Source organism: Pelophylax lessonae (genome assembly GCF_965119305.1).
Source record: "Pelophylax lessonae genome assembly, chromosome: 4".
NCBI classification, from domain to species: domain Eukaryota; kingdom Metazoa; phylum Chordata; class Amphibia; order Anura; family Ranidae; genus Pelophylax; species Pelophylax lessonae.
Genome location: NC_138771.1, coordinates 357,163,612 through 357,235,700, shown reverse-complemented (window position 1 = coordinate 357,235,700; position 72,089 = coordinate 357,163,612).

The window sequence follows — 72,089 nt, the reverse complement described above, 5'->3', positions numbered from 1 at the left end:
TGTGGACACACATAGTGCTCGTGTTTAATTTATGCAATCCCTGAGCAAGTAGGAGTATTTTATCAACATCAGACTGGCCCTTTTTGGCCTGAGAAAGAAATGCTCTAAAATGACTGTTGCCACTAGAGATAGGATTTAAAGTTGAGTTCCCTGGTGAATCACAAAATTCAGGTCTATAGCTTGACTCATCAATAAAACTCTCCTAAAGATTGGTAAATCAGCAAAATTAGCTGTTATGATGTTTAAAGGGGAGTGTGTGTGTGTGTGTGTGTGTGTGTGTATAGTTTTGAAAAAGCCTAATGTGTAGTAAAAAAATATGCACAATTCTATAAAATATAAATAAGCTATTACCTTTGCAATGCAGTTATTTATAATTGTTCTGAGCATTCTTTTTTGCTGATATCAGGAAAGTCAGAGAGTCTGTTATTACTAAATAAAAAGGATCAAGAGCAGGGAGAAATCACTTCGGTACCCATTGGAGTAGGGATGATCGAACTTTTGAAAAGTTTGGTTCGACCAGAACACCCGAATTTCCAGAAAGTTTGGTTCGGATTCCAGAACCCCATTGAAATCAATGGGACTCGAACTTCTGGAATCAAAAATCACAATTCTGAAGCCCTAAAACCCAATAAATGCCCCTAAAAAGTGCCTAGGGTTCTGGGTCATGCCCCAGGGGCTATGAATCGGGCAAAAAAAGTTCTTATAAATTGTCATTTTTGATATAGGACCCTACCTAGGGAGTCTGTCCCCAACCTACTGTTGGGCAGACTTTGCTTATCCTACAGCAGACACTCTATAGTCCATGTTTTTTCTCTTCACACAACAAATGTCCATTGAACATGTCCCTTTTCTCTTCACATTGAACATGTCCCTTTTCTCTTCACATAGAACACATTCCTTTTGTTTTTCTCTTCACCCAGCAAATGTCCCTTTTTTCTCTTCACATAGAAATAGTTCATTTATTTATTTTCACATAGAAACAATCCCAGACCTCACCTTGAGTAGTCTTCACACTTTTTACCCTACTCAGCGCACATCGCTTCAGTAGGCATTTCCTCTCCCATGCTCACACAACGTCGGGAGGCACACATCTGACTGTCCTCCACTACCCACACGGCGTCAGGAGGCAGCAATCAATAGACTTCCTCTGGACAAATTTTCGAGGCCTTAATTTCCTCATTCTGAATAGCTGAAGTCTGTTCAACGTCCTTAGACATTTCTGCTGGCTACCTCTGCAGCCGACACCCTATAGTAATTGGTGAATTGTCTAAACCAAGCAGACATGTATCTCCTGTCTGTGACAACATCCACAGATTTACCTGACTTCCTGTCACTATATATATATATATATATATATATATATATATATATATACCCCTAACCCAGAAACTGCATAGTGGGGTCACCCTAACATGGCCGAGTTCGGTCACCCTTACATGGCAGTCAGTTCACCCTAAACTACACTACTGTCACCCTGACATGGCAGAGTCAGTTCACCCTAAACTACACTATGGTCAACCTGACATGGCAGAGTCAGTTCACCCTAAACTACACTACGGTCACCCTGACATGGCAGAGTTCGGTCACCCTTACATGGCCGAGTCAGTTCACCCTAAACTACACTACGGTCACCCTGACATGGCCGAGTTCGGTCACCCTTACATGGCAAAGTCAGTTCACCCTAAACTACACTACGGTCACCCTTACATAGCAAAGTCAGGTCACCCTAAACTACACTACGGTCACCCTGACATGGCAGAGCCAGTTCACCCTAAACTACACTACGGTCACCCTGACATGGCAGAGCCAGTTCACCCTAAACTACACTACTGTCACCCTGACATGGCAGAGTCAGTTCACCCTAAACTACACTACTGTCACCCTGACATGGCAGAGTCAGGTCACCTAAACTACACTACGGTCACCCTGACACTTCAAGCTATCCCTACAAAAACTAGATTTTTGAATCTAACTATAGTGGTATATAGTACCCTAACTACACTGCATATCCCTTTCCTCACACTAATAATTGCAAAATGACACTGGAGCTTTACAAGCAGCAGAAGAAACACAAATGCTTCCATTCTCTTCCACAGCCTCTGTATTACAGTGCTAGAGTTTTGGCGGGGCTATGTTATATACTGGGGGGTGTATGGGGGCGTATTCACTCCTGATTGGCCTCTGGAATCCGTAGTCACTCCAATCACATTTTACTGATGTTTCTGGGCCAATCATGGGCTTTTAAAGCCCAGTTCCTGTCCGATTGCATTTTGGGCAGTTCTGGTGGCCGAATTCCGAACTTTTACCGCAAAGAGTTCAGAATTCGGCCGAATTTCGAACACCCAATGTTCGGGTCGAACCGATGGTCGACCCAAACCGTTCGATCATCCCTACATTGGAGGACTGGAGTAATGTGAAGATGTATGCACACATAAAAATGCAATTCCTTAACCTCTTCTACGAAGCATACGCTGATGTTTGCTGTGATTGGTGTGATCTCCGATCTCAAGGTTAACAACTTTGTGCACTAAAGTAATGCATTAATCAAGTTTCTACCTAGTGATAAAAAAAAAAACCCATAATGCCACAAAGGTAAAAAAAATTATCACGTCAGAAACACGTTTTGAAGAGCATCATCAAAATACCTGTTTGAGCTGAGGCCCAATAGTCGCTGGAGCTGCTGCCTCCTCACTCTAATAGCAGCCTGCTGTGCGTGGAAGGGAGCAGCGCCCGCTGAAAACTAATTTTGCAAGATGGTCCTTGAATGTGGCACAAAACAGTACTACATTATCTAGATAAATCAGAATACTATCCAAATTCATGTCCCCAAGACAGTGTTGGATTGTTCTCTGGAGAATTGTCAACCCAAAGCAGGGCCGGACTGGCCTTTCCCGGGATACCAGGAAATTTCCCGGTAGGCCAGCGGCCCTGAGGCAACTTTGAGATGTGGCCGCTGCCGGGTGGCCCGTTGCAATTGATTTCTTTCTTACGCCAGCCGCCGTGAGCGGCATGACGTCCTATCCGTCAGGCGGCGGCTGAGCGGTGGTGGATCTCCTGACTTAACAGCATGACGGCAGCATCCGACACCAGCATCGCAGCAGCCGGCAGGTCTGGGACACTGACTGAGCAGAGCGAAGCCTGAACTGCCCTGTTGTAGACAGCCAGGTAGGAGTAAAGGGACTTGGGGGGGACCTCATGTATTGCATTTGGGGGAGGGGGGGAGGAGAGAATCAGCATTGTATTAGGGCCTCTAATACAATGCTGATCCCCCTCCCCCTAATACAATGCTGATCCTCCCCCTCCGTCCCCCCCCCCCTAATACAATGCTGTTCCCCCCTTGGCCCCCTCCACCTAATGCAATGCTAATCCCCCCTCACATTTAGGGGGAAGAGGGAAACAGCATTGTATTAGGGGGAGGGGGAGGGGGGTCAGCATTGTATTAGGGGGAGTGGGCCGGGGGGAAACAGCATTGTATTAGGGGGAGGGGGCTGGGGAGTCAGCATTGTATTAGGGGGAGGATCAGCATTGTATTAGGGGGAGGGGGCCAGGGGGGTCAGCAGTGTATTAGGGGGAGGGGGCCAGGGGGAACAGCATTGTATTAGGGGGAGGGGGCCAGCGGAAACCGCATTGTATTAGGGGGAGGGGCCGGGGAGTCAGCATTGTATTAGGGGGAGGATCAGCATTGAATTAGGGGGAGGGGGCCAGGGGGGGTCAGCATTGTATTAGGGGGAGGGGGCCAGGGGGGGTCAGCAGTGTATTAGGGGGAGGGGGCCAGGGGGGGTCAGCAGTGTATTAGGGGGAGGGGCCAGGGGGAACGCATTGTATTAGGGGGAGGGGGCCAGGGGGAACAGCATTGTATTAGGGGGAGGGGGCCAGGGGAAACAGCATTGTATTAGGGGGAGGGGCCGGGGGGAACGCATTGTATTAGGGGGAGGGGGCCGGGGGAACAGCATTGTATTAGGGGAGGGGGCGGGGGGAACAGTATGGTATAAGAGGGAGGGGGTGGGGGAACAGCGTTGTAAAAGGGGGAGGGGGCATCAGGAGGGGGATCAGAATTGTACTAGGGGAAGGGAGCTGGGGGGGCAACAGCATTCTATTGGGGGAGGAGGCGGGGGGGTACAGCATTGTATTAGGGGAAGGAGGGCGGATCAGCATTGTATTAAGGGAAAGGGGGTATTAGCATTGTATTAGGGGGAGGGGGGATCAGCATTGTATTATGGGGGTGAGCATTGCATTAGGAGGAGGGGGCCGGGGGGGGGCAGCATTTTATTAGGGGGAGGGGGGTCAGCATCGTATTGGGAGGAGGGGGCCGGGGGACAGCATTGTATTAGGGGGAGGGGGATCAGCATTGTATAAGGGGGAGGGGGCCGGGGGAACAGCATTGTATTAGGGGAGGGGGCCAGGGGGGACAGCATTGTATTAGGGGGAGGATCAGCATTGTATTAGGGGGAGGGGGCCAGGGGGATCAGCAGTGTATTAGGGGGGTGGGAGGGGGATCAGCAGTGTATTGAAGTGGTGTGGGAGGAGAGTTAGCAGTGTATTGGGGGGGGGGGGTGGGCGGGGGATCAGCAGTGTATTAAATAGTGGGGAGGGAGGTCTGAAGTGTATTAGATAGTGGGGAGGGGGGCCAGCAGTGTATTAGTTAGTGGGGAGGGGGGCCAGCAGTATATTACATATCAGGAAGGGGGGTCTGCAGTGTATTAGATAGCGGGGAGGGGGTCAGTAGTGTATTAGGTAGTGGGGAGGGGGGTCAGCAGTGTATTAGATAGTGGGGAGGGGGGTCTGCAGTGTATTAAATAGTGGGAGGTGGGGTCAGCAGTGTATTAGATAGCAGGGAGGGGGGTCAGCAGTGTATTAGATAGTGGGGAGGGAGGTCTGCAGTGTATTAGATAGTGGGGAGGGGGACCAGAAGTATATTACATAGTGGGAAGAGGGGGGTCTGCAGTGTATTAGATAGTGGGGAGGGGGGGTCAGCAGTGTATTAGGTAGTGGGGAGGGGGGTCTGCAGTATATTAGCGCAGAGGGGGTCTGCAATGTATTATATAGTGGGGAGGGAGGTCTGCAGTGTATTAGCGGGGAGGGGGGTCTGCAGTGTATTAGCGGGGAGGGGGTCTGCAGTGTATTAGATAGCAGGGAGGGGGGTCTGCAGTGTATTAGATAGCGGGGAGGGAGATCAGTAGTGTATTAGGTAGTGGGAAGGGGGGTCAGCAGTGTATTAGATAGTGGGGATGGGGGTCAGCAGTGTATTAAATAGTGGGAGGTGGGGTCAGCAGTGTATTAGATAGCAGGGAGGGGGGTCAGCAGTGTATTAGATAGTGGGGAGGGGGGCCAGCAGTGTATTAGATAGTGGGGAGGGAGGTCTGCAGTGTATTAGATAGTGGGGAGGGGGGCCAGAAGTATATTACATAGTGGGAAGAGGGGGTCTGCAGTGTATTAGGTAGTGGGGAGGGGGGTCAGCAGTGTATTAGAAAGTGGGGAGGGGGGTCTGCAGTGTATTAGATAGTGGGGAGGGGGGTCAGCAGTGTATTAGATAGTGGGGAGGGGGGTCTGCAGTGTATTAGATAGTGGGAAGGGGGGGCCAGCAGTGTATTAGATAACGGGTAGGGGTCAGCAGTGTATTAGATAGTGGGGAGGGGGGTCAGCATTGTATTAGATAGTGGGGAGGGGAGTCTGCAGTGTATTAGATATGGGGAAGGGGGGTCAGTAGTGTATTAGATAGCGGGGAGAGGGGTCGGCAGTTTTATTAGATAGTGGTAAGGGGGGTCAGCAGTTTATTAGATAGTGGGAAGGGGAGGTCAGCAGTGTATTAGATAGTGGAGAGGGGGTCAGCAGTTTATTAGATAGTGGGAATGGGGGTCAGCAGTGTATTAGATAGCGGGGAGGGGGGTCTGCAGTATATTAGCGGGGAGGGGGTCTGCAATGTATTATATAGTGGGGAGGGAGGTCTGCAGTGTATTAGCGGGGAGGGGGGTCTGCAGTGTATTAGCGGGGAGGGGGGTCTGCAGTGTATTAGATAGCGGGGAGGGGGGTCAGTAGTGTATTGGGTAGTGGGAAGGGGGGTCAGCAGTGTATTAGATAGTGGGGATGGGGGTCAGCAGTGTATTAAATAGTGGGAGGTGGGGTCAGCAGTGTATTAGATAGCAGGGAGGGGGGTCAGCAGTGTATTAGATAGTGGGGAGGGGGGCCAGCAGTGTATTAGATAGTGGGGAGGGAGGTCTGCAGTGTATTAGATAGTGGGGAGGGGGGCCAGAAGTATATTACATAGTGGGAAGAGGGGGGTCAGCAGTGTATTAGGTAGTGGGGAGGGGGGTCAGCAGTGTATTAGATAGTGGGGAGGGGGGTCAGCAGTGTATTAGATAGTATGAAGGGGCGCCAGCAGTGTATTAGATAGCGGGGAGGGGGGTCTGCAGTGTATTAGATAGCGGGAAGGGGGGGTCAGCAGTGTATTAGATAGTGGGGAGGGGGGTCTGCAGTGTATTAGATAGTGGGGAGGGAGGTCTACAGTGTATTAGATAGTGGGGAGGGGGGCCAGAAGTATATTACATAGTGGGAAGAGGTGGGTCTGCAGTGTATTAGATAGTGGAGAGGGGGGCCAGCAGTGTATTAGATAGTGGGGAGGGAGGTCTGCAGTGTATTAGATAGTGGGAAGGGGGGGTCTGCAGTTTATTTAATAGCGGGTAGGGGAGTCAGCAGTGTATTAGATAGTGGGGAGGGGGGTCTGCAGTGTATTAGATATCGGGGAGGGGGGTCAGCAGTATATTAGATAGTGGGGAGGGGGGTCTGCAGTGTATTAGATAGTGGGGAGGGGGGTCTGCAGTGTAATAGATAGTGGGAAGAGGGGGGTCAGCAGTTTATTAGATAGTGGGAAGGGGGGGCCAGCAGTGTATTAGATAACGGGTAGGGGAGTCAGCAGTGTATTCGATAGTGGGGAGGGGGGTCTGCAGTGTATTAAATATGGGGAAGGGGGGTCAGCAGTGTATTAGATAGCGGGGAGAGGGGTCGGCAGTTTATTAGATAGTGGTAAGGGGGGTCAGCAGTTTATTAGATAGTGGGAAGGGGAGGTCAGCAGTGTATTAGATAGTGGGAAGGGGGTCTGCAGTTTATTAGGTAGTGGGAAGTGGGGGTCAGCAGTGTATTAGATAGTGGGAATGGGGGTCAGCAGTGTATTAGATAACGGGTAGGGGAGTCAGCAGTGTATTAGATAGCGGGGAGGGGGGTCTGCAGTGTATTAGATAGCGGGGAGGGGGGTCAGCAGTATATTAGATAGTGGGGAGGGGGGTCTGCAGTGTATTAGATAGTGGGGAGGGGGGTCTGCAGTGTATTAGATAGTGGGAAGGGGGGTCAGCAGTGTATTAGATAGTGGGAAGGGGGGGCCAGCAGTGTATTAGATAACGGGTAGGGGAGTCCGCAGTGTATTAGATAGTGGGAAGAGGGGGGTCAGCATTGTATTAGATAGTGGGAATGGGGGTCAGCAGTGTATTAGATAGCGGGGAGGGGGGTCAGCAGTGTATTAGATAGCGGGAAGGGGGGGTCAGCAGTGTATTAGATAGTGGGGAGGGGGGGTCTGCAGTGTATTAGTGGGGAGGGAGGTCTACAGTGTATTAGATAGTGGGGAGGGGGGCCAGAAGTATATTACATAGTGGGAAGAGGGGGGTCTGCAGTGTATTAGATAGTGGAGAGGGGGGCCAGCAGTGTATTAGATAGTGGGTAGGGAGGTCTGCAGTGTATTAGATAGGGGGAAGGGGGGTCTGCAGTGTATTAGATAGCGGGAAGGGGGGTCAGCAGTTTATTAGATAGCGGGAAGGGGGCCAGCAGTGTATTAGATAACGGGTAGGGGAGACAGCAGTGTATTATATAGTGGGGAGGGGGGTCTGCAGTATATTAGATAGCGGGGAGGGGGGTCAGCAGTATATTAGATAGTGGGGAGGGGGGTCTGCAGTGTATTAGATAGTGGGGTGGGGGGTCTGCAGTGTAATAGATAGTGGGAAGAGGGGGGTCAGCAGTTTATTAGATAGTGGGAAGGGGGGGCCAGCAGTGTATTTGATAACGGGTAGGGGAGTCAGCAGTGTATTCGATAGTGGGAAGAGGGGGGTCAGCATTGTATTAGATAGTGGGGAGGGGGGTCTGCAGTGTATTAGATATGGGGAAGGGGGGTCAGCAGTGTATTAGATAGCGGGGAGAGGGGTCGGCAGTTTATTAGATAGTGGTAAGGGGGGTCAGCAGTTTATTAGATAGTGGGAAGGGGAGGTCAGCAGTGTATTAGATAGTGGGAAGGGGGTCTGCAGTTTATTAGGTAGTGGGAAGTGGGGGTCAGCAGTGTATTAGATAGTGGGAATGGGGGTCAGCAGTGTATTAGATAGTGGGGAGGGGGGTCTGCAGTGTATTAGCGGGGAGGGGGTCTGCAGTGTATTATATAGTGGGGAGGGGGTCTGCAGTGTATTATATAGTGGGGAGGGAGGTCTGCAGTGTATTAGATAGCAGGGAGGGGGTCTGCAGTGTGTTAGATAGCGGGGAGGGGGGTCAGCAGTGTATTAGATAGTGGGGAGGGGGGGTTAGCAGCGTATTATATAGTGGGAAGGGGGGGTCTGCAGTGTATTAGATAGCAGGGAGGGGGTCTGCAGTGTGTTAGATAGCGGGGAGGGGGGTCAGCAGTGTATTAGATAGCGGGGAAGGGGGGTCAGCAGTGTATTAGATAGCTGGGAAGGGGGGGGTCAGCAGTGTATTAGATAGCAGGGAGGGGGGTAAGCAGTGTATTGTATAGTGGGGAGGGGGGGCTTATCTGGGCTGTTCCTAGAGTCTGTGACTTCCCAGCTGGGCTGTCCTTAATTCTTTATGAGTGGAAGGGACCCAGAGAGCGCTAAATGTCCGCTGGTTAGGGTCACAAATTACTTGCCTTGCCCTGGGTGCTGACAACCCACGCTACGCCACTTGGGCTGGTATGAAATTATTTCCATGGCTGGTTTTTATTCCCAGTCGGGCCCTGACCCAAAGGACATCCCTTTTAACTGGCACAATTTTATGAGATTAGTAAAAGCAGTCTTCATTCCCATCCACATTGGCAGCAGGGATTTGTCAATACCTGCTGGCAAGATTGAGTGTTAAGAAATATCTGGTCTTTTCTTAGCAGCAAGGGATTCCTTGATCCTTGAAAGAAGATAGGTGTCCCTTGGAGTAACTGCATTCAGAAACCTATGGTTCACAAGAAAGTGGAGGGTGCTGTCCTTCTTCACCAAGATGATTGGAGTTGCTTGTGGGCTAATACTCGCTTCAATCACTGTTTTTTGCATAATTTCTTCTAGCATCTGCTTCTCTTCTTGGTAGCAGTGTGGAGGTATGATTCAATATGGGCAGCACAGTGGCTTAGTGATTAGCACACTTGTATAATGTACTCGAAACCCATACTTGAGTAAAAGTACAAGTGCTCGATCAAAAAGTGACTTGAGTAGAAGTACTAAAGTATTCAACATTTTTTGTACTTAAGTATTGCAAGTAGTTTTTTTTTTTTTTAATTTTGCTATTCAAGTACTGAAAGTAAAAGTACCAGTAGTTTTTTTCAAAAAAATTGCTACTCAAGTACTAAAAGTAAAAGTACAAGTACTGTGTTATGTAGTTATTAAAGAAAGAAGTCAAAAGTCTGAACATCATATTGTTTTTATTATTTCAAATGATTAACCTAAAGGACAATCACAATTCCTTTGGCTGTAACTTTTTGTAAACAAAAACAGATAAAGTATGTCCCTCCCTTTCCCCTTTAAAGCATCCCTCCTTCTCTTCCCTGCATGCTTTTTTTTTTCTCCACAGCTTATTTGTGCGCAAAATCATATATAAACCAATGTGATATACAACAATATATTCCAATAATGATTTCATACACTCTTCCTTTATTTCAAAGTCCATAAAAGGTGCATATATATATATATATATATATATATATATATATATATATATAAAATGCCATAATACCATATATATGTGACAAAACAAGATGAATATATTTTCAAAGGTGCAGGAATCAAACAGGTGCAATTCCAAATAATAGGTGCAGACTCCCACCACCTTGTGGATTTCCCCCTTACCCGGCGGATGAAGGTAAGTGCAAAATAATATCCAAATAGACTCTTCCAGTGAAACAAAACTGCAAAACCTGTGCAAAATTAGCCTCTTACTAGAAAAAAGGTCTATGTACGCTTGTGACTCTCCTTGGTTGGGGGAGGTTCTCTTTCCCCTTAACAGCAGATATGTAGACCATTTTATTTATACATACAGTAGCATTTATTTTCGTTGATTTACGCATGACATTATACACATTTTTTTGAACTTCATGAAACCTGCCATCTACTGTTCTGGCAGTGGTAATTGGAAGCAGGAGAAAAAAATTCTACTCCAGGAATGTACAGATAACGCCTTTCGGTACTTAAGTACAGTAGTGAAGTAGTTCTACTTAGTTACTATACATCTCTGGTGATGTCTTCTTTGTAGCACTGGAGTCATCAGGTTTGGCATCTCTGAGCTGCTAAAGGTGGAAAAGTGAAGAACTTTTCTTCCCTGGGCATGAATGCAGAAAGTTGTGGAAAATGGAGTCAAAAGGGTCTGTGCCAGCAAGCGTGATGAATAAATGGACACTCCTCTATAGAGGTTCTGATGATTGCCAACATCTGGAAATGGAAGTATTGGCTGTTGACAGAAAAAAAAAACAAGTTTTTGTCTGTTCTGATATACTTTTTGGAGCCTGTCAGCGTACAGTGCTATCTCAGGTGTTTTGGGGACTGTTGTGGGCTGCATTTGACAGTATAGCTCAAACATATTGTGCCATAATGGTTTTCTTGCAGTCAGATATGTTGGTTGTTTTTTTTTTAAACTGGCAAACATTTGGACACTGGTGCCTGCATTGCCTAGCAAAGTATATTTGTCAGTGAATTTGCAGGATGTATCCCATGACAATCGCATATCTGCATGCATTGTGGATGCTTAGTAAGTGCTGTGAGAATGGGATTTTGTGGCCTGTGTGTGATAAATGCACCAACGCACACATGCTGTATACAATTTACCTTTAGAATGCACATGCTGTGCATATAAGGATATTGTTAATGAAAATGTTAAATGACATACAATGATAAAGTTGTGCCATGATCTCTAATCACCCACCCTCCAAAAATGTATGTTGAGAATTTGGGTAGGTATTTAGGTATATTTTATAAAACTATGGTGAATCAAATGCCAAATGCATTAAATAATAGCTTTGAAAAATAAAACAGTAGAGATTAAAGCAAATGCATACTATTTGGCATTGATTATTGCGAAAATAGTAATGTATGTATTTTTTTGGAACCATTTTGATCCACCAAGTGGTGTGTTTCAAATGCTTTGTTCACCTCTAATTAACCTTCCCTGCATGTACCCCTTTATTTCAGGAAACCCAACTTTAAGCAATTATACTTAGAATAACTAAATAAGATATAACAAATATAAACTAGATGTTATCCCAATTTGACTACAAAAGTGCAAATACACTTTCAAATGTGTGTTGAGACATAAACTAGGGACAACACTAACAGGTATAATACTTTGGATATTCAATTCACCATATAGTCTATATCTGTTTTCTTTTCCATTTACCAGAAATGTGCCAATGAACTGTCCCCTGTATATACTGAACACAAAGATATACTGTCACCCAATATGGAAATTATGTTTGATTAAAAAGATTTGCTGATTTTTGACTTGTGCTAAGAACTGCTGCAATAAAATTGAGCAAGCTTTTGGCTGTTTCAGGTGTCTGAAGTGGATCCTCAGTACTATTGCAGCTGTGAAGTGTGAATGTACACCGTTAAGCTATGCTAGACTGTGCATCTGATAAGGTACCCCCATGGAGATCCCCATAGGATCCCAGGGTAACCTAATGCATGAAAACCTGGTTGGGCTATGGGATGGTGGTGGATAGCGGAGTAGGAGCTTACCCCTGGAACCATGCATAAATCATCAAGGCCTGATGCAATGAGTGTCCCCAGCCAGAGGAACAATGCTGACAAGAGTAACCAGGCATATGGTACGTGTGTGCATAGAGCACACCCTATCTTAGGCTTACTGTATGTGCAGGTGTGCAGTGAAATAGAGTATTTATAGGGCTGTGGACTGAGAGTATGGCTTGGCCTAGGCCTGCTATGAGTGGTCCTTGGGGGAGTATATGTAGGAGATTCATTCACTTTTTGGGACCCGCCTACAAACCTATTTTTTTTTTTTTTAATTTATAGTTTTTATTGATTTTTCAAACAAGAAAGACAGGACGAATACAAGTATCGTACATTTATCAATGTCTGCTCAATACATGTCATTAAATACATAATACAAATCATACATAAAAAAAAAAAAAAAAACAAACCCCAATATATATGGCATAAAAATGCCCCAGCTAAAATATGTGCATGTGAAATAGATGCAAACCTTATGAATCTCATGTATCGTTGAAAGATTCCATATATATAAAGAGAGATAATAGTGCTCAATATAAATACAAACACGTGATATAAATCCACCCGTGGAGAAAATAGGGAGAGGCCCAGGCCCCTACCATGTTTCAAATAAACATTAAAGTTACACACTTGTGCTATTATCCATCTATAAATTCCTCATATTCCATTGAGAAAAAAAAAAAGGGGCACCACTCAATCTACAGATCAAAATTATAATTAATATAAATTGTTGACGTTTGGGCCGAGGCCTGTAAATGGCCTATTTTAATTTTTCTCTAAAGAAAGGGGTCCGAAGGATCTAGTTCATCAGTTTCATTTTGAAAGGCTTCAGTGCCAGTGAAATGCACCCACGGCAGCCACCGGGCTCTACTCAGTTCTTCCGTGTTTCTCCATCTTGTAGATCTCATTTTATTTTGGAATACCACAACATATGCGATGGTGGTTGGGTTTATCTCCACACAGCAGGTATACACGCCTTTCCAGCATTAAGAAGTCTGAGTGTCAAAGACTTTCTATATCTTTTTAGTGAGCTCCTCGTAAGGTGGAGCAAGCATAACGCAGGACCATCTCGAACCTTAACCGCAGTTAGATGTTTGATAACCGAGGCGACTTTGATCCAGAACGCACATAGGGAGGGACAGGTCCAAAAAATATGAAACATTGTCCCCTCCTCCGATCCACAACGCCAACACCTGTCTGAACAGCTCACATCCATTTTATGTAGCACCACAGAGACTCTATATCACCTAATAAGAATTGTATTTCCCATTCCCTTATATTTACTGTCCATAGAGGATTTATGTACTAAAGTCAAGATCTTGTCTATCTGCCTGGGAGTCCATGAAGTTGCGAGCTCCCATTCCATTCCCATTGACGTATAAACGGGAACTGTTGTCCCTCTTGTTCCTCTATCAACCATGAATAGAATAAGGATATCATATGTTTAGGGGAGACGTCTGATCTACATATAGTTTCAAATGGGGTTAGGTCACGTGGTACATAACCTCTTTGCTGAAAAGTCGTAAGGAAATGTCTCAATTGGTAGATATTGAAATAGTCTAGGGTTATATCCGGCCAGGTCGCTATTTCCCTTTGAGTAGGTATGGTACCTTTCTGCCAAACATCTATTAAACGGGTTTTGCCAACCTGCGCCCGACTTTGCACCTTGGCATTCATGCATCCAGGTGGGAATTTCAGATTACCCAGAATAGGTGTAAGATGGGAAAGGACAGGTGCTATTTTAGGGCGATGCTGTATTCGTCTAGTTTCTCGTAATGTCGCTCCTATTGTAGGGTGTGAGAGAATCATGTCTGTCGATGTAAAAATAGACCAAGGAGCTGGGCAACCTCCAATCCTACCCAGCGCTTATTAGCCATGTTGCAATTCCAGTCCACCACCCATACCAAGTGCATAGCCCTAAAATATCGAAAGATATCCAGGAAGGCCTATGCCCCCCTGTGATTTTGTCAGAGACAGTATCTGTAGCCGGATCCTAGGAGACCTGGAGGCCCAGATAAATGAGCGAAACAGTACCCTAGTCTGATGGAAGAAAGAGGGGGGATTGCAATTGGTAGGGCCTGTAATATATATATATATATATTTACACACACAGTAAGATCCGAGGTAGAATGTTCATTTTAAGTGCGCTGTACCAGACTAACCAAGTTAGAGTTAATAGCTGCCATATCCGCAAATCAGCTTTGATCTTGCCTAATAGAGGGAGAAGATTTTTTCTATACAAATCTAAGGGGTCAGCCGAAATTTGAACCCCCAGATATTCCAGTGAGCCTTTGGCCCAGTGGAATGGAAAGGACATACGTAGGAGATGTTCCTCCTGTGCAGACAAAGATATACTCAGCGCCGCCGACTTGGTAAGAATGATCTTATGGTTAGATAGAGCACCATATACTTGAAGTGCACCCAAGATATTTGGAAGTGAGATAGTTGGGCTGGTTACAAAGCACCCAAGGTCGTCCGCAAAAGCGGCCACCTTGTGTTGATCGCCAGCAACCCACATCCCTGCAATATCGGGAGATCCACGGATTGAACACAACAGAGGTTCCAATGTTAAAATAAAAATAAGAGGGCAGCCCTGTCTGGTACCATTAGAAATTAAGAAATAATCTGATCTCCATTCATTTACTTGTACAGCCACTGAAGGATTAGTATAGAGTGACAGAATATATTGCAACATCTGAGGGCCCAATCCTATATATGACAGGGTGGCCCTGATAAAACTCAGGGCCACCCTGTCTAAGGCCTTTTCCGCATCAGTTGACGCGGGACCCGGGACGGTACAAAACCCACCTGGTCAAAAATGAATCAAGTGAGGAATATGGGGCAAGAGACGATTTGTGAGTATCTTCGCAAAAAGTTTAGTGTCAAAATTTAAAAGTGAAATGGGGCGGTAGCTGCCACATAATAGAGGGTCTTTCCCCTCCTTGTGTATAAGAGCAATATATGCCCTAATAGAATCAGTGGGCAGCAACGTTCCATCACGAACTGCATTGAAGTGCATTAAAAGGGGTTGGATTAGACGTGTCTTGAAATGCTGATAATAAGGTATGGTAAACCCATCAGGGCCAGGAGCCTTTATGAGGTTTAGACTGCGAAAGGGCTAAAGAAAGCTCTTCCTCCGTAATCTTTCCCTCCATGGCAAGTGCCTGTTCCGTTGATAATAAAGGCATTCCAGAATCTCGAAGATAGGTTTCTATCTGTTCTAATTCTTTATTAGGGGTCGCCTTTTTCCCTGAAGTATGTAAATTATACAGAGAATGATAGAAGGAGCAAAACTCACCGGCAATAGCCTGACGAGGTATGCACCTCTCCACCGCCTACCGTCTTTATATGTGATATATGTGTTTGTTTCCTCTGGCCTCTTAAAGCCCGTGCCAACATCGCCCCTGGTTTATTTGAAAATTCATAGAAATGTCTCCTAGTCCATGTCAAACTCCGAATTGTTTTCTGAAAAAGAAGACGGTTTAGCTTCTCTCTTGCTCGAGTAAGAAGGGCTAGATGTTCAACTGCCAAAGATCGTTTATGTTGTTTACTAAGGAGCTCTATTTGAGAAAAAAGGCCATTCAACGTATTCTCGTGAGCTTTTTTACGTTGGATCGCAATTCGTATTATGACCCCACGGACTACACATTTATTTATTCTACTGAGGGAGACATAGAATCATCTTTATTTTCCAGGAAATAACTTGCCAGCGACTTGTCTATTGTTGCCCTAGCTTCTGGGGATTGTAATAGTGACTCATTGAGGCGCCATGTAGAAGGTCTAGGGGGTCTAGAGTCCCAGTCCACACACATATGAACAGGAGCGTGGTCTGACATAGAAAAATTATCAATATGTGATGAGACAACTAATGGAAGATCCGATTGAGGGACCAAAATGCGATCAATTTGTGGATCGGAGAGTAATAGGTGTAATGTCGCTCACCTGGATGCATCAGTCGCCAAGGATCAACCAGTTCCAGAAGAGAGAGTTTTCGCTGTTGGCGCCGCAGTCGGGCATACGAGATGCATGAGGTCTTCTTTGAGGCATCCATGAGAGGTTCAGAGACAAAATTAAAGCCTCCTCCCATCACAAGATGTCCCTCTCGGAAGCCCAAAGCAACCGGCGTCGGTTGCTGCAAAAATTATAAATGGTCTGAATTAGGTAGATAAACGTTCATCAGTGTAAGCTCTATTCGACCAATACTCCCCTTAACCAACAGATATCTGCCCATGGGATCAGCTAATTCTTCCTTGAAGGTCCAGGGTAAAGACTTAGAAATGAGGGTGCTAACCCCCTTTGATTTAGAGATGGGAGAAGGAGCATGATAAGTCCATGGGAAGTCTCTGTTGTGAAGTTTAGGTAGGAAATCTCTCCTAAAATATGTTTCCTGCAAGAATGCCATTTGTGTACGGTTGCGTTTTAAATCCTGCAAAAGGCACGTACGTATCTGTGGGGTAGACAAACCTCTCACATTGAGAGTAGTAATTTTACAACCCAAAGTCATTCGTCTAAGAGGACCTGACATTGCTGCCATTTTTATCAGGCCCCGGCCCAAACCAACAAACAACACAAAAAAAAAAATATTAATATGTGGTTAGCAGGATCCATGAGAAAGCTAAAAAAAATATATAACAAAAGTGAAAAAAAAAACCACACACAATATAAATGAGGAGCCATGGCCAGAGGGTGACCACCTCCCATATAATTGAGAATATAACATCCTCCGGATCAGGAAAAATCATCATCACCCCCACAATACCCAACCAGTTTCACAGGGTCCCCGCTTAACCCATCTCCCAGTCCCCCTCCCCCCCCCCCCCCCCGACATCATTTCACCTATTTACCCAGAGCTTGGGATAGAAAAAATTGCAGAACAAAACATCTACGTATAAGGATATGGAGGGGGGCTGCAAAAAAAAAAGAGAAAAATTGGGAATCAGAGCATCTATACAACAGTGTTCCTATTTATTTATGCACCTCTGTTGTCAACGTTTTTTTTCATTGTTTTGGACAGCTGGATTCCTATACATTATATGTCATATGTCATGGATTCACATACGCTGCCATTCAATGAAAAACCCTTACAACCCATGGACTTTATTTATGGCCTATAAATATGGCAAAACTTTTATGGCCAGCTGACCATAACACTTACAGTATCTCACAAAAGTGAGTACACTCCTCACATTTATGTAAATATTTTATTATATCTTTTCAAGTGACAACACTAAAGAAATTACACTTTGCTATAATGTAAAATAGTGAGTGTACAGCTTGTATAACAGTGTACATTTGCTGTCCCCTCAAAATAACTCAACAAACAGCCATTAATGTCTAAACCGCTGGCAACAAAAGTGAGTACACCTCTAACTGAAATGTCCAAATTGGGCCCAAATGTCTATTTTGTGTGGCCACCATTATTTTCCAGCACTGCCTTAACCCTCTTGGGCATGGAGTTCACCAGAGCCTCACAGGTTGCCACTGGAGTCCTCTTCCACTCCTCCATGATGACATCACGGAGGTGGTGGATGTTAGAGACCTTGTGCTCCTCCACCCTCCGTTTGAGGATGCCCCACAGATGCTCAATAGGGTTTATGTCTGAAAACATGCTTGGCCAGTCCATCAGCTTTACCCTCAGCTTCTTTAGCAAGGCAGTGGTCATCTTGGAGGTGTGTTTGGGGTCCTCCTTTTCATGTTGGAATACTGCCCTGCAGCCCAGTCTCCGAAGGGAGGGGATCATACTCTGCTTCATTATGTCACAGTACATGTTGGCATTCATGGTTCCCTCAATGAACCGTAGCTCCTCAGTGCCAGCAGCACTCATGCAGCCCCAGATCATGACACTCCCACCACCATGCTTGACTGTAGGCAAGACACACTTGTCTTTGTACTCCTCACCTGGTTGCGGCAACACATGCTTGGCACCATCTGAACCAAATACGTTTATCTTGGCCTCATTAGACCACATGACATGGTTCTAGTAATCCATGTCCTTAGTCTGCTTGTTTTCAGAATTTTTTTTGCAGGCTTTCTTGTGCATAATCTTTAGAAGAGGCTTCCTTCTGGGATGACAGCCATGCAGACCAATTTAATGCAGTGTGCGGCGTATGGTCTGAGCACTGACAGGCTGATCCCCCCCCCCCCCCCTTCAACCTCTGCAGCAATGCCTTCAGCACTCCTAAGTCTATTTCCCAAAGACAACCTCTGGATATGACGCTGAGCAGATGCACTCAACTTCTTTGGTCAACCATGGCGAGGCCTGTTCTAAATGAAACCTGTCCTGTTAAACCGCTGTATGGTCTTGGCCACCATGCTGCAGCTCAGTTTCAGGGTCTTGGCAATCTTCTTATAGCCTAGGCCATCTTTATGTAGAGCAACAATTCTTTTTTTCCCCAGAGAGTTCTTTGCCATGAGGTGCCATGTTGAACTTCCAGTGACCAGTATAAGAGAGTGAGAGCGATAACACCAAATTTAACACAACTGCTCCCCATTCACACCTGAGACCTTGTAACACTGACGCATCGATTGACACCGGGGAGGGAAAATGGCTATTTGGGCCCAATTTGGACATTTTCACTTAGGGGTGTATTCACTTTTGTTGTCAGTGGTTTAAATATTAGGCGACAGCAAATTTACACTGTTATACAAGCTGTACACTCACTCACTACTTTGCATTGTAGGAAAGTGTCATTTCTTTAGTGTTGTCACATGAAAAGATATAATGAAATATTTATACTGTATATAAGCTTATTGGACATCGATATGGAGTTGCCCCCTTCGTAGCTTTATCATTCCCCACTCTTCTGGGAAGGTTTTCCAAAATTTTAGACTGTGTCTGTGGGGAAAAATTTGTGAGGTCAAGTAGTAATCTTGGGCAAAAATATCTGGTTTAAACATGACATTCCAATTTATCCCAAAGGTGTATTATAAATTCTTAAAGGAATTAATGATGCAACATGACAATGATGATCACATACTCATGAGAGATATTAAATAAAAAGCAAAGCATGGATTAAAAGGAAATCATAATAATATACTCATGGCACCACTTCTTCATATAATTAACACAAACTGCCCGAGTTTACAAGAGACAGCCAAAGAGTATGCATTATGGGTTGCGTTCTCATAGCATTGCCGATTTTAACCAATTTAAACTTACTCGTAACTGGAAACACCTGAACATCAATAATATGGAAGGGTGTCCACATACTTCTGGTCATATAGTGTATAATACATTAATAAACATACATTTTTGCAAGTGTAGTGCCCCCCTACCTCTCCCAACCCCAGAAGGCAGGTGGAATACCCCTGAGACAGGGAAGTTGCATTTTCCCCGGGCTGAGTCCAAGGAAAGGTGCGAGAACTGAGAAAACATTGGGCGTTAGTTTCTTTGTGTCTTTTCAGATGTTTTATTACCTGTTACACAATGAGGGAGGGATAGGGCTGCAGATACCCTGAGCAGTATTTACAGGCTTCCAGATTCGCACCCAGCTTGTACATCATAAAGAGACCTTGAGTCAACTTTGGCAATACTGTTAGATATCACCTCTAGCTGGTTAGCAGACTTTCCTATACATTTTCCCTATGCCTCTGTGCATCCTTCCAGATCTCCATGCCTTCTCTCAAGAAAGTCACCAGGCCCCTGTGAGACAACCAGCCTTTTCCTGTCTTCTTCCTACAGCAGCTTCCAAGAACCACTTCTGGCCTAACTCCCAGCACAGAACACATGCTTAGCCCCACACAGGCTATGGGTCTAACAGTCCAGAACATTCAGCAGCACCTCCCAAAGCTGCAGCTCAGTGGTAGACAGAGCTCACATGGTCCACCCCAAATATTTATATCATCCCCCAACATGCCCCAGTGGTAATAAACCTCCTAATGCTTGGCTAGGGGAAACATAGATATTCATAACTCAGCATCACCATGTAATCTCACACTATTGCCTGAGGTAAATAATACACCTCAGGAAGTACCCCCATGGTTAGCAGAAGATTGACTTAAAACTAAATTAGAGAAACTTGGCATAAATAACTTACTGGGACCGGATGGCTTGCACCCGAGGGTTCTTAAAGAGCTCAGTCAGGTGATAGCCAGACCATTATTCTTGCTCTTTAAGGATAGTCTACAGACGGGTATGGTGCCAGCTGATTGGAAAAAAGCCAACGTGGTACCAATATTTAAAAAAGGGCTGAGATATATCCCGGGTAACTATAGGACGGTCAGACTAACATCAGTAGTCTGCAAGATTTTGGAGGGGATGTTAAGAGCCTACATACAAGACTTTAGTAATGAGAACGGTATTATTAGTAGTAATCAGCATGGATTCATGAAAAATCGTTCATGCCAGTCCAATCTATTAACCTTCTACGATGAGGTGAGTTGCCATCTAGACAAAGGAAAGCCTGTGGATGTGGTGTATCTGGACTTTGCAAAGGCATTTGACACAGTTCCCCACAAACGCTTACTGTACAAACTAAGGTACGTAGGTATGGACCATAGGCTGAGTATCTGGATAGAGAACTGGCTCCAGGGGAGAGTCCAGAGGGTGGTGATAAATGGGGAGTACTCAGATTGGGTGGGTGTGGAAAGTGGGGTCCCCCAAGGTTCTGTCCTGGGACCAATCCTGTTTAATTTATTCATAAACGACCTAGAGGGGATATCTAGCACAATCTCAGTATTTGAGGATGATACTAAGCTAAGCATGCCAATATCTTCGATGCAGGATGTGGAAACCTTACAAGCAGACCTAAACAAAATAATGGGGTGGGCAACTACATGGCAGATGAGGTTTAATGTTGAAAAAATGTAAAGTAATGCACTTGGGCAGCAGAAACACGAAAGCAAGCTACTCACTAGGGGGGAACCTCTTGGTGAATTTAAGATTGAAAAGAACCTGGGGGTCCTAGTGGACAACAGGCTTGGCAGTGGCATGCAATGGCAAGTGGCTGCAAGCGAAACAAACAAAATACTGGCATGTATATAAAAGAGGATTCGCTCAAGAAATAAAGAGATTATTCTCCCATTCTAGAAAGACTCTGGTCTGGCCACAGCTGGAGTATTCCGTCCAGTTCTGGGCACCGGTCCTCAGGAAGGATGTGCTGGAGAGAGTCCAGAGAAGGGCAACAAAAATAATTAGGGGAATGGAGGACATCAGCTATGAGGAAAGACTACAAGTATTGAACTTATTCTTTCTGGAGAAGAGACACTTAAGGGGGAATATGATATCAATGTACAAATGCTGTACTGGTGATGACTCTAGCATAAGGAACAAACTTTTCAGAGAAAGGGAATACAATAAGACACGTGGCCACTCACTAAAACTAGAGGAAAACGGTTTAACCTTAAAATACGTGAGGGGTTCTTTACTGTCAGAGCAGTAAGGATGTGGAATTCTCTTCCACAAGCAGTAGTATCAGCAGGGAGCATCGATAGCTTCAAAAAACTATTAGATGGGCACCTTAAAGACCACAACATAAGGGGGTATACAATGTACGGTTAACATCAAACACGCACACACATCATAGGTTGAACTGGATGGACTGATGTCTTTTTTTCAACCTCACAAACTATGTAACTATGTACCAGTGATACCTACTGCCAGAAGAGAGGAACAACAGCAACACCAGGGGAAAAAACAAGTGAACAAATAAACTATAAATCATCTTGGGCTGACTTACCACCCAGCAAGGCTAAATTTAAATACAGTAGTCACCCATATTTAGGATAAGGTGGCTACACAAGCAACCAAATTGTATTTACAAATCTAGGAAACTTTTAAAATGTATTTTAATGAAATTATTTATATTTTGTTTCTTCATTCTATTCAAATGTCTCATATTTTGTCATATTTTTTATCAGTCATCCCTAAACCTATACTTCCTTCACTTTCAATGTTCACTCGTTTTCTCTGACTTATCAGCGATACAGATTAAGAGTCAGCAAAAGTTACTCTGACTGCCAGTGTCAGAGATTTCCTGAGCACAAGTATAAAATCCAAACACCATTTGATTTCATCACAGTTTCATATGTCCTTTACTACTAGCCACCACTTCAGCTTCTAAAACACCATGAAAATCTTGGTAAAAATCATCTTCTCTTTGCACATCATGACTTATCTCAATTCTGCAAATCCTTTACCTAAAGTGTCATCGGAGACTTTGAAGCAAATCCTGTATGAACTGGACCATCTGGATTCACAATGTAATGCTCAAACCAATCAGGTAAGAATTTGAGAGGTGTATAGAAGCATTTTAATGATACTCGCAGGGCCGGCCCTTCCATGGGTCCCACTGGGTCCATTGGACCCAGGCAGCACTTGGAGAGGGGCAGCAAATTGACTCCCAAGATTTTTTTTTTTACAGCAGTTTTTTTTGTGTCATCAATTTGCAGGGTCTTACTGCCGCCTGTAGTGCAAACTGATGAGTATGAGGAGACAGAGCGTCTCCTCCGGGGAACATCCCTCATGTGTTTGTGGTGTGCGCAATGGTGTCAGACAGCACACTCCATCTCACACAGGCAGGCTGGATCTTCTAAAGCGGTGGGCACTGCAGGCACAGGAGTGACAGGAGGACTGAGGATAGACAGAGGGTGTTTGGTAGACTAGTCCGGTGGTGAGTTATGGAAGAAGATAACAGTATATATAATATTTTTTAAGGGTTATATTTATTTAAAATAATGGATGTGGGGGCCTTTTGTTGGGCATGAGATATATATAAAAAAAATTTTTTGGGGGGGGGGGGGCGGGGGCAGCATTTCATTCTTGGACCCAGGCAGCACAATGTCTTGGGCCAGCCCTGGATACTCGTATTCTGTAAAACCTTACAACTTAGAAACAATTGTAAAAGTAAGTTCAATGTGTAGCTACCATTTAAATATTAATTGTCAAACTTTTCAGGTAAACTTAAAATATGCTGTCCTTAAATTAATCAAGTAAACTTAATTAAGTAAATGGAAATATTACATTTACCAACATGTGATAGAAGGTCTTCTTACCCCTTACACTTTATTTACACATTGTCACTGAAATTTAGAGACAATAAACATAAAAACCAGTTAGGGTTCTTTGGTAATTTTTTGGATAAGAACAGCATGCCTGAGATCTGGTTGGTCGCAATGGACAACTTTCATGTTTCCCCACATACATGACGTTTGTGGCTTTCCTTTACTGCGCTATAAAGGTAATTAATGCTTGGTCTATGTGTTTAGTTGATTCAGAGATATTGAGCTGTAATTAGGTGGTCAGGACATACTGTCTTCCTATTTTACACTTTCTTCAGATTTATGCAAATAGCATCAGACCAGTCACATCTGTCTCTGTCATATACTCTATACATTCATAAAGTGCATACAAAAGCCAGCGAAACTATCTTTTGGGAAGAAACCATAATACACATGGGGAAACCACACAGACACAGGAAAAACACGCAAACTCAATGAAAATAGTGTACCTCGTGTTAACCAAGCTCAGGATCCATTTCCTTCAGGAAAAGACTGCTAACCACATTACCTATAGAAACTCTACAATAATATTCTCATATAGTTTGCAATATGGTATGCAGTTGTTGGGTATGTACAAATACCTTAGGAGTGGCATGTTTCAGCTATGGATCAGGGAAACTGGCACAAGCAAATATAAGAGAGTCATTTTTACTAACTTGTGAGCTTCCCAGCCATATTGATAGTAGTGCTATGATTTTTTTTTTAAAACTATTTATAAAAGGGGAGAAAACATCAATTCTGAAAGCAAATATTACATTTGTACCCACCTTTCAATGTTTAGAGTATATGTTACAGTATATGTTTTTTGCAAATGACTTTAAAATATAAATATTTTAAATTTTTTTGTATATGAAATTGTTAAAAATGCCAATTATGTTTTTTCATTTATCATTTTTCTAGATTACATGCAATTTATTGGTACCCAAAGTTCTGTATGAGGAGGTAAGTTATGAAATAGTAAAAATGCCTTACTAAACTCTAAAAAACAAATTTATAAAAGACTGGAATGGCTATACTTACTGGTAGAGGCTTTTCACTATTTGCTTATTATTGGATTGTTATGCTATTAAAATGTCAATAGGAAAGCCACTATCTCTCCTGGTAGCCGTAACTTGGAGTTGCCTCTTCTCTGGAACATCTTTCATCTTCTTTTACAAGCAGAGTGGTTGGGAATGCTCTGTAATAGAATTATTAATTACCCAGCGCTCTAGGTGCTGCCTCCAAACTTCAATATTTCTTATACTCAGCAGCTAAAACTAACCCCCCCCCCCCCCCCCCCCCCCGTAAGTATAACAGAAATAATCAGAAATCAGTGTTCTCTCCCTTAAGATAACATATACTATAATCACTTTTCCAAATATAATCAAATAGTTTTAGAGTTCTTGTGAATGTGAAAAATCAAAACACGTTATAGTCTCCACAACATGTGAATTCTTTTTAAATCTCACATCTTCCTATTGTTTCTGGGTCCCCAGTTTGAATGAACTCTCACCAGATGTTCTGACCCTTGTATCAATGGGTCAAATTTAGATGTCTCCCTTCTTCTTGGCAAAAATACCCAGAAATGCCACTGTTCTTTTGGTACTCTCAGCCAGTGGCGTAGCGTGGGGTGCAGGGGAGGCCGGCCGCACCGGGCGCAACATCTAGGGGGGTGCTCTGTCTGTCTGACTCTGACATACACAGTTCACACACTGTCTGCGGCTGCCTCCATCTTTAGGCTGGGAGATGTACAGCGCGGCCGCCCTATGGCTGAAAATGGCGGGTCGGGACGGGGCTGGACTGTGCCTCACCTGTCCATTGGTGTAGGGTGGGGTGGCGTTGCAAGCTAAGCCCCGCCTATGCCGCCTCTCCTCATTGCTCAGTCAGTTTAGCAGCGAGTGAGTCAGCAGCCTGGCGCTGTCAGAGTGGGCTTTTTTTTTAATCACCTGATTAGAGCCAGAGGCTCTAATACAGTAGGCTTCAGAAAAGGGTGGACCCGGGACCCGGATCCTCCTCCTGGCCAATCAGGAAGCGGGTTCGAGACCCGCTTCCTGATTGGCCAAAAGGCGAACGCATGCCATTGGCCAAGGAGGAGGTGGGAGGACTCGAGGTGACGTGGGGAACTGAGGAGAAGCCGCCGCTGCAGGTAAGTCTCTCTGCATTGAAAGGGGGCACGCTGGTCATTCTGCATTGAAAGGGGGCACGCTGGTCGTTCTGCATTGAAAGGGGGCATGCTGGTCATTCTGCATTGAAAAGGGGCACGCTGGTCATTCTGCATTGAATGGGGGCATGCTGGTCTCTCTGCATTGAATGGGGGCACGCTGGTCACTCTGCATTGAAAGGGGGCATGCTGGTCATTCTGCATTGAAAGGGGGCATGCTGGTCTCTCTGCATTGAATGGGGGCACGCTGGTCATTCTGCATTTAAAGGGGGCACGCTGGTCTCTCTGCATTGAATGGGGACACGCTGGTCTCTCTGCATAAAAAGGGGTCACGCTAGTCATTCTGCATTGAAAGGGGGCACGCTGGTCACTCTGCATTGAAAGGGGGCACGCTGGTCATTCTGCATTGAAAGGGGGCACGCTGGTCATTCTGCATTGAAAGGGGGCACGCTGGTCATTCTGCATTGAAAGAGGGCATGCTGGTCATTCTGCATTGAAAGGGGGCACACTGGTCTCTCTGCATTGAAAGGAGAGCACACTGGTCACTCTGCATTAAAAGGGGGCACGCTGGTCATTCTGCATTGAAAGGGGGCACGCTGGTCATTCTGCATTGAAAGGGGGCACGCTGGTCATTCTGCATTGAAAGGGGGCACGCTGGTCACTCTGCATTGAAAGGGGGCACGCTGGTCACTCTGCATTGAAAGGGGGCACGCTGGCCATTCTGCATTGAAAGGGGGCACGTTGGCCATTCTGCATTGAATGGGGAAACGCTGGTCTCTCTGCATTGAAAGGGGGCACGCTGGTCTCTCTGCATTGAAAGGGGGCACGCTGGTCATTCTGCGTTGAAGGCGGGCACGCTGGTCATTCTGTATTGAAAGGGGGAACGCTGGTCTCTCTGCATTGAAAGGGGGAACGCTGGTATCTCTGCATTGAAAGGGGGCACACTGGTCATTCAAACTTGTATTTAGATGCATTTTACTTTAATTACATCAGTATTTTCATAAAAAGCAATATATGTGCTTAGGGTGTAAGGGTTTCTTTAACTAACCTAGTGGAAGAGACTCGAGTGCTAAAATCCTGCGGGTTAGGGGGCGCAAATTACTTGCCTTGCCCCGGGTGCTGACAACCCACGCTACGCCACTGCTCTCAGCATCTCAAGCAAAAACCAAAAATACTAAATGTATAGTATAGCCTATATTACCCAGTGTACTACAAAAAAATTATGTTTACATTGCTTATAAGAAAAGTGCTCCAGAAATATATTCACATCTACTTGTACAAGCTCACTCCACAATCACCACTGTGCTGGAACCCCACGCAGATGGAATCAAACCAGAATCTGCGACTCATGGCTCTCATAGGGTACAAACATGAGTCATGTGAGTTTTTCACGTGTCCTTTTCCTCTTGAAAAAGTCACATAATGAAACATGTTGTGGAAGTGATGTCAGACGCATAGGTAGGAACCAGAAGTCAGTGGTATGCCTTTTTTTGTTTAATCATCATATGCTGTTTTTATCTTCTGGACTTTGTAAGAGCATCTTTTTATTAAATAAACAGTGGTTTTTAATCCTAATACAGTATGGGCTGTGTTTTCCTCTACTATTCTTTTTAATAATTTGAGGGACCCTGGGAACATTTGGCGTGAGTTTGGAGCACAAGAAGTGAGCATGTGGTGGCTATGCCCCTATGTATTGAGCCTGTTTGGACCCTATGAGAACTAGAGGTCGCAGAATCTGGTGGGAATCCATCTACATGGGGTTTCAGCATGGTAGTGATTGTGGAATGGATTACACAAGCACTATTTTGGGAGCATTGTATGTTTGTAATACACTGTTTAATATGATATTCTACACAATGAATGTGGTATTTTTGGTTTTTGCATGAGATGATGAGAGTACCATAAGAACAGTGGATTATCTAGGGATTTTCAGCAAGAGGGAAGGAGACATCTGGAGCGACAAAGATATTTACATAGAGCCTGATTTGACCCATGGATAAATCAGGGTCAGAATATCTGGTGAGAGTTTATTCACACTGTGTGCACAGAAACAAAGGGAAGAGATACATGAAGAAAAATTCACATGTTGTGGGGACTTTTAATGTGTTTGGATTTTTAATGATTACATGGATGATGAAATTGGGGAAAGTGGTTAAAGTATATTTTAGTTGTAGAACTAGAGTGCTGGTTTCTGATTCATTATGCTCTGTAATAGGCCCAAGGCTGGACCTAATAAAAGCCAATCCATTTAGCTGACTGGAGTAGCTACATTCACACATTCACAAGGTTGGTCATGGAAAAGAGCTACAGCAAAAGCAGAAGGAACCTTTCTCCCCTTCCTCAAGGCTTTAAGAGGAAATGTGTGGCAAGATAGGGCTGGAAAATATTGCATGCAACTGTAGGTTTACAGTAAAGAAAAAAGGTGGGGGAAGCAGCCTGGGATGACATGATTTCCCCTGCATTATCCTGCTATCATTGTAGCCCCAAAAAGTCCCATTTGCAAATATCTGCTCCACCGCTTCGACAACCCAAAGTGATAGTTCATATAATGATAGCCAATGTGTTAAGTGACCACTACCTACAGACAGATTGCCAGCTCAGCTCCAGTCTATGACCCCACTACAGAGTAATAATTGCCTAAATGAACTTCATTCAGGATAGTGTTGAAATGCTCCTGCAAGAATCGTCCCTTAAACATGCTTTTCCAATTCCCAGGTCTCGATCTATATGTAACCATAGAATAGAAATGGAAAAACCATAGTGCTCTCTGCTTCAAATTATTTATTAAAACTGAATACTGAGATTAAAACAACTCACATAGATATGGGCTCTCAAAAACACTCACAAAGTTATGGGATATAGGGCTGAGGCTGCTAAAGAAGCTCAATAGGAGGGCATAACGTGTACAGGTGGGAAGAACTGTTGTCCATGATGTCAGTACTTGTGTATCAGCATTGTGAGCTGATTATATGCTTGTTTTTACACATATCTATGTGAGTGTTTTTAAACCCTTTATTCAGTTTTAATAAATAATTTGAAGCAGAGAGTACTATGGTTTTCCATTTCTATTCTATTATTACACATGGTTGATCGAGACCTAAGCAGTGAAATAGTATGTTTTTAGGGACGATTCTGGCAGGAGCATTCCAGTACTATCCTGAATAAAGTTCATTAAGGCGATTATATTACTCTGTAGTGGAGTTAGACTGGAGCAGAGCAGGCAATCTGTCTGGAGGTGGTGGTCACATTGGATATCATTATATGAACTATTACTTTGAGTTACATAGTTACATACATAGTTACACAGTTTGTGAGGTTGAAAAAAGACATCTGTCCATCCAGTTCAACCTAGTATGTGTGTGTGTGTGTTTGCTGTTAACCGTACTTTGAATACCCCTGTATGTTGTGGTCTTTAAGGTGCCCATCTAATAGTTTTTTGAAACTATCGATGCTCCCTGCTGATATGACTGCTTGTGGAAGAGAATTCCACATCCTTACTGCTTTGACCGTGAAGAACCCCTCACGTATTTTAATGTTAAACCGTTTTTCCTCTAGTTTTAATGAGTGGCCACGTGTCTTATTGTATTCCCTTTCTCTGAAAAGTTTGCTCCTTATGCTAGGGTCATCACCAGTACAGTATTTGTACATTGATATCATATCCCCCCTCAATCGTCTCTTCTCCAGAGAGAATAAGTTCAGTGCTTGTAGTGTTTCCTCATAGCGGATGCCCTCCATTCCCCTAATTATTTTTGTTGCCCTTCTCTGGACTCTCTCCAGTTAAAGCACATCCTTTCCGAGGACCGGTTCCCAGAACTGGACAGCATACTCCAGATTGCTTGCAGCCGCTTGGCATTGCATGCCACTGCCAAGCCCGTTGTCCACCAGTACCCCCCAGGTCCTTTTCCATTCTAGACTCACCCAGAGGTTTCCCCCCCAGTGAGTAGCTTGCTTTCGTTGTTTCTGATGCCCAAGTGCATTACTTTACATTTTTCAACATTAAACCTTATCTGCCATGTAGTTGCCCATCCCATTATTTTGTTCAGGTCCGCTTGTAAGGTTTCCACATCCTGCATCGAAGATATTGGCATGCTTAGTTTAGTATCATCCGCAAATACTGAGATTGTACTAGATATCCCCTCCTCTAGATCATTTATGAATAAATTAAACAGGATTGGTCCCAGGACAGAACCCTGGGGGACCCCACTTTCCACACCCGCCCAATCCGAGTACTCCCCATTAATCATCACCCTCTGGACTCTCCCCTGAAGCCAGTTCTCTATCCAGGTACTCACCTTATGGTCCATACCTATCTTCCTTAGTTTGTACAGTAAGCGTTTGTGGGGAACGGTGTCAAAGGCCTTTGCAAAGTCCAGATACACCACATCCACAGGTTTACCTTTATCTAGGTGGCAGCTCACTTCATCGTAGAAGGTTTATAGATTGGTTTGGCAAGAACGAATTTTCATGAATCCATGCTGATTACTACTAATAATACCATTTTCATTACTAAAGTCTTGTATGTGGTCCCTTAACATCCCCTCCAAAATCTTGCAGACTACTGATGTTAGGCTGACCATCCTATAGTTACCCGGGATTACTTTTGTCGTCTTTTATGGGGCCAATGTGTTCTGGCCTTGCTTTCTTACTGTTTATATACTTAAAGAATTTCTTGGGGTTCTTTTTACTCTCTTCCGCTATATGTCTCTCGTGTTCTATTTTAGCCACCTTGATTTCGCCTTTACATTTCTTATTACACTCTTTGTAATACTTGAATGCTGCCAATTACCTATCCGCCTTGTATTTTTTTGAAGGCCTTTTCTTTAGTATTAATATGCATTTTTGGAGTTTAGCCACCCAGGGTTTAGTTTTGCTCTTTTAAATGTATTTCCCTTTGGAATGCACTGGCCAATCCCTTTGTTAAGTATGCTCTTGAAGCACTCCCATTTTTCCTCAGTGTTCTTTGTTCCCAGGGTTCTATCCCATTTGATATTTTCTAACAGAGAGTGCATTTGTGGGAAATTGGCTCTTTTGAAATTCAGTGTCCTTTATATTACCCTTGTGTTTCATATTACTGTAATTAATACTGAAACGTATTGACCTATGGTCACTGTTTCCTAAGTTGCCCCATATTTCTATATCCGTGATCAGGTCTGTATTGTTGGTAATCAGTAGATCTAGTACCGCATTGTTTCTTGTCGGTGCGTTCACCATCTGACCCATGAAATTGTCCTGCAAAACATTTAGGAACTGCCGAGCCTTGGCTGAATGCGCGGTTCCTTCTGCCCAGTCTATATCTGGATAATTAAAGTCCCCTATTATAATGACATTTCCCATCCTTGCTGCCAATCCTATCTGTAAAAGGAGGTCCACCTCCCCCTCCTCCCTCTGGTTGGGGGGCCTATAGCATACGCCCAATATTACCTTCCCTATAGTGCCTTCCCTTTTAAGTTCTACCCATAGGGATTCTGCTTCGTCCATAGCTCCATTATTATCATCCCTCATATTTACCTGTACACTGTTCTTAATATACAGACATACCCCTCCCCCTTTTTTACCTTCTCTATCCCTGTGATAAAGGGACTACTCCTGAATGGTCGCCATCCAATCATGAGAGCTGTGGAACCAAGTCTCTGTTATCCCCACAACATCTAAGTCCTCCTCAAACATCAGCAGCTCCAGCTCTTCCATCTTGTTGTCCAGGCTTCTGGCATTGGTATACAAACCTCATAATTTTGACCGGTTGCATACTATATCCTCGTTTGATGTTGTTTTTAAGCTGCTCTTGTGATTTTTTTTTCCCATACCCTCCTTGGATTTAGGTACTCTAAACACCCTACCACTAATGTCCCCATTTGTGCCCTCTGAATCTTGCTCCCCGCTGGCTAATTCTACATCTGTTCCCTCCCCCCCCCCATCACCTAGTTTAAAAGCCCCTCTAACTTTGCCATCCTCTCACCCAGTACGTTTGCACCCTCCCCATTTAGGTGCAATCTGTCCCTACCAAAGAGCCGGTGGCCGACTGAGAAGTCGGCCCAGTTCTCCAGGAACCCGAAACCCTCCTTACTACACCAGTGGTGGAGCAAATATTTGCAATTGGGACTTTTTGACACTGTTTTAAATTGTACCAACTATATTAGTTGTTGTAACATTTGTTGAGTTATTACACATTAGTGATTGCGCTACACGTATTATTTTCACTTTATGGTATGAAGAGAGATTGGTGGGCACACTCTGGAAGGAGTTAGCAGCAATCTGTGCCTCACTAATAGGCCATTAAATAGTATTGTGAGATATTTGTACATATTATTTAGTTATTTGGGCCAATTATATTTTATATTCATATTGCTATCATTGCCTGGGTATCGCCAATGTATTGCCACTGATGCCCTTTGTTGCCCATGTATTGTTACAATTGTCCTTTCGGTGGCCAGTTTGTTTGTTGTTATCTCTTACTGTCAGAATTTCCGATGTTGCTGATTTTTATTGCTCACTTATTATCACTATTGTGAGTATGTTGCCATGATTGCCTGTGTGTTGCTTGCATATTTGCACATTTCCCTAAATATTACTACAGTTTACTGCTATTGTGCTATCCATGTGAGTGTGTAGCCAAGTCTTTATTTTAAATTATCACTGTAGATTAACCGGCCTGTCAAACCACCCCTAAAAACACGGACAGAGTGCAATGGTGTTATCTTTCCCTGCAGAATCTCAGCTTAACATGGTTCCCTTTTTTGCTTCAGAACTGTTCATCTTTCTATGTATGAGATGACCTCCTACAGTTTATTAGGATTGGCATTTCATGCCCTTCCCCCATAAACATGTTGAAATATGACAGTTTCCTGCAACTCCAACTGAAGCAAGGTTGATGCCCTTGAGGGCTTAATAGCCTGACAGATATATTCATTTGAGGGGACCTTTATTCAGGGTTCCAGTCCTGGGAAAAAATGTGTGGGAACTCACCCAAGACCCCCCCCCCCCCACCTCAAAAATAAAAAAGTATGTGTGTATATATATATATGTATGTATATATGTATATATATATATATATATATATATATATATATATATATATATATATATATATATATATATAATACGTACTCCTTTTTTTAACCAATAAAATGCAACATTTATTGTAAAGTGCCAGTTTACGAGGACACCTCCAAAATTCACATGCATTAAACAAATAAATATAGAACAGATGTAACAACAAAATAATTTAACCTGTATACTGTACTACCAAAAAAAAAAAACGCCACAATGTGTGATAATGGTTCCCTCGCAGGGAATTTCTAAAACAAACAGTGTATAAAAAAAAAAAAAAAAGTAACACTGTCCATTAGAGCCGGTTCACACTACCACGACCAGAAAGTCGCCCCGTGACTTGAAGAGACTTGTTTAGAGACTTGTTTAGAGACTTGTTTAGAGACTTGTTTAGAGACTTGTTTAGAGACTTGGAAGAGACTTGTGCACTACTTTGAAGAGACAGGCGACTTTGTCTGTGGGGAATGCCTGGCTAATCTTTCTTCTTCCTGGAAAGTCTGATAACAAGTCGTGTCAATTAAGATAAGGAGGCTACTCCCATTGAAGTATATGGGACAGTCGGATCACAGGTCGCCTCAAAGTAGTACAGGACCCTTTTCTGAAGTCGGAGCAACTTCAGTAGTGCCAATTAAGACAGCACTGATTGATTAACATTGCTTTTGTTATGTCAAGCGACCTGGGGCTACACAAGTCGCCTCACAAGTCGTGCTAGTGTGAATGGGCTCTTCGAAAATATCCCACATACAGGAATATCGTTTCCCTTGCTGTTCAAGATGATCAACTTTTCGATATTTAGTATCATCTGCACTGCGATGTGTGATCAGCCATTTTGAAGCATATGGTAAAGAATTCCATAAATGCACAGGGGGGCCAATGAAACTGACAAACAAGAGAAGACAGGCGTTCAATGCCAAGTCCACTCCTAATGGGTGACCTCACCAAATTCATTGTACTAAAGCCCCTCTCACAATCACCAGATGTCACTGGAATTCTGTTAACTGCTGTCACAACTGGTTTCAGATTTTCAGGAACCTCTGCACCACCATTTATCAATGACATTTTTGAAACCTTCACAGATAGTGGATGCATTGTTGAGACAGAATCTCTTGCACAGTTGCTCCAGCTTCATCTCACCTTCAAACCAAGGACTGTACACATTGATTGGCCAGCGTTGGGAATTCAAGATGTCAATTTCAGAGACAAGAATTTCAAATTCACCTGAGTGTAATGAAGCTGTTGGTATTTTGCTTGCAGTTAAAGCATAAAGCCTGGAGCGTAAGTTATCCACCAAACATTGATCAAATTGAGGGAGATTTATCCTCACTTGGCCTTTTGTACTCTCTGGATTGATGTCACATCTTTGAAATTCCCTTTATCCAGAGATTCCATAACTTCTTTCAGATGCTTGCCAGCCATGTCTTTCATTTTTTTGAACGAACTGACTGATTAATCAGCTGGTAGGCTTGTGGAATTATGTCATCCCTTTGAAGGGCTTCAGACAGCATCTGCAACCCCAGGAAGGTTTATCAAATACGTTTTCTGACGTCAGGACCTTGTTAAGGCCACTAAAAAGAGATTTCTGCTTACTGTTATGAGCTGAATTTAAGCATCCTTTCATGAAATGACTGTGCAGTGCAGGATATGACTCCCAAACTGCTCGTATAGCTCTCTGGCTTGAAGCAACCCACCTAACTGAAAAAACTTTTCCAATTTTAAGAATTTGTACTTCTAATTCTTTTGCACATTCAGAGATCTCCAACAGGTTTTTTGGTGACACACACAGCATACAACTCCTCCAAAAATGATGTTACATGATGAAGACCAGGAATAGAATCAATTGTATCTGAAATGCACAATTTAAGCCTATGACACAAGCAGTGCCATTTCACAAGCTGTGGATAATTTTCACTAAGTCGTTCCAGAACACCAGACTTTCTTCCAAACATTACATTTGCACCATCACTGCAAACCCCAATTATGTTTTTAGTAAGAAAGTAATTACTGAACCCATGTTTAGAAAGGCAAGCTAGAGGAGTGACTTCAATAGACTGTGCATCTGCTTTAGGCAAATCGAGAAAGAAAGTGACTGGGTGTTTTCCGTTAACACGAATATAAACCATTAACACTGAATGTGAAGAAACTGTATTAGATTCATCAATATATACAGACATTTTTGGAGCCTGGTTAACAATTGCCTTGCAAAGCTTTTTTCTCATTTCACTGGCAATGCAATCTATTATTTGTGCAGCTGCATATTCACTATGGAGAATACATCCTAGGTCTGTACAATTTGCAACTTGCAAGCTGATAAGATCTCGGAAGTCTGTGAAAGGGCAATTTTGTTTTGCACAAAAGTAGGCAGTGCAAAATACTTTAGTGGTGGATGCAAATGTATGCTTCTGCTGTTCAGCAATGTTGGATTGCAAAATCTCCTTTCTAGATACAGCTTGAATATCTCCTGCCTTTACATGTGCTTCTGAAATCTTATGTATATTGATTTTTTTACGCAGTGAGGTCAACATATCTTTTTTTTGTTTTTCCATATGGAGTAATCATACCAGTGCTCTATTTTTTTTTTTAAATAGATGCATCCCATAAAAAAACAGACACTTCAAGGCGTTTAACCTCATGACACACATTGCATCTTAAAAAGACCTTTTCTACAAACAGCCAAAGGTATATATTTTTTTTTAAATTCTAGCCACTGATTCTGGTCCCAACATTCTGGTAGAACAATTCTCTCACTAACATCAGCAGTAGAGTTGAGCGAACATCTGGATGTTCGGGTTCGTCGGATTCGACCGAGCTTGGGAAAAAAAAGTCTGGGTTCGTGACCCGGACTTAACCCGAACTTTGTCCCGATCCCAAACCCCATTGAAGTCAATGGAGACCTGAACTTTTGAGCACTAAAATGCCTCTAAAACAAACATGGAAAGGGCTAGAGTGCTGCAAATTGCATCAAAATCATCTTAAGAGCATGGCAAGTGCTCTGCAAACAAATGTGGATAGGGAAATAACTTAAAAGAACATAGAAAAATAAAAAATAATCATCTTCAATGATGTAGGAGGAGGACGAGGCCTATATGGAGTAGGAGGTTGAGGTGGCGGAGGATATGGCGGTGTAGGTGTAAGCGGTGGCGGCAGTGGAGGAGGAGGACGAGGTAGCCAATGCTGGTTTTGGTTTTTAAAAAAAAAAAAAAAAAATTTAAAGTCGGGTACACCCCAAAAGAGTAAGAAAGATGAAATCCAGCAATGGCTGGGTAAGGCCGGTATACATGACTATTCTGCACAAGGTACGGACAAGTCCTGTGGGATCCATGCCTGGTTCATTTTAATGAACGTGAGCTTGTCCACATTGGCTCTGGACAGACGGCTGCGCTCGTCTGTGATAACGCCCCCAGCCGTGCTAAATACCCGTTCAGATAATACACTGGCCGCAGGGCATGCCAGCACCTCCAAGGCGTAAAGGGAAAGCTCAGGCCATGTGCCCAACTTGGAGACCCAGAAGTTGAAGGGGGCAGACCCATCATTCAGTACGTCTAGGCGTGTGCACACATACTGCTCCACCATGTTAGTGAAATGCTGCCTCCTGCTAAGACGTTCCATATCAGCTGCTGGTGCTGCTGCTTGTTGTGGCGTGCTGACAAAGCTCTTCCACATGTCGGCCATGCTGAGGTGTTGGGGGTGCCCTGGCAGCGTTGACGACCTCTTCCTCCTCCTCCCCTGCCTTGGCCTTGTGCTTCCACTGTGCCCCCGATGTCGGGTGGGAATGCCACCAGCAGCGCGTCTACCAGCGTGTGCTTGTACTCGCGCATCTTCCGATCACGCTCTAGTGAGGGAATTTAGGATGGTACGTTGTCCTTGTAATGGGGATCCAGCAGGGTGGCCACCCAGTAATCAGCACAAGTTACTATGTGGGAAACTCGGCCGTCGTTGCGGAGACACTGCAGCATGTAATCGCTCATGTGTGCCAGGCTGCCCAGAGGCAACGAAAAGCTGTCCTCTGTGTCCTCCGTATCCCCCCAGCCACGCACCAGTGATGGCCATGAGCTGGCCTGGGTGCCACCCTGCTGTGAACATGGTTCCATATCCTCCTCCATCTCCTCCTCCTCATCCTCGTCATCCTCCAGAACTGTGCCCCTGCTGGACAATTGTGTTCCTGACGTTTGTGTGTGCAGGAACCCACCCTCGGAGCCACTTACGAATGACTGCCCTGAAAGCCTTGGAAATGTTACCTCTTCATCCTCCTCCTCCTCATCCTGTGCCAAATTCTCTTCCATCATCGCCTGAAGTGTTGTTTTTTCAAGAAGGCAAAAAAGTGGGATAGTTAAGCTGAGAATGGCGTCATCGGCACTGGCCATGTTGGTGGAGTACTCGAAACAGCGCAACAAGGCACACAGGTCTCGCATGGTGGCCCAGTTATTGGTGGTGAAGTGGTGCTGTTCCGCAGAGCGACTCACGCGTGCGTGCTGCAGCTGAAACTCCACTATGGTCTGCTGCTGCTCGCACAGTCTGGCCAGCATGTGCAAGGTGGAGTTCCACCTTGTGGGCACGTCATATATGAGGCGGTGAGCGGGAAGGCCGAAGTTACGCTGCAGCGCTGACAGGCGCGCAGCAGCAGGGTGAGAACGCCGAAAGTATGCACAGACAGCCCGCACTTTGTGCAGAAGCTCTGACATATTGGGGTAATTTCTAACGAACCTCTGCACCACCAAATTCAGCACATGCGCCAAGCAAGGGATGTGTGTCAAACCGGCTAGGCCCAGAACTGCTATGAGATTTTGCCCGTTATCGCACACCACCAGGCCGGGCGTGAGGCTCACTGGCAGCAACCACTCATCGGTCTACAGTTCAATGCCCCTCCACAACTCCTGCGGGGTGTGTGGTTTTTCCCCCAAACAGGCAAGTTTTAAAATTGCCTGCTGTCGTTTACCCCTGGCTGTGCTGAAGTGGGTGGTAAAGGTGTTACGCTGACCGTGAGAGGAGGCGGTAGAGGATGAGGAAGCGGAGTAGGAGGAGTTAGGAACAGGAGGCAAACTGAAGCGCCCTGCAATCCTCGGTGGTGGAAGGACATGCGCCAAACTGCTATCCGCCTCAGGTCCAGCCGCCACTGCATTTACCCAGTGTGCTATTTCAAAGGCCAGGAATTTTGAAATGCTGGCATTCAGGGCCAGGGATCGTGGGTGGGTAGGGGGGTACTTCCTCTTCCGCTCCAGTGTTTGGGAGATAGAAAGCTGAACGCTTCCACTGGACATTGTGGAGATGGTTGTTGGTGACCCAGGTGGTACTGTTGCTGGTGGATCCTCTGTTTGCGGGGTGGCAGGTGCCACTGTCACTACAGAGGTGGATGAAGAGGCCTAGACTGCAGCAGCAGAAGAGGAAGCAGGAGGAGCCAGAGACCTTTCTTGGTTTTTGAGGTGTGCACTCTACTTCAGCTCGTGCTTTGCACTTAGATGCCTGGTCATGCAGGTTGTGCTCAGGTTGAGAAGGTTTATGCCTCGCTTCAGGCTCTGATTGCACAGCGTGCAAACCACTCATGTCCTGTCATCACATTGTCTGAAGAACTGCCACGCTAGGGAACTCCTGTGAGCTGGCTTTGGTGTGCTCGGTCCCTTGCTGCATTGAACAGTAGCAGGCGTAGTGTCTAGGGCAAGGCCGCTCCGCTTTTGCACCCTGCCCCCTCTTCTGTGGCTCTGTGCGACCACCGTCTCTTCCTCCAAACTACTCAGGTCACCTGCATGACGTTGATTCCATGTGGGGTCGAGGACCTCATCGTCCTCCACATCGTCTTCCACCCAGTCTTCACCCCTGCCCTCCTTGTCGGTCTCCACAATTCGGAATTCTGCATCAGTTGGCACCTGTATTTCGTCATCATCCGAGACGTGCTGCGATGGTCCTCCCATGTACTCATCTGGAGACATAATTGGTTGGGCATCGGTGCACTCAATCTCTTCCACTTCTGGGGCAGGGCTAGGTGGGTGACACTGGGAAACCATGCTAACAGAGTCATCAAAAAGAAGAGATTGCTGCATGAATTGGGGCTCAGACTGCTTGGCTCATTTGCAAGGGTGCAGTGACAGTTTGATGGACATTAGCTGCAGGTGCCAACTCTGACCTTTCAGCAGAAGACTGGGTGGGAGACAATGTGAAGGAAGTGGAGGCACTGTCAGCAACCCAATCTACTATCGCCTGTACTTGTTCTGGCCTCAGCATTTGTAGAGGCACATTAGGGCCTGCCACATACTGCTGCAGGTTCTGTCGCCTACTCGCAGCTGAGGAAGGTGATCGACCACGTCCTCTCCTTGCAACAGGAGTTCCACAAGCAACACCACGACCCAGGCCATGTCCCTTATTTGATCTTCTCCTCATATTTATCGAATTTTGGATCTTCCCCGAAATGGGTTTTTATTGCAAGGCGCAATACAACAGTATACAACGGGTGTATCTCACACGTACAGATACAGACTAGGCCGCAATTTAATATTTTTTCCCTAAATGGGTGTTTATTGAATAGCGGACTAGAACAACAGTATACAATGGGTGTATCTCACACCTACAGATACAGACTAGGCCTGGAATTTAATATTTTTTTCCTTAAAAGGGTGTTTATTGAATAGCGGACTAGAACAACAGTATCCAACGAGTGTATCTCACACGTACAGATACAGGCTAAGCCGCAATTTAATATCTTTCTGTCCCCTAAATAGTTTTTTTTATTGTACGGCGCAATAGAACAGTATGCAATTGGTGTATGTCACTGTAACATATGCGGACAGGGCAGCAATAAACTCTTTTGGTCCCCTAAATAGTTTTTCTATTGCAAGGTGCAATACAACCGCATGCAATGGGTGTATCTCACTGTAACATATGCATACAGGGCAGCAATAAACTCTCTTGTCCCCTAAATAGTTTTTTTTATTGCACGGCGCAATAGAACAGTATGCAATGGGTGTATGTCACTGTAACATATGCAGACACGGCCGAAATCAACTTTTTTTGTCCCCTAAATAGTTTTTTTATTGCAAGGCGCAATACAACAGTACGCAATGGGTGTATGTCACTGTAACATATGCGGACAGGGCAGCAATAAACTCTTTGTCCCCTAAATAGTTTTTTTTATTGCACAGCGCAATAGAACAGTGTGCAATGGGGGGCGGAGTGACCGTTGATGTGTATGGCCTCATGAGTTAGGAGCTCCTGCACTGGACCAGGGAAAACACCTCGACGGAGCCAGAATACCCTGCCTGCTTGCACCCACGAAACTGCGGATTGCCCGAGCACCTGGCGGAGATGTCCAGGCACCAGAGGGATCCACCTAAGCCGAGGAAACTCACCCTTTACTTCCCACCTGTAGCGGGAGGATCTTGCCAAAATGGCGCCCGGGCCCCTCTCCATAGAGATGCAGCCAGCGCTCTGGCAGCGGTGGCCCTCCTACAGGACTCACTAACCTCGGCGGACGTTGATCCGGACCCAACATCAGGTCAGTCGACCCCATCAACACAAAGCCCTGCTAAAAGCAGGCAAAGGAGATTCTCCTTACCGCTCGCAGATGATCCTTCATATGGCGGGATCTCAGCGGGGTTGCACCCGCTATGGACCCTAACACACCAGATCCCATAGCAGCCTTTCCAACCACAGGCCAGGCCATCAGACACTGCACTCAAAGACATTGTAATGCTGCTGCGATCCTCTCTGCAAGCTGATCTCTACTCAGGCTTGAAGGAATGTAAGAGGAGTGTGCAGATTGTGGAAACTAGAATCGACCAGGTAGAAGAACAAATGACAGATTTCGCTACTTAATTTAATACTATGGTGGACTCTCACTCTAAGCAGGCAGACGATATCTCCTGGATTAAGTCTGAATTAGCAGACCTTGAAGACCGGTCACGCCGAAGCAATCGCCGCGGCGTTCCTGAAACAGTTTCCCCTAACCAACTCCCGCACTTTGCAAGAGACCTGTTTCCAGCTGCGGTTCCAGGCTTCTCACCCACAGATGTAACCATAGACCGAATACACCGCATTCCTAAACCTCCCTGCAGAAGTGCCAAGGGATGTGCTGCTAAAAATGCACTACTACCAAGCAAAAGAGGATATCCTCCTTGCATTTAAACAAAAAGACCAGCTGCCTGAACAAGCGAGGAGCCTTCAAGTATTCCCAGATTTTTCCCGGTACACGATGCAACGCCGCAACAACCTGCTGACCGTCACCAAGGCCTTGCGCAATCATGACATACCCTACAAGTGGAAATATCCAGCGAGCTTGATTATAACTAAAGAGGGCTCCACCAAAACTGTGCACACCCTGGAAGCCGAATTGGAACTTTTGCGTACCTGGAATATCATTCCCCTCATCCTCAGGTGACTACACCACCCCGCAGAGCGAACACCTCATTGGGGTGGTCTAGACCTTCTGCGAACCACCGCAGCAAAACCTGAAGGCCTACCTCAGACTCCTTCCTACTCTACGGACTTCCCTGGTCCGGTGCCTTGGTACACACTACTGTACCTTACTCTGGTAAATGTTGCAGGTTCTCCTGCCTGAATCCCTTCTGAGGAATTCTCTTTTTTTATGCCCAGAAGTGGGCTCTTTTGTTGCTCCCGTTGGAGCTAGTCGTTACCACTAAGCAGCATTCAATTCTTGATCTCTTTGATCTTCAAAGCAACACGCACAATTCTTGTGCCCAGTGTTTCTTACTAATTCCGAACTTTTATGCCTTTTTCTCTCCAATTGCCAGTCTAAGACTTCCTCAATACTCACTCTGGCGCACCGCCAAGACCTTAGCCTATTCTCCAAGCACAGGACCTACCGACGGACAACTCCATCTCCTCTACTCCTTTTCCCATGGGTCTGAAGATTCTTTCCATCAACTCCAATGGACTCAACCATCCAGCCAAAAGGAGGACCCTTTGGAAAGATGCCATCTCAAAGAAAGCGGACATCCTGGTGGTCCAGGAAACGCACTTCCAGATAGATGCATCCCCATAATGCCAACACAGGAACTTTCCTCACACTTTCTTTGCCTCAGCACCTGCCAAGAAGAATGGTATCCTGGTGGCCATCAGAGACTCGGTGGTGTTTTCCCTTAAGACGTCCCACCTAGATCCGGAGGGTAGATATGTGATATTGATATGTGTAATTGATAATGTACCCTTAACGTTGGTTTCTATATATGCTCCTAATACCAAACAATTGCACCTTCTCCGCAAAGTCCTTTAAAAAGGTTTGGACGCTAAGAGAGGGTCACTTACCTCCAGACCCAGGTATCGATACCACCTCTGGGTGCGGCAGGCGCTCTGCTGCCTTGGGGAGCCTGCTTCGCCGGGAGGAGCTATACGATGCCTGGCGCTGTTTTCATGGGGAGGAGAGGGACTTCACCTTTTTCAGCCCGCCATAGATCATATTCACGTATCTATCTTTTTATTTTGAATGCATGGTTATTGCACCGCACTTCTGAGGTCACGATCCACGACATTACATGGTCAGATCACGCAGCCATCTCTATTGTGCTCCATCTGGACAAGCCAGGACCTGGCTTCTCCTCTTGGAGATGTTGGAGATGTGACAACAGGCTGATCCAACTCCAACGACACTCTACCACACTTCAAAACCACCTACGATCCTTTTTCCAGATCAATGACAACCCTAGTATTTCTCCCTAAGTACTGTGGAATACCCACAAGGCCTTTATGAGGGGCATACTGATCCAACTCAAATCCAGAGATAGGAAATCCCATAAAACAGCCATAGACTCCTTATTGGCGGACATCCACAAGTTGGAGGCCACCAATAAGGCCTCTCCTACTGCTGCAAACTCGACAGCTCTCACTCAACTTAGACTTGACCTACGCTTACTCCTGATCCGGAATCACAATAAAGCTATGCATTCCCTCAAACTAGTGTTTTATTCCCAACATAATAAGGCAGGCAAATTCCTTGCTAACCTCCTGAAAGCCCGTAGAATTAGGAGTAAAATCCCTCATATTTTTCACCCCTTCACCAAACAAAAACTGCTAAAACCCCAGGAAATAGCAGATGCATTTTTGGACTATTATGGGGCGCCATACAACTTGAAAGAGGACCCTCCCTGTCCTATCCCATCAGATTTGAATATAACAACGTTCCTCAATGACCTTTGTCTCCCTACCCTGTCTGACGAACAACTCCTGACCCTGAACTCCCCCATTTCACCCGAAGAATTAGCCCAAACTATAGACAAACTTCCTAACGACAAGTCCCCAGGCCCGGACGGCTTTACCAATGAATACTTCAAACAATTCCAAGGCATACTGTCCCCATTCCTACTGCGCTTGTATCAAACCATCTCACACTCAGGCTCTTTTCCTCCTGAGATGCTTAAAGCTCACATAGTGGCTCTCCCAAAACCAGGTAAATCCCCGGACACCCCAGCAAATTTTTGCCCAATATCCCTGTTGAATTCAGACATTAAAATATATGCCAAAATCATTGCTAATCGCCTCTCTACCATCCTTCCCACCTTAATAAACCCTGACCAGCTTGGCTTCATGACCAATAGACAGGAGTCGGATGCCACACGTCGAGTTATAAACTTAATTCATTACGCTGAGTTGACGAAGACCCCCTCTCTTCTCTTATCTACCGACGCAGAAAAAGCATTTGATAGGGTTTATTGGAAGTATATGCTATTAGTGTTGGAGAAGTTTGGATTCCGGGGACTGATTTTATCTGCCATTATGGCTTTATACTCTACCCCCTCTGCCCAGGTATATATCTCGGGTATGCTCTCCAGACCCTTCACCATCACTAATGGCACCCGCCAAGGCTGCCCACTCTCCCCGAGTATATTCAACTTGATGATGGAGCCGCTAGCTGAACACATAAGATCACATCCCCATATTTCCGGATTTCGCATTAAGGGTGTCTCACATAAGATAACTTTATTTGCGGATGACGTCATCCTGTCCATCACTAATCCCATAGTGTCCATGCCCTTTTTACACCAACTACTAACGTCATTTTCATCCATATCATATTATAAGGTGAACTTGAACTTCACCAAGGCGCTTATCCTTAACCTGGGAGTGCAAAAACATGCCAGACAACATCTAGAATCACAATTTCCATACATATGGACTGATCAGCAAATTTCATATTTGGGCCTAAAATTGACTCCACTGACTTCCTCATTGGCAGATGCCAACTACAAACCTCTGATTACTGACATACAACATCTAACTACAAAATCCTACCAGGAACTATCCTGGCTGGGCAGACTAGCAGCTTTCAAGATGATGGCCCTCCCCAAAATTTTGTAAGTTTTCCGCACTCTCCCGGTCCCGCTCCCGACGACACTGCTCAACTCCCTAAACCGCGTACTTAAACACTATATTTGGCAAAGAAAACATCCCCAGTGCCCAGGGACTCATCTTATTAAACACAAAATAGTAGGAGGAACAGGTATGGTGCAGCTACATGAGTACTTCTTAGCTTCTCAGCTTACCCATCTACATAAGTGGTTCCCGGAGAACCCTGACATACACTGGTCACAAATAGAAGCCGCATACAGCAAAGTAGACCACCTGCACCATCTACTGCTAGCAGACAACTGGACCCCCCGCAACATGTCAGACATGTTCATTACAACTAGAACGTCCATCGCAGCCTGAAGAGAACTGCATAAGCATACAAATGTGGGAGATGCCCATTGTAAACAACGACTACCTATTAGAATCCTTGATATCCTTATCCCATGTCTCTCCACTTTAAAATGGAGGGACAATGACATTCACTGGATTGACGACCTCTTTAGTAATAACCAACTGAAACCATTTACATCCGTCACTCAGCAATACCAAATCCCTCGTTCAGAACTATACAATTACACACGTATCTCCTCGTTCTTGACCAAACACCCACCACCACCCATCACTATTCCGCATTCAGTACACCAGTTCTTTATCAACCCTACTGGGCCAAAAAAAGGAATCGCCTTTTTCTACAACATGTTCCACGCCAAGACCACTTTCCACAAATCAAATCCCATGATTAAATGGGAAGACGATCTCCAACGATCTTTCTCATCACAACAGTGGACTCAAGCCTTCCGACACGCGTTTGGGGTGTCGAAGTGCATCAACCACTGGGAACTGTCACAGAAAATAATTTCCCGCTGGTACCTTACCCCATATAGGTTGTCCCGATTCTACCTGACACACTCCCCACTCTGTTGTAAATGATTGACTGTTTTTGCTTACAATCTGCGATTTGAAATACCTTTTACATTGCTTGTTGTTTATGTAAACTTTTCTATACATTGTGTCTAGACATGTTGAATGTATTTCTTGTATCTGCTATTTTAAAACCAATAAAAATGTACAGTATTTGGAAAGAACAGTCTGCAATAGGTGTATGTCACTGTAACATATGCGGACAGGGAGGCAATAAACTCTTTAGTCCCCTAAATCGTTTTTTTTATTGCACGGCGCAATAGAACAGTATGCAATGGGTGTATGTCACTGTAACATATGCGGACAGGGCCGCAATCAACTTTTTTGGTCCCCTAAATCGTTTTTTTATTGCAAGGTGCAATAGAACAGTATGCAATGGGTGTATGTCACTGTAACATATGCGGACAGGGCAGCAATAAACTCTTTTGTCCCCTAAATAGTTTTTTTTTTTTTTTTTTTTTTATTGCAAGGCGCAATTCAACAGTATGCAATGGGTGTATGTCACTGTAACTTATGCGGACAGGGCAGCAATCAACTTTTTTTGTCCCCTAAATAATTTTTTATTGCAAGGTGCAATAGAACAGTATGCAATGGGTGTATGTCACTGTAACATATGCGGACAGGGCAGCAATAAACTCTTTTGTCCCCTAAATAGTTTTTTATATTGCACGGCGCAATAGAACAGTATGCAATGGGTGTATGTCACTGTAACGTATGCGGACAGGGCAGCAATAAACTCTTTTGTCCCGTAAATAGTTTTTTTTATTGCACGGCGCAATACAACAGTATGCAATGGGTGTATCTCACTGTAATGTATGAATGAAAAACTGAAAAATAATTTTTTTACCCTAAATACTGTAAAATAATTATTTTCCCCTCACATTGGTGCTTTTTGAAGAGGTTAGAAAAGCAATTTCTGTCTGACATACAGTCTTTAAAGTTAAATATGAAGGAAAAAATGTTTTTTTATTTTTTCAATGCAGATTAAGCACACACATATGCAGGTTGCATGAAATGTGCAGCACCGCACGCCTAACAGACTGAACATTTTTTTGTTTCTCCCTTCTCCTCCTCACTTGGCTCAGGTCAGGGCATAAAGATCATTCTACTGCACCCCCACACAATACAATCAATGTAGATTGCTGTCTGATTAAAGCAGATTGTTCCTATCTATGCTTTCCCTAAAAGCAATCTCTCCAGCCTTGCCCTACAATAAACTCCTATCTCTCCCTCCTGGCAAAAACATTGTTCACTGCACCCCACAAAATCAAATCAATGTAGATCGCTGTATGTTAAAGCAGATTGTTCCTCCTATGCTTTCCCTACAAGCAATCTCTCCAGCCTCACCCTATAGTAAAGTCCTATCTGTCCCTCAGCAGCAGCAGTCAGGAACCTCTCCCTACAGTAGTATTAGCAGAGTGATGCGCGGAGCTGTGTTACTCCAGCTTATATAGAGTCGGGGCACATGCTGCACTGGCCTATCACAGCCATGCCATTACTAGACATGGCTGTGATGGCTTCTAGGGCACACTAGTTAACGCTTGCTGATTGGCTGCCTTGCACCTGTTGAAAGAGCGCCATTAAAACCACCCCAAAACATTAAAATCACGTTACCGAACAATGGACAGTACTCGAACATACAGTGAAATGTCTGGGTTCGAGGGTTCGGGTCCGGGTACCGAATACCCAAAAGTCCAGTACGAACACGAACAATACAGTCCGGGTTCGCTCAACCCTAATCAGCAGCTATATCTTCAGTAACTAAGTCCACTACAGCTGAGTTACTGACTGGTGTAGTTTCTGCAGAGTACACTGGGTCATTCTGCTGAAATGGAGGCTCACACGGAGGTGAGCAACTTGCAGACTCAGTATGTGATTTTTTGCTGGACGCCTTTGAGAAGAAATCTATAATGCTGCCCTTTCGTTTGCTCATTTCTGTACAAATAAAAACAATAAAAAATAATAATTTACTGAAAGAGAGGGTGGAAAGGGTTGAACACATATTGGGTTCTGCAGTAAATCTAAGAGATGGCAAAACCCTTTGAAGCCAAAATAGTAATCAAATAATATTTTAATAATGTAGTATTTTTGTTCCATTACTCAGATATATAGATTTTGTACTCTGCATGCATCTTGAACACCACTTTTTGCATATTACTTTTTTTTTTTCTTAAGTGAATCTCTTTTTAGTTTATGGCATTTGCATTAAATATTTTAATTGAAATTCCTTGCATTTCAAAGAGCAGCTTTGTGTGGCGCCCACTGCACTTTGACCCATGGCGTCACTTTTATCATTTGCAGAGGCTCTGCTTCGAGCCTCTGCTCAGCCTCAATCAGTGTGTGGCACTTACTATTGCGGCTGCTGGAGTATTGCCTGCAGGGGAGGGCTGGCAGCCTTTGGCCTGGGGGGCAAGTCCAGTCAAGTGGCCCATTGAACCACCAAATCAGCTCACCATCCATGCCCACCTGGTTTTAAAATGGATATTGATGTTATATAGCAAGACAAAAATGATACAATGTGGTAACATCATTTAATTTTAATAGTAACAAAGGTGGTTTAACAAAAATAAAATCTACATCATTCTATATTGATTGGTTTGCGCAAAATGTATCACGTCTACAAACTTTGGGATACAATTATTTATATATTTTTTTAATTGTTTTTACTAGTAATGGTGGTGATCAGTGATTTTTAGCGGACTGCGACATTGCGGCAGACAAATCTGATACTATGTGGCACTTTTTAGGGACCAGTGACACCAATACAGTGATCAGTGCTAAAACAAATGCAGTTACTGTATAAATGGCACTGGCAGAGAAGGGGTTAACACCAGGGGTGATCAAGGGGTTAAGTGTGCTCCTAGGGAATGCTTTCTAACTGTATGGGGAGTGGATGTACTAGAAGAAAAGAGATCTATGTTTCAGCTTAGCTGAAACACAAGATCTCCATCTTCTTCTGTGACAGAACAGCCTTCTGCCTTGTTTACAAAGGTAGACCGCCGTTCTGTTATTCTCCTGCATGATCGCGGGTGGCCGGCGGACCTCTGATTGGACCTGCTGATTGGCTCCCGCAGTGTCTAATCATAAGGGGAGCGGCGCCCCAGCGGCACCCGTGTGCCCCCAAGAACCCGTGCACAAAATCACCTAACAGTACGTGATTTTGCGCAGCTGGGCCCCCTGCTACAGTATATATGCGGTGGGTGGTTTGAAAGTGGTTAAGTTGGGAGAGTGGGACCTGTAGTCCTTCACTAGTTGGGAGATCAGGCGTGTGTCACACATGCTGTGCTCTGAGGGGCTCATGCTGGGACCTGTAGTCCTTCACTTTTGGGGGGGGTTACATCCCCAAAAGCAAAGGACTACAAGTCCTAGCTTGAACCCTGGCTGAGATTTAATCATGTGATCTCCTCCTCTGCTGCCAGCTCATGATCCCATGACACAAGGGGGAGCCCTATGGGACCTCAGGGACCCAATAACTTTAACTGGACTGTATTCAGTCTGTATGTTGATGTCTAGTTGCTCCTGGCACTATATACCTGTCTCATACCTGTAACAGGTATGGGACAGGTATATAGCGCCAGGAGCAGCTAGACATCAACATACAGGTATGGGACAGGTATATAGTGCCAAGGGGTAGCAGGGAAATATTGCAATGCTCCACATGACACATTTGTTGTCACTCACTGTTCTGCTCCCGACCACCTCACCTCAGGCAGCAGGTTGACTCTGGAGAGCAGTGCTAGTACAAGGTCATCCAATGCCCAGGGCAAAAATGGGAAACTGCACCCCCTGTCTATCACCCTCCACCAGCCCCTGCTCCCTGTTGGATGGAGAAGGGGGTGGGGCTGATATGTTGCCATGCGCCAAAATGTTTGTATTGTTTGTGACATGCAACTAAATAGTACCAATATTTAAGGCACACTACTGCAAACCAACATGTTTAAAATTGGTGCACCTGTATGGGACTAATATTGACAAATTGTCCCTGGGTTGGTGGGTCACTAAAAGGGAAAAAAAAATTGTCTGCATTAGCGGTGTCACTGAAATTAAAAAAATGTACCCCAGTCGATGGTGTCACCGAAATGAAAAAATGTCAGTGGTGAACACCACCACAAAGCTCTACCCCCGTATCCCCCAGTATAAAGCTTTTCACTCAACCCCTCAAACCCCCCTCCCCATACTATAAAGCTCTTTCTTAAAACCCCCACATACATAGCCCTTCCGCCCTCTCCACCCCCAGATACTTACCCAGTCCTCTGTATAGGAGGCACACTGTCACTTGCAAACACAGAAACCGGCAGAGGAAATCTGATTATTTTTTTAGAATAAATGACTGCAGTCAGAACAGTGGCAGTGCTGGAGGTGGTGGTATTGTGTACCACCCCGCTGCAGACAAAAAAAACAAAACCCTGTAGATAGGAGTGATACTGCAGTCACTCTTATAAAATGTTATGTATACAGAGATTCTGTATATAGATCACCTCACTAATATAAGTGATCTGTGAGGTATCAGTGTGGGAACTAAGTGTATGTTCCCACAGAAACAAAATCCTGAATTCATGTATAAACAGGTTGCTTTTGGTGGGCAGTGCTGCCACTGAATGCAAATAATGTAGTTTAATGTGGCCAACCTGCAACCGCCCTGCATGTGACTGTTACATGGTAGTATGTAACTATCGGGTTAAACAGCTCTGAAAAGCAATTGAAGCATGGTTCACTTTTCAGAGGAGTAACTTCCACACATGTGAATGAGCACTTTAAAGAAAAATATCCCATTTGGTCTTTATGATTGAAAAATGCCATGATGTCTAGGTGAGGACTGGAATGTTTAGGAGAGGACCTTCTCTCTTTTCATTGAAAGTCTTCATAATGGACTACTTCAGTCCATCAGTCAAGTCCACATAAGAAGGCCAATCAAAAGATCACCAAACAGACAAAGGTACCTAAGTAAAAGCCAAATTATTAAATGGTAGGTGCTTATTATGAACAAAAGCATGAAGCACCAGCCCTGGTTTTAGGAGGTGATCCTTCTCCTCCAGCTTGTATTAACAGAAGCCAACCAAACAAATGCAGGGAAGTAAAGGGTTAACCTCCTCACCTGATAACAGAACCTTTGCTGCACACTCAGGCTCAGCTTTATTTATTGCCAGGGGACAGACTGACAATATAACTCAGAAACTGGAGATAAGTTAAAGAAGTAGTGCAGGGATAGCTGAAGATAGCAGAGCTCCTCCGTCTCCCTGTAACATCGGAGATCGAGATATGTGTGTCAGTCTGGCAGTAAGGAAGGCTGAGCCTAATGTGCAGTGAGCTCCATAATCATGTGAGGCAATTTATTCCTTTACTTCCCTGCATTTGTTTGTGGCTAGCCTAGTGTAGAAGAGCTGCTCCAGCTCCAAGTGTGCCCCTGCATCAACACAGAATCCACCGACCCCCCCCCCCCCCCCCCCCCAGAACAGTGACCCTTCTGCCCTTACCTTGTACCGGCCATGCTGGACTGGAGAAGTGCTTTTGATGTTTGTTGCAGTTTCAGTCCTGGATTCCTGCAGGCAAAAATTTCGCCAGTTCCTCTTCTCTTCTGCAGTGGCCTGCACAGTGGGAGATGGAGGGAGGAAGTGGGTGGAGCCAGTAATAGTCACGGAGGAGGACTAAGAAGATCCTTCTCCGCTCTGCATGCTGGGTCCCTTCTCAGCCTCTCTTCCTCCTCGGGACCGTGACGTCACTGGTTGCTAGACGCCAAGCGGCTGGCTATTCTAGCAACCAGTCTAGATCAGATTATAGGGCCGGGTGGAGGAAGAAATGGGTCTCGGGGCCGCGCCGGCCATTCACCATGTAAGTGAAACTTACTGAAGAAACTGAGCTGATGCTGCAGTGGCCTTTTCTGGGGGGATCAGAGCGGCCCGGGGGGAAATTGCCCTCCTTCCCCCCGGCCCAGTCCGCCCCTGATTGCCTGTCAATTAGTGGCGACTCTAGGAACAATAGATAAGGGGGGCACATAAGATACCACAGTCAAAACTTGGGGGGGGGGGAGGGCACTCATAATTTTCACCACTATATCATACCACTGAAAAAAAACTTAATAATTATATATAAATAAGGTTACAAAATACAAGAGTAATGCAGTATGCAAATATACCTTTTTATTTTACTAATCGAACACTTAAAAGAAAAGCTTTCAAGAGTTTTCCTTTCTTCCTCAGGTAGTGTTTCAGACCCTAGAAAGAGGAAAACTCTCAAAAGCTTTCCTTAATGGCTTAACCACTTGCCGCCCGCCCACCGTCAAATGACGGCGGGACGATAAGGCCATTGTTCTGGGCAGACGTCATATGACGTCCGCCCATTCAAGCAGGGCAGGCGCGCGAGCATGTGCGCGCCGCCCTGCACTGCCGGTGTCGGCGTGTCCCCGGGACACAGCCAGTCACCGGCAGGGGGGAAACAGCCAATGTTTCCCATGTGATCGGCTGTGTTCCAATGACACAGCCGATCACAATAGGAAAGCCCAGAAGATGACCGCGCATGCGCGATCGGGAGCGCGCAGCGCAGTCATGTCGGTGGCTCTGTGTTCCCTAGGAAGGAACACAGCTAGTTACCGGCAGTAGTAAACAGTCACTGACAGTGACTGTTTACTATGTGATCGGCTGTGAATCCATTCACAGCCGATCGCAAAATGTAAACACAGAGCAGTAACTCACTGTTACTAGCTCTTCTCCCCTCACACAGTTTCCAGTGTGAGGAGAGCAGAGCCAGAAACAGTGTGTTACTGCTCTGTACACCTGTCACAATGTAAAAGCACACTAATAAAGGTCCCCACACAGTCCTCAGCCCCCCCCCCCAATTGCACTGGTCACCCAACAGTCACCTCATCAGTGCCCAGAAATTGACACCCATAACATTCACATGTGAGCGTAGCGATCGCGGGCAACATCGCACAGCGTTTGGGGTGCTATTGCAAATCCCGGGCAACACACAGGTGCCCCGCAATTTGCAATGATTTCCAGAATGCGGGCAGAATCAGAGTGATTCTGCCCTGATCCGCTACGCCCACATGTGAACGTAGCCTAAAGTGCACCTGTCACCAGAGACTGCCATCAGTACTGCCGTGCACAATCGCCCGTCACCTGTCACCCATCGGTGACCATCGGCCGTCACCTGTCACCCCATCAGTCATCGTCACCTGTCACCCAATCAATCATTGTCACTTGTCACCCCATCAGTGATCGTCATCTGTCACCCCATCAATCATCGTCACCTGGCTGTCACCCCATCAGTGATCGTCACCTGTCACCCCATCAATCATCGTCACCTGTCACCCCATCAGTCATCATTACCTGTCACCCCATCAGTCATTGTCACCTGTCACCCCATCAGTCATTGTCACCTGTCACCCCATCAGTCATCGTCCCCTGTCACCCCATCAGTCATCGTCCCCTGTCACCCCATCAGTCATCGTCCCGTCACCCCATCAGTCATCGGCCCCTGTCACCCCATCAGTCATCGTCACCTGTCACCCCACCACTCATTGTCATCTGTCAACCCATCAGTCATCGTCATCTGTTACCCCATCAGTCATCGTCACCTGCCACCTATCAGTCACCTGCCACCCATCAGTGATCATCCGCAGTCAACCGTCACCCGCCGCACAGCCCATCACAGCCAGCACGTCAAAATGGGTTGTACAGCAACGAGGAGGCCCTTCAGGTCCTCTCCATGACTGATAAGAGCACCGGGAGCTCTCATCAGTATCCGAATCAAATCCCGAATCCGATTCGGAATTTGAAATCGCTAATATTAGCGGATCGGAGATGGGACTCGGACTTTTCCTCTACACTTTCCTTTATACAATGTATTTTGGGGTGCAATTTTTGCTATATACATGCAACAACTTACTGACCGCCTAACGACTATATACGTCGGCCATTAAAAGCTAAATACTGGGGTTATGGCAGCAGATAGCTGCCATAACCCCACTATTTTTTTAAACGCCGAGCGGTCGGCTTTCAGATAAGGGTGGTCCCAGTGGCGGATTCGCCGCGGAATTACCCTTGCGGTGCAGGGGAAGAGGTGCCCTCCCGCCGCGTCCCAGACGTTTTCCCAGCTTACCGGACCCGCTGGCAGCGGGGAAAACTATCCGGTCCCGGATCTTAAAAGATGGCCCTCACTCGACTCTATGGTCTTGGAGGACCGGAGCTACGTCAAAAGTCGTTGCCTAGCAACCGGTTTAAAGGGCCGCTTTTGTTTTTTTTTTCTTTTTCAACAATTTTTTTTTTTTTCCTTTTTATAGTGTAGTTGTGAGGTCTGAGGTCTTTTTGACCCCAGATCTCACAATAAAGAGGACCTGTCATGCCTATTTATATTACAAGGGATCCTTGTAATAGGAATAAAAATGATCAAAACATTTTTTTTTTAAAACTGTATAAAAATAAAAAAATAATAAATAAAATAGGAAAAAAAAAATTAAAGTGCCCTGTCCCCGTTAGCTCGCGCGCAGAAGCGAACGCATAAGCAAGTCCCGCCCACATATGTAAACGATGTTCAAACCACACATGTGAGGTATTGCTGCGATCGTTAGAGTGATGGCAATAATTTGAGCCCTAGACCTCCTCTGTAACTCTAAGCTGGTAACCTGTAGACATTTTTAAAATGTTGCCTATGGGGATTTTTAAGTACCAATGTTTGGCGCCATTCTGTGAGCGTGCGCAATTTTGAAGCATGACATGTTTGGTATCTAATTACTCGGTGTAACATTATCTTTCACATTATGGAAAAAAATTGGGCTAAATTTACTGTTTTCTTATTTTTTAATTTAAAAAAGTGATTTTTTTTCAAAAAAATTGCATTTGGAAGACTGCTGCGCAGATATGGTGTGATAAAAAAAATATTGCAACGATCTCCATTTTATTCTCTAGGGCAGTGATGGTGAACCTTGGCACCCCAGATGTTTTGGAACTACATTTCCCTTGATGCTTATGCACTCTGCAGTGTAGTTGATCATCATGGGAAATGTAGTTCCAAAACATCTGGGGTGCCAAGGTTTGCCATCACTGCTCTAGGGTCTCTGCAAAAAAAAAAAAAAAAAATATATAATGTTTGGGGGTTCTAAGTAGTTTTCTAGCAAAAAAAATGATTTTAGCTTGTAAACACCAAGTGTCAAAAATAGGCCCAGTCTTAAAGTGGATAAATGGACAACTTTGTGTAAAGTGCTACTTGGATCTGTATGTGGCTAGGCTGTGTAAAAGTGTTACACATGTGGTATCGCCATACTCAAGAGGAATAGCAGAATGTATTTTGGGGTGCAATTTTTGCTATGTACATGCCATGTGTTGGAAATATTTCATAAATGGACAACTTTGTGTAAAAAAAAAAAATGCATTTTCATTTTCTTTCCAGTTTCCAAAAACTTGTGGAAAAAAATGACACGTTCAAAAGACTCATTATGCCTCAAAAATTATACGTTGGGGTGTTTGCTTTCCAAAATGGGGTCATTTTATGGGGGTTTCCATTGTCCTGGTGCTCCAGGGCCTTCAAAAGTGCGATAGGTTGTCAGGAAATTATACAGTGGGTACGGAAAGTATTCAGACCCCCTTAAATTTTTCACTCTTTGTTATATTGCAGCCATTTGCTAAAATCATTTAGGTTCATTCTTCTTCCTCATGAATGTACACATAGCACCCCATACTGACAGAAAAACACAGAATTGTTGACATTGTTGCAGATTTATTAAAAAAGAAAAACTGAAATATCACATGGTCCTAAGTATTCAGACCCTTTGCTCAGTATTTAGTAGAAGCCCCCTTTTGATCTAATACAGCCAGGAGTCTTTTTGGGAAAGATGCAACAAGTCTTTCACACCTGGATTTGGGGATCCTCTGCCATTCCTCCTTGCAGATCCTCTCCAGTTCTGTCAGGTTGGATGGTAAACGTTGGTGGACAGCCATTTTTAGGTCTCTCCAGAGATGCTCAATTGGGTTTAAGTCAGGGCTCTGGCTGGGCCATTCAAGAACAGTCACGGAGTTGTTGTGAAGCCACTCCTTCGTTATTTTAGCTGTGTGCTTAGGGTCATTGTCTTGTTGGAAGGTAAACCTTCGGCCCAGTCTGAGCTCCAGAGCACTCTGGAGAAGGTTTTTGTCCAGGATATCCCTGTACTTGGCCGCATTCATCTTTCCCTTGATTGCAACCAGTCGTCCTGTCCCTGCAGCTGAAAAACACCCCACAGCATGATGCTGCCACCACCATGCTTCACTGTTGGGACTGTATTGGACAGGTGATGAGCAGTGCCTGGTTTTCTCCCAACATACTGCTTAGAATTAAGGCCAAAAAGTTCTATTTTGGTCTCATCAGACCAGAGAATCTTATTTCTCACCATCTTGGAGTCCTTCAGGTGTTTTTTAGCAAACTCCATGTGGGCTTTCATGTGTCTTACACTGAGGAGAGGCTTCCGTCGGGCCACTCTGCCATAAAGCCCCAACTGGTGGAGGGCTGCAGTGATGGTTGACTTTCTACAACTTTCTCCCATCTCCTGACTGCATCTCTGGAGCTCAGCCACAGTGATCTTTGGGTTCTTCTTTACCTCTCTCACCAAGGCTCTTCTCCCCCGATAGCTCAGTTTGGCCGGACGGCCAGCTCTAGGAAGGGTTCTGGTCGTTCCAAACGTCTTCCATTTGAGGATTATGGAGGCCACTGTGCTCTTAGGAACCTTAAGTGCAGCAGAAATCTTTTTGTAACCTTGGCCAGATCTGTGCCTTGCCACAATTCTGTCTCTGAGCTCTTCAGGCAGTTCCTTTGAACTCATGATTCTCATTTGCTCTGACATGCATTATGATCTGGAAGGTCTTATATAGACAGGTGTGTGGCTTTCCTAATCAAGTCCAATCAGTATAATCAAACACAGCTGGACTCAAATGAAGGTGTAGAACCATCTCAAGGATGATCAGAAGAAATGGAAAGCACCTGAGTTAAATATATGAGTGTCACAGCAAAGGGTCTGAATACTTAGGACCATGTGATATTTCAGTTTTTCTTTTTTAATAAATCTGCAACAATGTCAACAATTCTGTGTTTTTCTGTCAGTATGGGGTGCTATGTGTACATTCATGAGGAAGAAGAATGAACCTAAATGATTTTAGCAAATGGCTGCAATATAACAAAGAGTGAAAAATTTAAGGGGGTCTGAATACTTTCTGTACCCACTGTATGTGTAATTTATGCTCCTAGAATGCCGGAGGGTGCTAGGCCTCTGTATGTGGCCAGGCTGTGAAAAGTCTCACACATGTGGTATCGCCATACTCAAGAGGAGTAGTAGAATGTGTTTTGGGGTGTAGTTGCAAGTATATATATGCTGTGTGAGAGAAATAACCTGTTAATACGTCCATTTGTAAAAAAAAAAAAAAAAAAAATCTTCATTTTGCAAAGAATTGTGGGAAAAAATTACAACTTCAAAAAGCTCACCATGCCCCTTATTAAATACATTGGAATGTCTACTTTGCAAAAAGGGGTCATTTGGGGGGTATTTGTACATTCCTGACTTTTTAGTGTCTCAAGAAATGAGATAGGCCTTCAGTACATCAGGTGTGATCAAGTAAGGTCAATTTTCAATGATTAGCGCCATAACTTGTGGACTCTAGAACTTTCACAAAGACCAAATAATATACACTTATTTGGGTTATTTTTACCAAAGATAATTAGCATTATAAATTTTGGCCAAAATCTGTGAAGAAAAATGACTAATTTGCAAAATTTTATGACAGAAACAAAGAAAAATGTTTTTTCACAATATTTTCAGTCTTTTTTTTTTTATTTATAGCACAAAAAATAAAAAACCCAGTAGTGATTAAATATCACCAAAAGAAAGCTCTATTTGTGTGAAAAAAAGGACACAAATTTTTTATGGGTACAGTGTTGCATGACTGAGTAATTGTCAATCAAAGTGTGAGAGCGCCGAAAGCTGAAAATCGGTCTGGGCAGTAAGGGGATGAAAGTGCACTGTAGGCAAGTGGTTAAAGCAATTTCAGCAAACAGTTTATGCAGTAATAGCCCCTAGTATTGGTGCCAGTTTATGCAGTAATTGTAACAGACTTACCTGACTTCTTGTTCCTCGTTCCACGTGTGGCCCCACCCATCCTTTACTTAAGGCGTGAACTTCATTCCCTCAGTGTCTCAGCAACACATCAGATGCCGATGATCTGCTCCCTCAAGCCGTTCATCTCCTGTGACTGTACTTAGACTACCTCTGTCCTTCCTCCTTTCTACACAACTTCTTGGATCACTGCTCCATCTACTGGCAGAACAGTGTACTACAATTTCAGCTAAACTGCAGTTCTTATTAACTCAGCTAACAGCACGTATATTGCCTTGATCTAAATTGTTTCCTCTGCTAAAAAAGTCTCACTGTGATGTTACTGTAGCCTGTATGACCAAACCTCACATTGGTAAACATAGCTCCATTATTGAGTGGTTGACTTCCGCAGCTGAGATCTGAGATCCATACAGGTAATTACGTGATTGTTACTGGTTGCTGAGACCAGAAAAAATGGATCCAGCGGAATTAACCGCACATGTAATGAACCTGAATCAGAGGTTAGAGACTCTTACCCAGACAGTAACTGAGTTACAACAGGAGAACCAGACTCTTAAAACCTTGCTAGCGGGTCGCACAGCCCTCCCCATAAATCCTGAACCCAAGATCAGTCCCCCTGACACTTTTTCTGGGGATAGGAGGAAGTACCGGGAATTTATAACTTCCTGTCACTTCCTTTTTTACCTCAAACCACGCACTTATTCTACCGATAGAATTAAAGTTTTCACAACCATCTCTTACTTAAGGGGGGAGCCCAGAGCTTGAGCCAACATTTTTCTTGAAAAGAATGACCTCATACTAGAGTCATTCCCTGAGGTTTGCATCGCCTTTGTGCTTCTTTATAATGACCCCAGTAAACAATCCACTGCAGAAACTGCACTTCGTTCCCTAAAACAGGGTAAGAAACCTGTTGAGGATTATGTTGCAGAGTTTAAACGCTGGGCTACTGATTGTCAGTGGAATGACTGTGTGCTTCGAAACCAGTTCTGAATTGGACTTTCAGAAACCATTAAGGATGAACTAGCCCGCATTGATCTACCTCCTTCCTTAGGGGCATTGATTAAAATTTGCATATCAATTGACAGGCGGATTAGAGAAATGTAGGCTGAGAGGGTGTCTGTTTCCAGCTACATTCCATTTAAACCTACCTACGTTGATCCTGAAGTACCCATTGAGATTTGCTAGATTTGTGGGCCATTGACTCCCATGGAAAGGGCTAGAAGAAGAGAATTGCATTTATGTATGTATTGCGCATCACCTGGGAATACCGTAGAAGCATGTCCAATCCTTAAACAAAAACCTAAGGGTGAGTTACTTTGTTAGTCAGTCTGTTACATCACATAGCATACAGCCTAACTACATTACTATTTGCTTAACTTTGCAGTGGGATCAAAAAAGGATTAATGTCAACGCTCTGGTCAATAAAGGGGCCACAGGGAATTTCATTGATACCACTATAGTATCATGTAATAAAATTCCATTTATGCATAAGATAGTTCCTGTGTCCGTGAGGGTTATTGATGACACAGTATTAAATACAGGTCCTGTCACAAAACAAAGACAACCAATCCTGACAATAATCATAAACAACCACAGGGAATTGATATCATTTGACATCATATCTTCTCCCTGCTTCCCGATCATTTTAGGCCTACCCTGGCTATTAACACATACACCCACTTTTCTCTGGGAGTCCCTCAGCTTGCAATTCAATTCCTTGTATTGCAAGGAGACCTGTTTAATCTCCCTCAACACATACCCCGCATATGCGTTAAACAACGCAGAGACGAAACCCTCAATACCACCTCCCTATATGGATTTCAGTGACGTCTTCTATAAAAAGAAGGCTGAAGCACTACCACCCCATAGGACCTATGACTGTCCGCTAGAACTTCTACCAGACAGTAAGATACCATTCAGACATATTTACCCCCTTTCACAACATGAGTTGGTACATTTAAAACAATACCTTGATGAGAACTTGAAAGGGTTTATACGACCCTCCACTTCACCTGCAGGGGCCGCAATGTTTTTCGTCCGTAACAAGGATGGAAATCTCCGGCCTATAATAGACTACAGACAATTGAATAAAATTACAATTAAGAACAGGTACCCCCTTCCATTAATCCCTGAACTTTTAGAGTGGTTACAGGAAGCTTCAGTTTTTACAAAGCTTGATTTAAAGGGTGCTTACAATCTCATCCGCATCAAAGAAGGGGATGAATGGAAGACAGCCTTCCGAACTCGGTACGGCTTATATGAGTACTTAGTGAAGCCGTTTGGCCTCTCCAATGCCCCCGCAACTTTCCAATATTTCATCAATGATGTTTTTCGAGACCTCCTAGACATCTGCGTGGTTGTTTATCTTGATGACATATTGATTTATTCGAATAACCTTCAAGACCATTGCAGACACGTTAGATGGGTATTGGCTAGGTTAAGAGCTCACAACTTGTATGTCAAGCTTGAGAAATGTATCTGTGAAGCTGAAAAGATCTCCTTCGTTGGTTACTCCATTTCCAGGGAAGGAATTCAGATGGAAAACAACCAGGTTGATTGTATATTGAACTGGCCAACACCAACCAGTAGAAAGGCAGTTCAAAGGTTTCTGGGATTCTCCAATTTTTATAGGAAGTTCATACGGAATTTCTCCCACATTGCTAGACCTTTGACCCGCTTAACCAGTAGTAAAACCAAATTTCTGTGTGACAGCCAAGCCCAAAAGGCGTTCCTAGAACTTAAAACCAGATTCTCTTCTGCACCTATTCTCCGATTACTTGATCCGAATCTGCAGTACATACTTGAGGTTGACGCCTCTCAGGTTTCAATCGGAGCAGTACTATCCCAAAAACCCAACTCTTCCTCGCCAATACATCCAGTTGCATTCTTTTCCCGCACATTAACCGGCCCAGAACCGAATTACCCATTTGGCGAAAAAGAACGTCTAGCCATTAAGGCGTCTTTAGAGAATTGGCGTCATTTATTAGAGGGTACTGTACTACCGATAACTATCTATTCCGATCATAGTAACTTACAGTACATACAGCGATGTAAAACTTTATCCGCCAGACAGATAAGATGGGCGTTCTTTTTTGATAGATTTAATTTCAACATTACGAATAGACCAGGGTCTAAGAATGGTAAGGCTGATACCCTACCCAGACTAGTTGAGGGGTCGTCCTCCAATTCTTCTCATAATAACATAATACCACAAGAGAAATTCATTAACGTATTGACATACTCAAAGAAGAGTTTAAACAAGCCCTCTTACAGGAACAACCCAAAATAAAGTTAGAGTGATGATGAAGGGATTCTTTATAAAGGGTCGAAACTCTATGTTCCCACAACACTCCGTAGTAAAATTTTGCATATCAACCATGATCTCCCCCTCGCTGGACAAGCCGGGGTACGGAAAACTTTGGAATTAATACAAAGAGATTATTGGTGGCCTGGGTTGTACCAGACTGTTCGAAATTATGTTGGTTCCTGTAAAACCTGTGCACGGTCCAAACATGATACTGGTTCATCATTTGGTAAGCTTATTAACTCACCCATACCAAGTAAACCTTGGGAGGCTCTTTCCATGGATTTTGTTGTGGATTTACCCTCTTCAGGCGGTTACACCATAGTGTTTGTTGTGGTAGATACTTTAACTAAAATGGCTCATTTCATTCCGCTTAAAAAACTTCCCACAGTAAAGGAAACTGCTACAGCCTTTATTGGAGAAATAGTGAGATTACATGGTCTCCCATTCTCTTTACGCTCTGATAGAGGTTCACAGTTTGTTTCAAAATTTTGGAGATCTCTCTGTTCTACTCTTCAAATTGAACATCAATACTCCAGTGCGTATCATCCCCAGACAAATGGGCAGACAGTGCGGCTTAATAGAGTTTTGGAACAATACATTCGTTGTTATTGTACTCATCTGCAGGATGATTGGCATATATTCATTCCTCTTGCGGAGTTTGCGTACAATAATACGATTAGCTGCACTACAGAACAAACTCCTTTCTTCGCAAATTAAGGGTACCACCCATCGTTTTTTCCATCACAAATGTTACCCTCCAACAATCCTGCTTCTCAGGATTATCTACAATCCCTACAGGATATCCATGACCGCTTAAAAAAGAGTATTTCCCAAGCCCAACTCCGTCAAAAAAAGTACTATGATACCAGACGGAGACCCGCTCCTCCTTATCGAGTTGGGGATTTGGTGTGGCTATCCTCTAAGAATTTATGCCTCAATACACCTTCTAGAAAATTCAGCAGTCTTTTCATTGGACCTGCTGGTGGATACTGCTGGGGGGTACTGCTGGCAGGTGCTGCTGGCTGGTACTGTTGGTCGGTACTGCTTGATGGTACTGCTGGAAGGTGCTGCTGGTGGGTACTGCTGGCGGGTACTGCTGGCTGGTACTAGTGGTGGATACGGCTGGCAGGTGCTGCTGGTGGGTACTGCTGGTTGGTACTATTGGCGGGTACTGCTGACTGGTAAAGTTGGTGGGTAATGCTGGCTGGTACTACTAGCTGGTATGACTGGCAGGTACTACTGTCAGGTACTGCTGGCTCGTACTGCTGGTGGGTACTGCTGGCTGGTACTACTGGCTGGTACTGCTGGCTGGTTTTACTGGCTGGTACTGTTGGCTGGTACTTCTGGCAGTTACTGCCAACAGGTACTACTGGCAGATACTGCTGGCTGGTAGGGGGTACTGCTGGCTAGTATTGTTGGTGGGTAATGCTTGCTGGTACTGCTGGTAGGTACTGGTGGCTGGTACTGCTGGCTGTTACTGATGGCGGGTACTGTTGAAGGGTACTGGTGGCTGGTACTACTGGCAGGTACTGCTGGCTGGTACTACTGGGAGGTACTGCTGGTGGGTACTACTGGGGGGTACTGCTGGTGGGTACTACTGGGGGGTACTGCTGGTGGGTACTACTGGCTGGTACTGTTGGTGGGTAATGCTGGCTGGTACTGCTGATGGGTACTTCTGATGGGTACTGCTGGCTGGTACTACTGGTTGGTACTGCTGGCGGGTACTGCTGGCTGGTACTGCTGGTGGGTACTACTGGCAGGTACTGCTGGCTCATACTACTGGTGGGTACTGCTGGCTGGTACTACTAGCAGGTACTGCTGGCTGGTACTAATGGTGAGTACTACTGGTAGGTACTGCTGGCTGGTACTGCTGGTGGGTACTACTGGCTAATACTGCTGGCTAGTTTTACTGGCTGGTACTGCTGGCTGGTTTTACTGGCTGATATTGCTGGCTGATACTGCTGGTGTGTACTGCTAGCTGGTACTGCTGGTGGATACTGCTGGTGGGTACTGCTGGTGGGTACTGCTGGTCAGTCCTGTTGGTGGGTACTGCTGGCTAGTAATGTTGGAGGGTACTGCTGGCTGGTACTACTGGCTGGTACTGATGGTGGGTACTACTGGCTGGTACTGTTGGTGGGTAATGCTGGCTGGTGCTACTGGTTGGTACTGCTGGCTGGTACTGTTGGTGGGTACTGCTGGCTGGTACTGCCAGTGAGTACTGATGGTGGGTACTGCTGGCTGGAACTGCTGATGGGTGATGCTGGTGGGTACTGCTTGCTGGTACTGTTGGTGGGTACTGCTGGCTGGTACTGTTGGTGGGTACTGCTGGCTGGTACTACTGGTGGGTACTGCTGTTGGGTACTGCTGGCTGGTACTGTTGGTGGGTACTGCTAGCTGGTACTACTGGTGTGTACTGCTTGCTGGTACTGCTGGCGGGTTATGCTGGTTGGTACAACTGGCTGGTACTGCTGTCTAGTACTGCTGGTGGGTACTGCTGGATGGTTCCTGACCCACCGTCCATCCCAGAGCATTAGTGTAAATCTGTGACAGGAGTGGCGCTACAGAAAGCATGCGGCTGCAGTAGAGAGCAGAGCCAATGCTTCCTATATCACACCTGTCACAGGCGGAGTCGAAGTACATTTGGTATCTCTCCGCCTGTCAGACGCCGGTGCTATACAGGAAGCGTTGGCTCTGCTTCCTTTAGTGCCGGCTGAACAGCTTTGTTTTTCACACACACAGATGCCACAGACAGCTCGCATACAAAGGCCAGGGACAGTCAGTCCTGCAGGACGTGGCTGCTAACAGGAACGGCGTTCCTGCTGTGGAAAAAGTACCGGAACGTCGTTGCCATGCGCTCCTGCGGGACTTGAGGCCTGCCTTTAATGAAGAATGATAATCTCACTTCACTGTGGCAGCCCTTGGCTTCCATAGAACACGTGGAACTTCTAACTATATAAAGTTCCATGCAATAGTAACAGACCTTAACATAGTCGATTTGATGGCCCTGGAACCATTGTTAATTTTCATGTCAAATTTCAATTTAGTTTTAGTCATAGTCTTTTGACTAAAATGCCATTTTAGTTGTTTTTTAGGCTTCCTTCATACATAGACGTTTTGAATCGTGGGCAGAATCGCTGCAATTCTGCCTATGATTTCATAACGTGCTATTAAAATGTAAAATCGCACATCAGAGTGTTCAGGTACTATTCATTTCAATGGCACCGAAAAACACAGTGCGATTGTCACGTGACGAATCGTGTTGCAATCGTGCAAACCAATTCGCACCACACATGTCAGCCAAAAGAAGTGCCAGAGCTTTCTTGGACAAAACGCGTAGAGTGATTTGGCTTGTGCGACTGCAGCGCATTTTGTAGTGCGACAATTGTGGCAGAATAGAACTGTGTTTTTAGATGCCATTGAAATGAATGGCACCTTAACATGTTGTTGTAGGATTTTACATTTTAACAGCACCTTTTGAAATTATAGGTAGAATCGCTGCAATTCTGCCAAGGATTCAAAACGTCTGTGTGAACGGTGCCTTAGTCTTTTGACTAAAATGCCATTTTCGTTTTTGGTTGTATTTTATTCATCTGAATTGTTTTAGTTTTAGTGTTAGTCATATTTTAGTCGACTAAAATCGAATGGGTTTAGTTAAATTATAATGCATTATTTAAGCATTTCTCTAGAATTGCCAAACTCATTAAATATACTCCTGGAGTAAAAAGTCTAATACAATTGTATTATTTACTAGACATTAAGCCTGTTAAATTAACGGGCGCTAGAACATAGAGCTGCATGACGTAGCCAGCTCTGCGCATAGCGTACCTGTTGCCCTAGCAACACGTTCCAGTGCATTTTTGACACGTTTTTGGTGCGTTTTTGATACAATCCAGTGAATGTGTGTTGCAGTGTGTTTTTGGTGTTTTCCAGTGCGTTTTTGATGCATTTTACAGCGTTCCAGTACAATCCAGTGCAGGAAAAATGCAGCATGTTCTACTTTTTTTTTCTGGAACTGGAACGCCCAGGAACTTCAAGCACTGGTGTGATGTATGCCATTGGAAACCATGAAACCTACTTCCTTGCGTTTTTGATGCTGAAAAAGAAAAGCACTGGACTGCATGTGGTCGTAATTTAGTTGACTAAAATAGTGTTAATTTAGTCAACGGAAATATTTTGGTTGATGAAATTAACACTGCCTGGAACCTTAGGTGGATATTACCTCATACATGGGATTGGTTTTATTAAAATGTTACTGATACTGTGCCAATGGGTCATCTGGGAAGGAAATCTCCAAGGAAGATCCACAGAGACCATGGGATGTAGGTATAAAAGTTGGGCTAGAAGACTGGAGCGCCACACTGAAATATTAAAATCCAAAAATTAGGCTTTTTTGTTGTTTGAGTGTTTAGTCTTCTTTTAGTCTTCTTTTGTTTGAAAAGCAGCTGAGTTTTAAAGCATGTTTTTATTTCCTAATTTGTAAACTATGCTATTTTTTCCTAATTGCTAGATGGAATGAAAAAAAAAAAAAAAAAATTAGGCTTTTATTTCATATAGGCTATTTAGTCACACGTTTGGAATAAAACCTCAGTTTTAGATTTTAATATTTTAGTGTGGTGCTCCAATATTCAGGTCCAACTAATACAGACCTGGCAGGGGTCAAACCTAAAATATTACCAAGATTACTAATTATAGGTATGCCAGCATCAGGAAATCTAGAAATCATAAACACAAATCCTGAAGTCTAGTTTGGGAAGCACAGTAGTAAGAAAATATAACACTAAATATAATAAACACATGCACATGTACATTTTTTCAAACTATTTTTCGTTAGGGGGTTGGTATGCTATTTTGTACAAGGGACAGATCTGTTCTAAGATTAGCCATAACTTTCTATATGTAATGTTCAACATCTGAAAACTAAAAATAGTTTTTTATTAGTGTGGGATTAAAGCATTGTTTTTTTTTTTTTTTAAAGCAAACAATTTTTGAAATGGCATGTCAAGCATCAAAATCACTGGAGCGCCACTGTAAAAATGGAAACATACAGACACTCTGTCATCTTCTGTTCCAGTTCCCCAAAAACGTAAGTGTTACACTGCTCTAAAATAGTAATTTATACTATTTTAATGTGTCTGTGTTTTAGCACAATTTATTAACATAAGAAACAGGATCTGAAAAATCAACTGGGAATATTGTCCATGTTAATTATTTGAGTTTAGAGTCAATAATGCTTTTGTATATATTCTGATGCAAAAATTACCTAAATTAGAAATGGTTAAAGAATAACGTATTTTGAAGGGTTCATTCATACCAGATGTGCTGAAAAACGTTGATCAACACATGGCAGTGCATATACTGTACATAAAATCAATGTGTTTCAACACGGTCAGTTCACACGAGTGCATTGCGTTGATGTGCACTGCCCTGCTCTGAAAAAACAGTAGAACAAGTGTTTTTTTCAGCACAAAGCAATGCAAAGCAAAACACTAGAGTCAGAACAGTCAATTGATGTTTACTTTCGGGATAAAGCTTAAAAAATTGAAAAAAGTGAAGTGCATTTTCAAATGCAATACTGCAAATGCATGGCAACACACATGCGTTTATGTGCACTTAACGCACACTTTGCGGTGTGAATGGACCCTAAAAAAAAAATGGCGGTAAAAAGCATATACTTTAGATCAGACTTTTTTGCACAAACTCCTGTTTTTGTATCTTATGTTTTCTACAGATATTTACTGCCATATGCCCACTTTTATTTTCTCAAAAGTTTATACTCACAAGAAATCATCTTTATGACCTATATCCTCTGGTCACCCAACAAGAATAATTGATCCTGCTTTAAAAGTGTAACTACCTGTGGCCCCTCTCTTTAACAAACCTCACTTACCCCCAGGGCAGCAGACTCAATAGTTCACATGGTGGACTAACAACGGCCTTTACAGGATAGCACATTTTATCGATCAAAAAGGGATTAAACAGCCTTCTTATTTTAGGGAAACCCTACCGATGCCCTCAATGTAGACCTAGCACCTGTGTCAAGTTACCCATTTTTTGCAAACCCTCAATACGGACCAGACTGATATAACTCCTAGGACTCAATTTGAGAACAAATGTATACATGGCCCTGAATCTCTTATAATGAGTTATAAGGTGCTATCGTGCTGGTACCTCGTTCCGACAAGGCTGGCAAAAATATATCCAGGCACCTCTTTCCATTGTTCTATGGGATGCCTGCAGGAGGACGACATGTTTCATGTCTGCTGGTTCTGTCCGAAGGTCTGAAAATTTCTGGATTAGGGTTTTCAATCTTGTCCACTCAGGGACGGGGCAGAATATACCCAGAGACTCTAAAACGGCGTTGTTAGCCAACCTGCCAGAGGAAATCCCCAGACATCTAACTCATCTTTTTTATTTTTTTAGCAGATAAAATAACTATAGCATGGGCATGGAAATCATCACTGTCACGTTGGTGAAACACAAAATATCCTGGATTATAGTTAATGAAAAACTGACCAGAACTCGTAGAGATAAACAAGCTAGGTTTGAGAAAATCTGGAACCCCTAGATTGTGTACCTCCAGGCTCCCTAGATACTGGAACATCTGGTGGATTGAGGCTCGGACTGAGGGGATCAACTCTGGTCTTTTACTTTCTTTCCTTCCTCTTCTTCTTCCTCTTTTTTTCTTTTTCATTATTGTTTTTGTTATGTCTTTTTATATATTTTTTTAATGTGGATGTTGATGAAGGACTATAAAGTCTCTTTAATCCTAATCAAGCTTTGAATACTTGAGTTATGTGTGGCAATCAGCTTATTGTAATGTTACGTTAAAACTTTTCCAATTTCTTGATGTTTTGTAAATGGTGGCTGATATTGCGGGACTCATTGACCTAAACAAACGGTTGCTGTATTGGATAGAACATGTTTGCTAGGCCTGACTTTTCTATTTTATATGTACTTGTATATAAGTAATAACACAATGCTTTTTTTAATGAATTCAAACCTGATTACCAAAATAAAACTATTGGCTTATTTCTTGGTGGGATCCCAAAAAATTGTAATACATACCATAATTTAAAGTAAAACTTAAGGCAAAACTTTTTTATTTTTATTTTTTAGCTTTGGATGGAGCGGAGAGGGATTAGAACAGGTGCCAGGTTGTTATTGCTGTCTGTGCACCCTCTCTATTTGTCCTGTTTACCATTATCATTGAAAATTAAAGTAAAAGAAATATTCCAATATAGATACTAGTTCTGAGGTTCCCCAAGGAATTCCTGCAATTTGCAAAAAAACTGACTAGGGTTTTTAGCCCTCCCTCACTCTATAGAAAATGAAAAAAAAAAAAGTTTCTACTTTAACATTCTGCAGGGGCCCAAAACAAACAACACCATAATATTTTGTCAATTTAGTGCTTTAGCATACTGTATCACTTAAAAGACAAAAACAGGCAACTAAAAAGTAGTATGCATTGATTTATTTATATTATTATTATTATTATTATTATTATTGTTTTTAAAATTATCATACATTTCTGCCCCTCTTTACCAATCCCTCCACTGGATTACGCTTACCCAACTAAAAAATTCCAAATACAAACAATAACTTGGAAAGCCATCCACAACTCATCCCCCAGCTACATCACTAACCTAGTCCCAAAATACCAACCAAATTGTTCTCTTTGTTCCTCCCAAGACCTACTATCCAGCTTCCTTGTCACCACCGCCAATGCTTGCCCCCAAGACTTTTCCCGAGCCTCCCCCATTGTCTTGAACTCCCTACCCCAATTTGTCTGACTATCTCCAATTCTGTCCACTTTTAGGTGATCTTTGAAAATCCTTTTTGTCAGAGAAGTCTATCCTGCCTCCACCTAATAGCCATACATTTGTTTTCTCCATCAGCCCATCCACCACATTTTATACCTTTTTGTATCACTTGACCTTCCTTCTTAGATTATAAGCTCTAAAAAGTAAGGCTCTCTGATTCCTCCTGTATTGAATTGTATTGTACCTGTACTGTCCACCCTCATGTTGTAAAGTGCTGCGCAAACTGTTGGTGCTATATAAATCCTGTATATTATGAATAATAATTTCTTAGTTACATTTTTTTGTCTTAGTGGTACAATTCCAGTTACTGAAAATTATTATTTTATTTGGTTTTGCAGTGCCATATTAAGAATTCTGATGAAGAAGATCTGCATTCTGCCATTCGTAATCTATCACAAAACTTAAAGAAACAACAGTATAATATTTAATTTATTAATTTAGTTTTAGATTTACTGAAGCCAACAGACCTAGAAGAAATTTGTAAAAGTAATGGTGCTGACAAGAGAATCCATTCAGAATAGCTGATCTACATATGTAAGGTTAACCACGGGAAAAGTTCCAACTTCCAAAATATTCCTTTTAAAAATCTGAACACAATATGTTTTTATTGTACAAGAAGTACAGATGCTGACAGCACCTTTCTTACCCAGGAACAATTGGTTATTGGCCAACAGATTCCAATGGAGGAAAGCTGAGTAATGGATACCCTGTAAACAGTGTGATTGTCATTCATTCCTGTGAATCAAATGACAAATAAAAGTATCTATTTCCTACAGGTATCATGAAAGATTGTAAAGAAGCAACTGGTCAGATATTTACCATTGCAGTGATGTAACAAATACTATTTTTTTTTACACTAGTTTTTTCATAAATGTGTGCTCTGAGTTTTTAACTATTGCAAACAAGACTTATAAAGAAATAAAGGCAAAGGAAAAAAGCATTCTCTCAATGGTTTTTTTTGCTAATATCATCCACATAATAATTTGTTACCTTTTACTGTATTTAATACCTGGTCAAGAGTTTGTAAGCTACATTTTGCAAGAAAAGTTTCACATCGCAAATAATACCCAAACACATGCAAGAAAAATAAACAGCATTTTCTTCTTGTACACTATTGAATGATGGAAGACAGCAATAACTTTTAGCTATGTGACTGGAATTTTCAAATCTCATTAGGCTCAATGAAAAAAGTCACTTTTTTGGAAATAAATATCCTTATCCAGTTGGGTTACCTTGGTGAATTGAGCCTGTTTTCTGGAAATGTAATGTTGCTGTAGATATGAGTTGGGTAGAGGAGGACAGGGAACTTTAGACCTGGAAGCAAACACAACCAACTGACCCTTTAATGGTAGGAGTAATTTCCTGTGAGCCAATATGTATAAGCAAATGTGTCTGGGTCAAAGCCAACATGAAAGCCAAAAAATTAAATATGAACCGCATTGAAGTCTATGGATGGGAATTATTAATAACCAGTCCTGGACAAAGCTAATAGGCCAGGGCTTGTCAAAGAAAGGACATGGGGAGATGAGCACTGCAATGGGGACATGTACCAATGCAATAAACAAATACATAAATAATTGCTGTACAGAAGGGAGGAGTCCTCCTTTATGTGACTTTAAGGATGACATGAGAAAAGCACCAATCCTTTCAATTACACGCTTGAGGGAACCTTTAAGCAGTATGTTGTGTTATGGAACAGTACCCTTCTCACAGACAGCCTCAGTGACATTGTATTATTCCATCACAGATTTTGCATGTGTAACAGATTTTTTTCCTAAATATTGCACAGACATGATAAGTACTATGTAAGAAGCATTAGTAGGCTGCAGTTTAAGGGGGAATGTCTATGCTGGTTTTAGAATGAAAAAAAAATATTTTGTGTATTCATTCAGAGACAATTGACAGAAATATTGTACTGACTCCACGCATGCTATATAAGCATCTTAAGTAAGCTGAAGTTTGAAGAGGGAGAGACCAGGAAGATTTTAACTCAAAATAATATTTAGACTGTATTATTTCAAAGTTAACAGCTAAAATACTGCACAGACTTTCTGCATACTATGTAAACAGTTTTAAAAAATAAATTATATGAAGGGCTATAAATCAATACTTTAATAAAAAATAAATAAATAAAGTGAAAATTTGTGTACTCAACAAATAAGTGATAAAAATATAAATTCATAATGCATAATTCATAATGCAGTACCATAAATAATCATGCAGAATAATGCAAAATAACCATGTGCATCCAATAGTGATCTTCAAACTTATAAAAAAAAACATGAATTACTTTCCAACACAACTTGTGCACTATTTCTATTTTACTGCTCACCTTGGAACTGACCTCTGACAGGAAAAAGAGGTCAAAACAGGCAGTTTCTGATGAAGACTGGGAAGTATTCCATGTCTCCACCCAGAATAGAAAACTGGTACTTTGCCCACCCAGAGGATTCTACTCCAAGACTAAATTCTTAAATGACCCCTCAAAACAATAAATACAGAATCTAGTGATCTCCATTAAAAAACAATGTTTTATTGATAAGCAAGAATCCAATCTACTCACATAAATGCAAAATAGTAGCAGCATATAACCTTACAAATACCTGTATCCGTGGAGATGGAGATTAGCCTGGAGATCGAGATTCGAGATTATCTGCCGAGCTGGCAGATGTAAAGGTTTCACTCCCTTCGCCCTGCCCTTATTTTTTTTAAACGGCAGCACTAGATTCTGGCTCTATTGTTTTGAGGAGTAGTTGAAGAGTTTGGTCTGTTGACCTGTGGATGGGCTTTGAGTAGAATCCTCTAGGCAAGGTCCTAGTTTTCCATTTGCGGACTAAAAACATGCATGCATCATACATTCTAGTAGGAGAACAGCTGGGGGAGTCAATGTCTGAGAAGGATCTGGGTATTCTGGTTGCAATGCCAAGCTGGAGTTTCTAAAGCCAGAAAAATAATTTCTTGATTTTAAAAAAGGGGTAGACTCCAAAGAGAGAAACACCCCCCTTTGCCCCTATACAAGTCAATAGTAAAACCTCATCTGGAATATGCAGTTCAATTTTGGGTACCAGTTTACAAAAAGGAACTGGAGAAAATGCAGAGATGGACAACCAGACTGATAAGAGGCATGGAGAAGCTCCGCTATGAGGACATTTAACTGAACTGAAATGATTTTCTTTTGAGATGATGCAGAGTGTAATATTTCAGAAACAACAGCCGGAATTATTGTGGGGTCTGCATGCACAGCAGTTTTACAAGGATGCAATTTCCAAGGGTAAAAAAATCCATGTTTTTTTGTGAATTAAAAACAGGAGTGTAATATTTAGGGGAGAACAGCCATAAATATTGTACAGACTTGATGAAGACTATTTAATCAACTTTAGTATGCTGTAGTTTAAAAAGGAGAGACCATGAAGGTTTTATCAATAAATAAGAATAACATTTTTGAGACAGTAGACAGAAATATTGTAAAGACTCAATGCCCAGTATGTATGTATATGTGACAGACTCAACCAAGACAGGGGCTTTTGCAGGGGACTGCAGAGTAGCCTCTTGCCTACTGAACATGGACCCTGGCATTTGAGGGAGCTACGAGCAGTCAGGAAGATCTCCTGTTATATAATGCAAGATGACATGTTATTACCACATTTAACATTCAAGGAAGCCATGGTGGTCTCTGCCAATTTGAAAATCAGTGATGAGATGGATGTGAAAAGAAAGCTGGCTAATGAGATTTGGACAGCCCTGGGTCTTCTTGAATACTGGGGTACTGGTGCCAGATTGTCTGGGGTGGGGAATTCCTTTAACTGCTAGTCATACTGATAAGATTTGTCTAGGGGCCTAGCTGGTAATTAATTTACTGTTTAAATAGATTACTGTTAGCTGTTAGATTACTGTTTGATTAGATCTTTGTTAGCTGTTATTTGGATTGCTGTTTGAAGTTTGCATTGTTCATATGGTGACTGCCCCTATTTTTGAATTGTATACAAATCCATATTTGTGTTCAACAAAAAGTCATTACTTTTTATTTTTTACCCCAACATCTTGCCTATGTACAATACTAGGGTAAAGGGCTGGTATTGGCTATTGCTCTGCTGGAAAGGAGGGTGTAGCCATGCAGGGTGCAGGCAGTCTCTCACAGTATATTACTAGCTCCTAGTTTCAGAGGGAGAGGAAAAAAAAAATTAGAATATAGAATATTGGAGACAACAACCAGAAATATTTTAGGATTTTACACACTATGTAAGCAGCTTTAGTAGTCTGCAGGTTAAGAGACCAGGCCGGTTTTATTGTGGAAAATGTGGAATGTATTATTTTTGAGATAGTAGCCAGAAATGTTGTACACGTTGTACAGATTCCCTGCATGCTATGTAATTAGATCTATTGTTACTGTGTCATTTTAAGAAGAAAAAAGCAGGCAAATGTAACCATTAAAAACAGTGTGAGTGTAATTTTTCAGAGATAAAAATTATATAGAAGCTATACAACTTACAGTATACTTTGTATAAGCAGCTTTAACAGGCTGCAGTTTAAG